This window comes from Nyctereutes procyonoides, unplaced genomic scaffold (assembly GCF_905146905.1).
Source record: "Nyctereutes procyonoides isolate TBG_1078 unplaced genomic scaffold, NYPRO_anot_genome, whole genome shotgun sequence".
Taxonomy (NCBI): Eukaryota; Metazoa; Chordata; class Mammalia; order Carnivora; family Canidae; genus Nyctereutes; species Nyctereutes procyonoides.
This window is the reverse complement of record NW_026575046.1, coordinates 27160530-27232618: the sequence shown is the minus strand read 5'-3', so window position 1 is coordinate 27232618 and position 72089 is coordinate 27160530. Positions and strand designations below refer to the sequence as shown.

Here is a 72089-nt window from a genome sequence, read left to right as displayed (position 1 = left end):
TTGTCCATATGTCCAGCCCTGGACCATACTGAGCCTGAACTCCTTCTGCAGTAAAGGGCAGACCCAGAGCCAGATCTGGCTCCTGAAATGAGCCCCACTTAAATGTTCAATGTTCCATTCATTAAGTCCTGATCAAATATCTGCAAAATTATCAGGAGTATCCTCCGTTATTAGGAGATAACAAGAAGCCAAATAGGAGCCATACTTTCTAAAATATCTTGTCATCTGGTTGGGGAAAGAGGAAAACAGTACATATAACAGCATATTTACTACAAAGCAGCTAACAATGAACTAAATCATATGGTACTGACCATAATTTTTATAGCAGTTCAGAAAAGATGTGAACTTGGACTGTTCTGACTCAGGAAAGGCTTTATAAAGAAGGAACTTGACCCAAACACTCCAGGGTGGGTGGGATTCAGATAGGGGAAGAGACTCAGACATCCTTACTAACTCTCTCCCCTCCAACAAAATACCAGATTTGGATTATTTTCTTTTAAAGCCAGTGATACTGAGTTATATGTTTTGCTTTTTTTTTCCCCTCAAATTCCAAATAGATTCTACATTTAGAACAAAATGATATAAACACAAAATTTAAAAAACATGTTGCTATTAAAAGTATCTAACCTCTGGTCATTGCTCATGGGATGTCTTGTGATTTCCTAAGACTGCCTCTTCTGACCTGGTCACAAATAATTCCAATGTAGGAAAAAGGCATCTGCTGCCATCTGAGAGATGTTTAGAATTATAATAAAAGATAAAGGATTAGTATGTCTACTTCTGAGGGCCTATTCTCTTTCTTAATTGTTAACAAGATGACCAAAGCCTTCAAAGGAAAGCAGAGTTTTACTCCAAAGCTCTCCACTTTCTACTTGTAGGGAGGCCCTGTCCCCAGGCTTATGCTAAGGTAGAGACAAACTCTCATATGCAACTTGAATATGTGGGCTTTCTTGGCTCTCTGATGATGTTCTGCAAGGGGCTAGAAATGCCACCTCCTTGGCAGGGGCCCTGAGCTCAGTCTGGTGTCAGCTGGGGCAAGTGCCATGATTATGGCCGTGTCTCTGGGTTTGTCTCCTAACACAGCATGCTTTGCATCTTTATATCTGAATGGGCATTGACAATTGGATGTTTTGCTACATTGCAATAGTAACTGAAGAGAGACTGGGTTGAATAAAACCACCACCACCCGTGTGGAGGACTTTGACAGGGAGGAGGAGTTGGGAGAGGCATCACCTGGACCAGAGATCCCAAAAATGGTCAGCTGCCAATGAGCCTTGCTGATTATTGATTGATGGCAAGCAAGAAGCTCCCCATGCACCCCAATCCCCAAAACAAGGCAAGGAGAAGAGAGGCCTGGAAGCAGGGATAGGAGGTAAACCCACAGAACAGAGGAGAGGCCAAGCAGAAGCTGGATGAGACATTGTCCTCATTCCCTCCTGAGTGAACCTGGGTGTGGTCATATTCTGTAACTCTCCCTTTCAGCATTGTGTTGTTCTAGAATTTATAACCCCAGACTGAAACCAGCAATTCCAACTAAATTCCTAAAGCGCTGGTTACTTTCCTAGATAATTGCTCCTAACTGATCCCTGTCTCCCACCTCTAGTGTCTCCCTCATTCTGATCTTTCCCACACAGTGGAACCAGATTAGCCTCCCCAAATATATCTTGGTCTGCAACTCTGCTTATTCAGAGTTGGTTCATGCTATGCCTTAGCACAGAGAGAGAAGAGAGATGAACCCTAGGCTGTGAGATTCAAAGGTACACCACAACCTGGCCGAAAAACTTATCTGGTCTCCCACAATGCTCTTTAAGTGGCCTCTGCCCCCTTGGGCTTGGGGTTAGCTCTTTTGATGGGCCTCCCTCCGTTCTCTCCACTTTTCTAGCTCCCCAACACTTTTCTAGCTTGTTTGACATCCTTTTGAATCCCACCTGCTGCATTGGGCCCCCTGAACGGCCTTCTCTGGGGAACTCTTGACCCCCACTTCATACCACACTTAGACTGACAGTGCTTACTTTTGAGTAAAGTTTTCTCCAAGGCGAAGGGTAAAAGTCCTGAGCTGTGTCCTACTATGTGAATTTCCCCAAGAAACACATCCTGTTTTTACCAGGCAGAATGCCTCTGCTGTGAGTTACTTGTGTTCAGAGATTGTACCTTACTCCTCTCAACATTGCAGAGGCAGCTTGGTACTTATGATGAACTCGATCAATGTTTTGGGGAAAAAAAATGAAAAGAGTGGACATTTTTTTCTTCTGTACTTGTAATTTGTAGACAAATCAACACTTGCCTTAGAGATAAAACATAAATCAGCTTGAAATCTTAGCATACTTGAAAACATCTTTTCCCCATCTTCAGCCAAATAGAAGGGATGTGTTTGATAGAGCTATTGAATAAATTAAATAATTAACAGCTAGAACTGCTTGGCTCTTAGGTGCTTTACAGTCATGAACAGGAATCATAAATTGTAAGAGTAAGCATCTAACAATATATGAGAGAGAGAGAGAGAGAGAGAGAGAGAGAGAGAGAGCAGTCCCCCTGAGAAGCCAATTAGCCCATCTCTTTCTCAGTCCATAAATTCCAGACTTTTTTTTTTTTTTAAGTACCATCAAAACTAACCTTTCAAGGCTTTCGGCTAAATGTGGCAACCCTTCAAAAGTGTATGAAAAACACAGGTGTAAATCTAGGTCTTATGAGGGGAAATGACAGAGGCATAGTATCTCTTAGGGCTCGACTTTGCAAAACTGTTCTGTAAATGCTTTTTATTTTGCTGACCAGCTTTATAATCCCCATCAGGCAAATGCCTACCTTGAAACTATAATTGTGCGCACACATGCGCGTGTTCCGGCCAATGTTACCTGAGCCAGACTGTATGAACTCATTAAATGATTAAATGTCTACATGAAGAAAACAAATGCATTACTGACAGATGACTATTGGGTCCATCTGGCAAATGCAAAAAACATCTTGTTCTTAAGGAAAATATACTTCTTTTATTCAACTCCTATATTTAGAAACTTTACTGTTTGTTTTTCAAGAAAAGAAAATTCCTTGAAAGGGAGGAAAATGCACACTGCAATATTCCTAAGGCCAGCCACACCTTCCCCAGAACCTTGCCATGCAAGCCCTCCTAGGGACATTCTTGCCCATCTTGTATTAATTTTCCTTTTCAGTAAACAGAGGAAGTACGTACAGGAGGCCACATGTCAACAACAGGAAAGCATCTGGAACCAGGTGACCTATTCTCTCCATCACTGTCTCTCACCCTGGAGCACTGGGGCTTCTCACTGCCTCTCTACATCTGATTCATTTCGAGTTCTCCAGGGATCAGACTAAAAATGGCTGCTCACAACAGCAGCTTCAGCTCCTTGGTCAACATAGCCTTTAGCTAAATGACTGTGGCTTCCTATTCCCAAGCACACAGCTGGAAAATCAGAAGGACTCAGCAAGGGCTGGTCAGCTGCTACATTTGGAGATAGGTGAACAGTTCCTGGGGCCTCTGCTGAAAGTTCTGAAGGGCAGGGAGAAAATGATTGGCATCTCCAGCACAGAAGCCAGTGAACACACACTCAGATCCTATCTCCCCCATCTCTGGTTATACAAAGGGAGAATGACTTTGTTTGGAGAAGAGCTTAATTCTTTTTTTCTTCTCTGGCAGTAAGTCCCCTACGATTTGGGAAGTAGAGACGTTTGTAATGTATCACATTGCAATTGACATGTTTGTTTCAACAGTAAATTAAGTCATCAGACTTGATTAATGGGCTTAGGTTGAAGACTTGTGAGTCCTGGAGCTCACCTGACATCTAGAAATAGCACATTGATTTGCCCAGAATTTTCCACAACTACAGACCAATCTTCTTCCTGAACAGCTACAATTATAGATGGGAGGGAGATGGGGCCCAGCCAGCCTGGGAGAAAATGGCATTTTTGTGTAATAATGAGCAACCTAACGTGCAAATCTGTGGCATTCTTCTTGCTTTGTGTCAGGCTTGGATCGAACCTAGTTTACTTTTTTACACTGTGGGCTCTAGAAATTTGTGAGTTCCAACAAACACACATGGCACTGTAGGTACTTGCTCAGGTTCTGCACATACAACCCAGAACTGGACAGAAGGAAACAACCGTAACTCCTCCCCTGGCCTTTCCAGAGCTTCAGCCACCTTTTCTCAGTTTTTCACAAGCCTTCAAGAAGGCCAAACCCTCAGCTCTTACTGGATCCCACTCCATCCCTACATCTGCTTTAGTCTCTTGCATCCCTCCTCTTGAGTTACTTCATCCAGTTGAATGTCCCCAAAAGAACAATGGAGGCTTCAGAAACCAGCTGGGTGACTGTGGACAAGTTGCTTAATCTCTCTGGGCTCCAATTTTGTCCTCAATAAAAATGAGCCCTATCAAAAGCAAAAGTTCTAGTCCTAGGACTTTGCTCTGTTCCCACGAGTTGGCTTCAATTTGTACTTTCCAGAATGCATCCTCTGTTGCTTTCTCCTGCCAATTGCTGGAGCAGGTGGTCAGAGGGCCAGGTGTGTGTGTATTTTGATATGCATTCATAAAACATCTCTTTTTTGATATGCATTCATAAAACATCTCTTTTCCTCATCTTCATCCTAATCCTAGGACATGGGAGATGCTTTCTGAGAGGATAAATGACTTGCCAAGGTGTCATGGGTAGGAATTAATAGAGTTAAAGAACTGAGATTTGATCTATGTTCAGAATCCAGTCCTCTTGTAGAACCACACAGCTACTTGTTCCACACCAAATAAAGCTCCATGGACCCACTGGGAAGAAGGAGTATGATCCATGCATTGTTCAGCCATTGTTTCAAGTTCAAGTTCACAAGCCACTCTAATGAAGTGGGTAGGGATTGAAGGAGCCAAACATCATCACTATGAAGATTCAGAACCGGACAGCCCCAGTGGCCCAGTGGTTTAGCGCTGCCTTCAGCCTAGGGCATGATCCTGAAGACCCAGGATCAAGTCCCACGTCAGGCTCCCTGCATGGAGCCTGCTTCTCCCTCTGCCTGGGTCTCTGCCTCTCTCTCTCTCTCTCTCTCTCTCTCTCAAGAATAAATAAAATCTTTAAAGAAGAAGAAGAAGAAGAAGAAGAAGAAGAAGAAGAAGAAGAAGAAGATGATTCTGAACCAAACCATTGCCTTTTGGGCAAAGGCTGTTGATCTCTCCAGAGAGATGAGGTCTACTGTGATCAAACCCAGCCATTCAGTTCCTATCAGGATTCAGAGGCTGAAAACTCCCCAAGGGCTTCATTCCCACTGACAACCTTGCTAACATGGGCCCAAACCACTACATCTGAAGGACTCCAAGCCTCAGGGATACCTGCTACCCTCAGATGCCTTACAATCCTTGAGGATCTAGTCACTACAGTTGCATAACACATCACCCCAAAACTTAGTGCCATAGAACAGCCACTTACTATGCTCACAGATTCTGTGGGTCAGGAATATACACAAGGGATGGGGAGGTGGCTTATGTCTGGTGAACCTTGTCTAGAGCTTCAATGGGCAGAATCAAAAGCTGGGGGCTGAAATCATCTGAAGCCTCACTCACGGAGATGCCCAGCACCAGGACTAGGAAGACTCCAACAGCTGAGGTCTTTGAGCATCTATCTCTTTCCCTCCAACACGGGGGCTTCAGTGTGGCTGGACTCCTCACAGAATACCTCAGGACTCCAAAGGCATGTGTCCCAGCAGAGCCAGGCCAGATGGAAGCCAAGCAGCCTCACTGGGCAGTCACACACAGATGTTTCCATCCACAGCCTCATGAGGATCCAGGCAACAGCCAGCATCAGGTGTGCAAATGATCAAACCTGTTGATGGTTCCAGATCCCACTTACTAAGTACCTTGCAGCCTTTGGGCAACCCAAGCAGTTGCTGTCAAGAGCAGAGACAAGCTATCCCACAGCATCCTGCCTACATTGCAGATTCATGAGGAAAATAAAGGATCACTCTTGTTTTAGGGCACTAAATTGGAGTGGCTTGTTATGTAGCCATTGATTACTGGAACAGCATTATGTAGTTATATGCCACCCTTCCTGCAATGGACTACTGACCTCTGAGCCTCTTCTTTTCTCTTGAGGAAGAAATAAAAATCTACTTTGCTTAAGCTGCTGTGTTATCTGCCATCACAGTGGAACTTGGTCCTACCGGATGCACTACAGAGTCTCTTACCTACTACCCCCGCGTGCACGCAGTTCCAATCCTGCCACCACACTACTCTAACATTTAGCTTTGTATAATCTCTCTAATACTCTATCATCTGTAGTGTGGTCCATTTCTAAAGGAATTTAGTCCACATTCCTTAGCCTGGCACTCCAAGGCCATTGTTCTTTTAGCTCCACTGACCTCTTTATCTTTCTCTCCTATTGCTTCTTTTATTCATATTTTCAAGCCATGGTATTTGTACCTCTGGGGATATGGGCAGTGTGCCAGGGACTACTCAAAGTCCCATAATGTACACTATGGTAGCTAGAGTTAATAACACTGCACTGTATATTTATAAGTTGCTAAGAGAATAAATCTAGGAAGTTTGCAACACAACAAGATCTACTTTTGTAACTATGTATGATGACAGATGTTAACTAGATTTACTGTGGTGATCATTTCAAAATATAGAAAAATATAAAAGTAATATTTTTTTAAAGATTTATTTTTATTTATTCATGATAGAGAGAGAGAGAGAGAGGCAGAGACACAGGCAGAGGGAGAAACAGGCTCCATGCTGGGAGCCTGACGCGGGACTCAATCCTGGGACTCCAGGATCACGCCCTGGGCCAAAGGCAGGCACGAAACCCCTGAGCCACCCAGGGATCCCCCTAAAAGTAATATTTTATGTTGTACACTTGAAACTAATGTTATATGTTAATTATATCTCAATTAAAAAAGAAAGCCCCAGGCTAAACAAACTGCTTTTTACCAGCATCAATTTTACAATGTGGAAGAAAAGGTCTTTCTAACCCTTTTCTTGATAACAATTTTAATATTTGTATAAATTAATATAACTATCCATATATTATATTTAGAATACTGTGTGTGTGTATGTTTCAGATAAAATCTGAAGTCATTTCTTGCTGATGGAAGGCCAGTTTGAACTATATGCTTCAGGTCACTATACCTCTACTAATAGAGGCACTTTGATATAAAATTTGGGAAGCATGCTGTCATCACTTAAAAATGCATTCAACCATGCAGTGATTAAGACTTAAGACTAGTTTAGGCAGCAGTAACTGAGGAGTTGGTAGTTAACTGCCACTGATTCAGGAGCTCAACCACGTTGGAGCCAGAGACTGTGGAACGCCCTCATCCCTTCCTTCATACTTGTCCACAGATCATTTCCTAAGCCTTTCTTTCCCACTGCCACAAAATGGTTGCTGTAGCTTCAGACATCAAATCCATGTTCAAGGCAGCTAAAAGACAGAACAGAATAGAGTGTTGCTAGTCTGATATTCCATTTTTATTAGGCCAAAAAAAGGTTTCTCCAAGCCCCTACAAGACCACTACTTAATTCTCATTGGCCAGAACAATTACATGGTCACTTTTAGCTGTAAAGGAGGCTAGCAACATGAGTCAATCAATTACCAAGGGCTGGGGAGCTGGAGTCACTCCCATCAATTGCCCTCCTCCCCAAAATTGGTGTTCTATCAGCAAAGAGGAAAGGGGACTTGGGGTGCCTGGGTGGCTCAGTCAGTTAAGTGTCTGACTCTTGATTTTGGTACAGGTCATAATCTCAGGGTTGTGATATACAGTCCCATCTTCGCTGGGCTTGGAGCCTGCTTAATATTCTCTCTCTCCCTCTCCCTCTGCCCTGCCCTACCTCCCACCCCCACTCATGCATTCAAGTGAGCTCTCTCTCTCATAAAAAGGAGAAGGAGAAGGAGGAGGAGGAGGAGAAGAAGAAGAAGGAGAAGAAAGAAGAAGAAGACGAAGGAAGAAGAAAGAAGAAGAAGAAGAAGAAGAAGAAGGAGAAGAAGGAGAAGAAAGAAGGAGGAGGAGGAGGAGGAGGAGGACTAGATCTGGGGGAGGCACTTTGTGATTGCAATAGTACTCTTTCCTCCAGCCAAATTAGTTTTCTGGTCGATCCTAGAGCCTGACACATAATAGGGGCCAAAAAAACAACCCACTATTATTTGGAGGGAGCAGAAATGGCCCTCTCCCAAATACCTATTTAGTCTCTCTAGACCATTGGAGCCCAGCATGATCCTGAGCCAAAGGAGAAGCTCTGCCCATCCAGATGCAGAACTTGGCATCTGGCAGAGGCAGAAAGAACTTTCTGTCCAGGTAGCATATACATTTCCATTCACCCCCACAAAAAGAGGAAGTGTCTGTCAGGGCGTCCCCCGAGGATACCACCTCCCAAATATTTAGAAAAAGTAAAGATGTCAACCCACCCAATCCCCTAGTCCTCAATAAACACCTACTTGTGTGGCACAACTTTCTGTGGATTTCTGGATTGAAATAAGAACTCTTGCTGCACTTCAGTTGTCCAATCTATTATGTTCAGAGCTGCTAAAGATCCCTTTGGAAATGGCAAAAACACTGCCAAGCACCTTAGAATGAAGACAGGCTTTCTTTCTTTCTTTCTTTCTTTCTTTCTTTCTTTCTTTCTTTCTTTCTTTCTTTCTTTTTTTTTTTCTATAAGCACTTCTTGAGAAGACTCCTGGTCTGTAGAAGAAAGAAACCACGAGACTGGAAGGGCTTGCAGCCTCATCACTTCCAGAGCTAGCCACTCAGCCTGTTGCTCTGACTTGGCACCAGGAGAGAAAGGGAGGAGCCCTGTGGTTCCTTTCCAGGTTTATCCCATGCCTTCCCTCTGCGTACAGGAAGTCACAAATGGGGCCAAGAAACAGATAATTGAACTTGAAAAGGAAAACACAGGAGGCCTCATCCAACCCAGAAGTCATAAAGGAACAGCAGAAAAGGTCTATAATGCATGGGGTAGGTTTCCATAGTCGTCTGCCAGGCTTACATTTCTGAATCATTTCTTAACACTTGGCAAAGAGTCTTAGATGTTTAAAACTCCTTTTTTGGCTGGGGAACTGGAAGTATCACATCTGTACCCAACAATGGGTTTTAACTCTTTTGTACTATAATCACTTTCACTTTAAAATATTTGATGCTCTATGGAAATGCTCTCTTAGGCTGAAGTTTTTTTTTTTAAACCTGTTCTTCAGAGGTCACCTGACCAAGCAGATCGCCAGAAATGACAAGACATTCTTAAAATCCTTAATATTTGGAATCCTTTAATATAATGCTTATAGGTGATCAGACTTCATGTTTTCTGATAATCTCTCGGTGGTGGTAACAAGTTCATTGATATTTTTTGAATGCCAATTCTGTCCTAACTGTGCTGGCCCTATGGGGAAAACCAAGGAAGGCTATGAATCACCCACTTAACTGCATAAATTATAATTTCATGCTTATTATTGGGCTAAATTCCTTAGACCTATTTAAGATTGATTAACTGAATAATGATAAAGCCTTGAATGGTTACTTTGCACAACTATGAAATGACAAGTAGATCTATACAGGTATGGGTAACTGTCTATTTCCTGGGACTACTGTGACAAGTACAAAGTACAAGGCCACTGTCATGGCTTAAAACAGACATTTATTCTCACACAGTTATGGAGGATGGAAGTCCAAAATCAAGGTATCAGAGAGAAAATGAAAACTCTCACTCAAAAAGATGTATGCGGGCAGCCCCGGTGGCGCAGCGGTTTAGCACCGCCTGCAGCCCAGGGTGTGATCCTGGAGATCCGGGATTGAGTCCCACATCGGGCTTCCTACATGGAGCCTGCTTCCCCCTCTGCCTGTGTCTCTGCCTCTCTCTCGCTCCCTCTGAATAAATAAATAAATAAATCTTAAAAAAATATATGTATGCACCTCTATGTTTATGGTAGTATTATTAACAATAGACAAAATATGGAAGCAATCCAAGTGTCACTCAGTAGATGAATAGATAAAGAACCTGTGATATATATATGTATAATGGAATATTACTCAGCTATAAAAAAGAATGAGATCTTGCTATTTGTGACAACATGGATGAACCTAGAAGGTATTAGGCTAAGTGAAGTAAGTCAGACAGAGAAAGACAAATAGCACATAACTAAACTTATGTGTAGAATCTAAAAAGCAAAAATAAAAGCAAAAGCATAAACATACCCATAAATATAGAGGACAAACTGATGGCTTCTAAAGGGAAGGGGGATAAGATAATGGGCAAAATGGGGGAAGGAAAGTGGGAGATACAGGCTTCTAGTTACAGAGTGACTAAGTCATGGAGATAAAAGGCACAACACAGGGAATATAATCAATGATATTGTAATAGCACTGTATGGAGCCCATCATGATCCTGATACATAATAGGGGCCAATAGCACTGTATGGTGACAGACAGGAGCTGCATTTTGTGGTGAGCGTAGTGTAACATATAGAATTGTCAAATCATTGTGTTGTATGCCTGAAACTAATGTAACATTGTATGTTAACTATGCTGCAATTAAAATAAATGACTAAATTAAAAAAATCAAGGTATCAAGCAGGGTCATATTCTCTCTGAAGATTCAGTTGTCCAATCTGTTGTGTTGTGTTCAGAGCAGCTAAAGATCTCTTGGAAATGGCAAACGCACTGCCAAGCACCTTAGAATGAAGCTTCTGGGGGATGTCTCTGACTCTTTCCAGCTTCTGATGGTTGCTGGTGATCCTTGATATTCCTTGGTTTATAGACATATTACTCTAATCTTTCCCTCTTCACATAGCCTTCTCCCTATGTGTCCATGTACCTATGTCCAAACTTCTCCCTTCTTATAAGGATACTAGTCATTAGATTAGGGCCTACTCTAGTCTAGTATGACCTTATCTTAACTCCATTACATCTACAAAAACCCTATTTTCAAATAAAGTCACATTCTACAGGTAGTGAGAATTAGGACTTAAACATACCTTTTGGGGGGACACAATGCAAACCACTATACTGTCCATGCTAGGTGAAAATAACAAAAGGTTATCAGAATGTGAAAACACAACTGCAAGTTCTCTGACATTACTCCTGTAGAGTGGGATTTTGGCCCCTCCACTTGAATTTTGGTGGGCTTGTGACTTCTTTGACCAATACAGCATGGCAGAAATGATGTTATAGGACTTCCAAGACTAGATCACAAAGAGCCACACAACTACCTCCTTCACTCTTAGAACTTCAAGGCACCATATCGGAAGTCTGACTACCCTGAAGTTACCATGTTGTAAGGAAGCACAAGCCATGTGGAAAAGCCACATGTAGTCACCAATCCCTGCTGGGCTCAGAATTCCAATTCCAGGTGCTGGTTCTGAGAATGAAGAAAGAAGCCTCCAGAGGTTTGCAGACCCCAGACATTTCAATTATTCCTAGCCATTTGAGTTTTCCCAGCTGAGATCCCAGACTTCATGGAGCAGAGACAAGCCATTCCTGCTGCCTCCAGTCCAAACTCCTCATCCAGAGAATTCATGAGCCATAACAAGGTGGTTGCTATTCTGTATCTCTGAGTCTTAGGTTATCTCATGTGGTAATAGATCATGAATACACATCATGAATAGTACAGTCACATTTTTTATAAAGTCTGAATATATGTGCATGCACAGGAAAAACCTAGGAAGTGTGACCTCAAACTGTTGGAGATTATTTGGGGAGGGGGGTACACTCTTCTTTATATTTCTCTATATTTTAAAAACTCTTTAAAATGAGTTCATATTACTTAATCAGGAAAAAAGAAAATGATATTCATTTAGACAAAAAAGGTACCGCTGAAATATCGTGGTTGTGTTTTCAGCCACAAGTAATGGAAGACTCTTGGTAAAAGTTGAGACATCTCTGTAGAGTAGCCATAATCAACACACCAATTATTTTGCTTGTTTTAGCTAAGCAGACTACAAATCCCAGATCTGAGTTTAGTCCCTTCAGGGGTGGGTCATATGGAAGTAGCAGTGACTGAAAAGAAGGCACTTCTCTGGCGCTTGCCTCCTTCAGGTGGACGGGCCCAGAGTTCAGACAACCACCCTGTTCTTTGGGGATGGGGAAGGGCAGTGATTATGCAGCAGTGTGGGGAGGGGTGCAGGTGGAAAGGACAAGAGAAGTGGGAGTGACATATGTGTAATATAAGAAATAGCAAAAGGGACCCTAGGGAAGGGGTGGAAACTGAGTGGGAAAAAATTAGAGAGGAAGACAAACCACAAGAGACTCCTAACTCTGGGAAACAAACAAAGGGTTGCAGAAGGGTAGGTGGGTGGGGTGATGGGGTAACTAGGTGACAGGCATTATGAAGGCCACATGATGAGATTGCCACTAGGCATTATACTACATGTTGGCAAATTGAATTTAAATAAAACAAAAATAAATAAATTAAATAAATAAATAAAAAGAAGTGGGAGTGAACATTGAGGGCCTGGAAGATGGAGACTGGGTGCTGTGGCTTCCCTCCCCTGGCAGGGAAGGAGACAATTTACATGTCTTCACTGGCTTGGTATGGGGGTGCCCCCCCACACACACACACCACAGGACTGGGCCTGTGCGCTGCTGATGTTATGTCTGCCACTGCTAACAACATTTCTAACATAAAGTGTGTCACTGGAGCATATCCTTTTCCTTCAGAGATGTAGTACTCAAAGGTTAACAACACGTCCTGCCAATAGCACAAACACAAATCTTGGCATGACAAATGAGGCCTTGGCCTTCTTGAATGGCCACACTTTAGAAACCAAGGGAAAGCAGGGAGAAGCAAAAGGCCACAATTGAAAAGAACAGTCCTTGTGACTTACACAAAAAATGTCAGAATGGAGCCAAGGGTGAGTTAAGTATTATATGCATGGTTTCTAAGGAAACTTTAAAAGCAAATAGTACATCAGGGAGAAAGGCACTCATTACACAGATAAATTCCCAATCCCAGGGACCCAGCCTTCCCTTCCAACTTCCACAGAACATACCATGCCAAAGATCCCAGGCACAAATACACCCAGTGGCCTCCACACAGGTGGAAAGAGTCTCAAGAGACCAGGGAAGAAGTGGGTGCCAAGGTGCTTTGAGCTCTGCTGGGCCAATGTGGGATACTTTCTGGGTATCCTCCAGGGTGCCATTACTCTATTAACAGCCTATTTCTGCTAAATTTGTGAACTTCTGTGTACCCGCCTGCCCGTCAGTAGGTATTTGAGTTAACTATTTATGTGGCTCTGGTTTCTAGAGAGGAAGACATGTGGTAGAAAGCAAGGCAAATACTTCCAGCTTCTTCCTTTTGTTCTTCCATCACATTGCCTTGACAAAATGAAACCTCTTCAATTCCCAGGCAAGGCAGTTTGGGTCTGGGGAAAGCCCCAAACCCATCTACTTTACAATTCGTATGATATACTCTGCCTGTTCTGAGACCCCTCTGGCTGGTCTTCCATGTTTATACATCTTTGATAGCTTCATACACCACCCTCACTAACCTTTCCTGGACCAGAAAAATCTCACTCGTACTCATTTTCAGTGACCTTTGTTCTCACACACAATTCCTGAGGACCACAGCACCGCACCCCACCCCCATTTTAGTTTGCATGTGGGTGTATTCACCCTCTTTAATATTCTCAGGTAATTTCATAGCTTATTTTATATCTATTTAATATTTATACCTATGTGTTCATTTTTTGCTACTAGTATGATTATTATGTTTTTTTTCCTCTCTGTTTTATAACTGATTATTATTTGAATATAAGGTAGCTTGGTTGAATTTCTTTGATAATAGATTTTTTTCTCCGCTAAAATTATTAGCTTCCAGAACACAGTTGGGGAATGCCATACAGTGTCAGGAAGTAGTTATTATATGTGGTGACACTGTAATTCTTTATGAAAATATGAATTCATAGTAGTGAAATCTGCTTTATTCTGCATTTTGATATATTATTGTAAGTTTCTCTCAGCTAGAAATAGCTCCTGTTTCCCTATTACAGGACACACCATCCATTTTCATAGTATAAACACAACATTCAGCTCTAGTAATGGAGTTGCATGTGCCTGTCCTAAGATTGAACTTTGCCCATTGAAACTTTCCATCTACACAAAGTAGAATCCTAACGCACTCATGCTTTTTTTTTTTTTTTTCAGAGAAAGAGAGAAAGTAAGTGTGCACGCTCTTGAGCTGGGGGGAGGGTCAGAGGGAGAGAAATAATCCTAAACAGCATCCACACCCAGTGCCAGCCCAATGCAGGGCTCAGTCTCACGACCCTGAGATCATGACTGAGCCAAAATCAAAAGTCAGATGCTTAACCAACTGAGCCACCCAGGCACTCTTGCACTCACTCATGGTTTTGAGTAAAGGATTAGAAGGTCTCTATGTGCTTCATCACTCACTATAATAAAATAAATCATAATTAATTGTGGCTATTTTAGAACATACAGAATTTTTAGATCAGAGATTGTATAGTTGTTTACCCATATCAATCCTCTTTCAAAAACCTATGAGGAGAGCAGAAAATGGGCACAGTACATCACCATTTGTGTAAAAAGGAGTGACTCATTACATGTGTTTATATATGTAGAGAATGTCTCTACAGTGATATATAAAAATCTAACATCAATGGTAGCCTCTGGGGGAGACCAGAGGATACAGGCAAGCAGGAGACTTACTTTCCACTATGAACTTTCTTGTACTCTCTTAATTTTCTATCACACATGGGTATTATACTTATTAATAAACTTCTATGTCAAGAAGATATTGAGAAACAGCATTATTTTATGCTAGCAATGGTGTGGTGAGAATGAGATGGGAGTTTTTTAAATTTGCAAATGGGATATAAGTTTGTGTAATTGAATTTGACATGTCAGGAGCCTTAAAAAGTTCCTTTATCTGCATTTCTGATTCTTCTTGCAAGGTAGACTCCTAGAAGCAGAATTATTGCATGTGCTAGGTGAAATAATGGTTTCCCCAAGTGGTCTCACATGTCCTAATCCCTGGAACCTGTGAATATGTTATATTACATGGCAGAGGGGAATCAGGTTGCAGAGGGAATTGACATTGCTAATCAGATGATTTTGAGATGGAGAGATTATTTGGGATTATCTAGGTAGTCCCAATGTAATCACTGGGATCCTAATAAAGTGAAAGAGGAGGACAGAAGAGTCAGCATCAGCGCAATGCAGTATAAGAAGTCAACTAGCCATTGCTGGTTTTCAAGATGGAAGGAGCCATGCATCAAGGAATGTGGGCAGCTTCAGGAAGCTGTAAAAGGCAAGGAAATGCGTCTTTTCCTAGAGACTCCAGCCTTGGCAAGATCTTGAATTTAGCTCATTTTGGACTTCCGGCCTACAAAAATGCAAGATCAGTTTGTTATTTGTGGTTTCAGCCACCAAGTCTGTACTAAGGTTATAGCAGCAATGTAAAACTAATACGTTGTGTCAAAGAAATACCTATTTATAAGAAGTAAAAATATGGAGACAATCTAAGTGTCTACTAACAAAGGAACAGAAAGTAAATGTTGCCACATTTATATGAAGGAATATTACCCTCTTGGCAAACATTTGATTTTGAAATTTTTTAAATGTTTTTTCTTTTTTTAAAAAAATTATTTTTTTATTTGAGATAGAGAAAACATGAGTGAGGAGGGGGAGGGCCAGAGGAAAGAAGGAGAAATAGACTCTCCACTGAGCAGGGAGCCCAACACACTGGGCTCAATCCCAGGACCCTGGGATCATGACCTGAGCCAAAGGCAGGTGCTCAACTGACTGAGCCACCCAGGTGCCCCCAATTTTTTTTAATGTTTATGAGAAAATATTAAGTTGAGAAAGGCAGTTTATAAATCTGTGTTGGATTCCAACTATAGAAATCATATACCCATGTATACATCACATCAGTCGGGATTCAGCCACAGAAGAGTGAAATTGCTCAAATTGCTTCAAATAGAGACATACAAAAAGATCCATACAAAATCATGGATGAGATCATACATGAACTGTAGGAGAGGGACTCCAGAGGCCTCTTGAGAGGTTGGTCAGCCTGCCAAGGTCGTAGCTACCTCTACGGGATAGCAAGGTGGAGTGTCAGATGGAGCCTAGCTGGAGGCCATGCCTCCAAAGGCAGCGGAGAGATGGTCCCTTTTCTATTCCTCCTTTTCCCATAACCACTATATTCTACTCATATGGTATAAAGAATGTTTACATCTAACACCACATTTTTCTGTCTCCCTATTTATAAACAAGAAGCAAACATCAAAGAATTATTGCTGTGAAGACTGCAGGCTCTGGAGTTCGATGACCCAGATTTAAATTCCGCTTCATCTTTTCCTTTGGGACTCTCACTGAGCGTTGGTGCTTAAGCATCTTTGTCAGTAAAGGGAGAAATATCCATGCCTTCCCCACAGTGCTGCCTGAGGGTCGGCAAGGTCAGGGGGCCAGGTGCCTAGTAAAGTAAAACTGCTCAAAAAATAGTAGCAATTGTTTTTATAATATTTTCCTCTATCGGGTATTATTTATCATGTATTAATCTTATCATCAGAGAAATAAAAACATCATTTTAGAAAAAGTCAAACTGGATGTCAAGCTTCCAAAAATAATCACAGTCTGAAGAAAAATACGTAAATTTTAAAACTTGTTGCTTTGCATCAGGTTCTGTCCGTTGTATATCTGCTTCCTGTTGATAAGGGGAATAATAAAGACACAAGTTCTATTTAAAAGTCGAGAATCAGTAGACTGAGTATTTTCATTCTCAAGGCCATTAATTCTGCAGAGCAAATGTCACTCTCCATCTTTTGGCATTTGACAATGAATGGATACATTTTGGGGGACAAAGGGAAGAATTTATGATAATAAAAAGGGGTAAAGGAGGCAAATGGTTTTCAGTGAAGGTTGATTTGCTAGTTTGACTATTGATTATAGAGCCATCTAAATATGGACATTTGGAATCCCTGGGTGGCGCAGCGGTTTGGCGCCTGCCTTTGGCCCAGGGCTCGATCCTGGAGACCCGGGATCAAATCCCACGTCGGGCTTCCGGTGCATGGAGCCTGCTTCTCCCTCTGCCTATGTCTCTGTCTCTCTCTCTCTGTGTGACTATCATAAATAAATAAATAATTAAAAATAAATAAATAAATATGGACGTTTATAACTGATTAAATGTTAACTTAGAGGCCACCTCTTTGGTAGTGACTACTTAATTTCCAGCCTGGTCCCCAGATTCGGGCGCCACTCTCTCTCTCCTTATGGAATTGGGACCCTGGGGAATATGCTTGACAGTTTACATTTTCACACACATGCTTTGTCACTTGGTGCCACAGTCTCCTCTGGGTCAGCTCCAGATCCTCTTGTCAAAATGGGACTATAAGTCTGGTGCTCTTGTCATTGCCCTACGCTGCTGAGGACGTCTTCAAAGAGCCACATGTAGTGATTCGGTTTTTAACAACAGCCAAACCTTTTAATTACATTTAAAACCTGCATGCTAGTGTAAGTCAGGTTTTGCTCCTTGCAAATCTTAGGCAGGTTTGTGATTTGGAAATATGTTCACCAGAACATAGATCGACAGTAAACCATGACTGTCACTGGATTTCAGCTTGTTCCTTTATGAATTATGGCTTGTTCCTTTTCTACATCAAACGACCTCATGGTCTCCAGAGACAAAAAAGCATCCAGTACATGAACTTTAAAGGACTTAACTATAAACCCCAATAGGAAGTGATTTTACTTGTATTTCCAAATTCCATTACACACAAGTAAAGCTATTAATTTGGTCAGCACTACAGATAAGAATCAAGCAGGAAATGACTTTTTATGTGACATCATTGAGGGCCTGTGTCAGAGCAGGGACGGGAGGGGCATGTCCTTTGTCCGTTACAGATCTTTCCCAGCTTACTCTGAATGAAAGAATGGTACAGGCAGGGACAAATTTAATTGTTACCTCAATATGGATTGTACTGCTCTATGTGACCTTGATGCAGACATTAATAATGAAAGACACAAAGAATGAGAAAAGAGGAAATGTTGGGGCGGGTGGGAAGTGAAAGCTATAATTATTTAGTAAGATAAACCTTAGCTGGAGAAGCCAGTTCATGTTTTCTAGGAATTTTATATCCTAGTTAAGTAATTGTGTCCTTGTGTTGTTTTTAATAAGAGCATTTCTACGTTAAAGAATACTTCGGATGGTGCTCGATGGAAATCACATTCATCTCATACGTGACCTTTAATTGTCAAGCATGAGGATTCAGGACAAAGACAAATTAGGCTCAAATCCCAGTTTGGGTGACTCTGGGCAAGCAAGTTACTTAGTTTCTTCATCTACAACATAGGGTCAATTATCCCTACCACCCAGGGTCATTGTGAGGATTAAATGAGATGATGCTTGGAAATGTCCAGCATGGTTTGTACTCAGAAAAAGTTTGTAGTAACTTCCTCTCATGACTGCTTAGTAGATAACCAATTGGGTTTCTTTTTTTAACTCTTTTTTGTATATGTTAAAATTCATTAGTTAACATATAATGTATTATTTGTTTCAGAGGTAGAAGTCAGTGATTCATCAGCCTTATATAACACCCAGTGCTCATTACATCACGTGCCCTCCTTAATGCCCATCACTCAATTACCCCATCCCTCCACCCTACCTCCCTACCTCCTTCAGTTTGTGTCCTATTATTATGAGTCTCTTATGGTTTGTCTCCCTCTCTGATTTTGTCTTGTTTTTTTTTCCTCTCTTCCCTTATGATCCTGTTTTGTTTCTTAAATTCCACATTTGAATGAGATCATATGATAATTGTCTTTCTCTGATTGACTTATTTCACTTAATATGATATCTAGTTCCATCCATGTCATTGCAAATGGCAAGATATCATTTTTGATGGCTGAGTAGTATTCCATTGTAGATATAAATATACCACATCCTCCTTATCCATTCATCTGTCGACAGAAATCTGGGCTCTTTCCGTGGTTTGGCTATTGTGGAAATTACTGCTATGAACATTGGTGTGCACCTGCTGCTTAGGATCACTACATTTGTATCTTTGGGGTAAATACCCAGTAGTACAATTGCTAAGTCACAGGGTAGTTCTATTTTCAACTTTCTGAGGAACCTCCATACTGTTTTCCAGAGTGCTGCACCAGCTTGCATTCCCACCAACAGTGCAAGAGGGTTCCCCTTTCTCTGCATCCTTGCCAACATCTGTTGTTTCCTGACTTGTAATTTTAAGCACTCTGACTGGTGTGAGGTGGTATCTCATTGTGGTTTGGATTTGTATTTCCCTGATGCTAAGTGATGTTGAGCATTTTTTCATGTTGGTTTTTTTTTTTAGATTTTTCTTTAAATTGTGGTAAAACATAAATGACAAAAAATTTGCCGTCTCATTCCTTTTTAAGTGTATTGTTTAAGTAGCATTAAGTACATTCCCACTATTGTGCAACCAACCTCTAGAACTCTCTTCATCTTGCAAAACTAGAATGCTCTACCCATTAAACAGCTTTCACCATCCCTTCTCCCTAGCCCCTGGCAACCACCATTTTATTTTCTTTTTGTGAATTTGACAACTCTAGGCCCCTCATATGAGTGGAACTTGCCTTTTTGTGACCAGCTTAATTCAGTTAATCAGTTTTTTAGATCACTTTTTGAAACTTGACAAATTTTTACAAAGTTTTGGCAACTCTATGTTATATTTTGATATTGCATGATTCCCAACTATTTAGGTAAAAGTGTGAAGTTGTCAAAAATAAAGATGATCCATTATGAGATCATGTGAGTTGTATGGATAGATTTTACACAAGTACAGTCAATTCTCAAATCATCTGCCATCATTTGTAACTTAGTTCTTTTACTGCTTGTAAATTCCTAGAGGTCAGGTGGTCCCTGGCATGCATTAAAAATATGATAGATACTAATGGACTAATTAGTAAATTAATAAATCTGTGAATGGCTAGCAAGAAAATACTGGTCATAGGGTATTTCCTTTACTATTGATTCAGTGCCACATCTTTATTCATCAACTGATGGTACTTAGAGAATGCAAAAAGGATCAGCTTTTGGATCATAGATACTTCTGCATCTCATCAGCTTCTTAATGTCAACATGTCTCAGATTTGTTTAGTTTTCAAATTCTGTATACTAATTGATTTTAAACAACAGGATTGGCAAAGATTTAAAACATTAAAATATTCAGAATTGGTCAGGGTGAGAAGAAATAGGGGCTTGAATACAAGTGTTAATAGATATTTTAAACCTTTAAGAGGGCAATTAAAATCTTTTGTGCATTCTCCCCCTCCCCACAACTCTGTAAGTTCATTTCTTGTTAATTTATTCCACAGAGATGATCATACAAATTTCAAAGATATAGGACTGTGGCAATAATGGTCCCCTAGAAATGTCTATATCCTAGTCCCCAGAACCTGAGAAGCTGTATGTCATGCTCATGACAGGGGATAATAAAGATTGCAGATAGAATTAAGGTTGCTAATCAGCTGACCTTAATATAAGATGCTGCTGGACTGGGGCAGCCTGGGTGGCTCAGCGCTTTAGCACCGCCTTCAGCCCAGGGCCTGATCCTGGGGTCCCGGGATTGAGCTCCACGTCAAGCTCCCTGCATGGAGCCTGCTTCTCCCTCTGCCTATGTCTCTGCCTCTCTGTGTGTGTGTGTGTGTGTGTGTCTCTCATGAATAAATAAATAAAATCTTTAAAAAAAAAAAAGATGCTGCTGGATTATATCAGGTGGGCCCTATGTAACCCTGAGGGTCATTTAAATCTCTATGAGGAAGGCCGAGGAGTCAGTGTAAGAGTTATTTGAAAAGACTCAACCACATTTACTGGTTTTTAAGGTGGAAGGGAGCCAGAAGCAAAGGGATATAGCAGTCTTTAGAAGCTTTTAAAAAAGGCAAGAAAAAGGATTCTCCCCCAAGAGCCTCCAGAGCCAAATGCAACGCTGCTGATGCCTTGATTTTAGCTCAATGAAATCTGTTTTAGATTTCTGACCTCCAGAACTGGAAGATTATAATTTGCGTTGTTTTAAGCCACCAGGTTCATAATGATTTGTTACAGCAACAATAGGAAATGCATACAATGGCCACAGAAGTTCAGGGCAACATTATTTGTGACAAAATCTGTAAGCAACCCAAAGCCTATCAATAAAAGCTTGATAAAACATTGTGTCGTTACCATGGATGTTGAAGATTTTAGATTTTCACCAAAGAGAGGGCTGCCAGAGGCAACCTCTCCCTCTGCTTTTGGCAAGAGCTTGTCAATCAATTTAAAATAAAAGAGAGGAAAATTATACCAAAGAAATTCCGGTTAACAAATTGTCCTGCTTGTAAATGCACAGCAAAGAGAACACAACATGGGGACGGTAGTACCTTTGGGTCACCCAGTCTTATTTCATTCTTCAAATAAATCTATAAATATGCCAAGCACTGTGCTAACCACGGGAAAGTACTGACTGAGTGGAAAAGGAGGAGAAGCAGGCACGAGAATTCTATGAAATGTAAGAAAGGCCAAGGCAGAGGAAAGCATGGGCACCTTGGGAGCACAGGGAGGGGTACCTCACTGAGTTAGGGTAGGAAGGCGGAACAGGGAGAGCTGCCAGGAGGAGGAAATGCCTGAATCCAGTCCCAAAGGAGGAGTGGGATTCAGCCAGACAAAGAAGACTTGGAAGGCCTCACTGGCGGAGGAAACAGCTTACAAAAGGCTAGCTGGCATGATGTCCAGTGTGGTGTGTGGGTGGGGTGGCACAGGAGAAAACCGGTCAACTCTAAAAACGCTGCACAAAGACGTTTACAGAATTAGCTGGTTTGTGTTCTCTGAACCGGTTTCCACACCTTCATAATAGAATCACGGAACCTTCCTTGCAGGAGGATTAAGGGATCTGCCCAGAGTCTCAGGGCCAGAGAAGGAAGACCTGGCTCCTGGGATTCACTGCCCCGTACTCTATCCTCCAGGCCCTGGCTGTTTCCCGGAGGAGCCCCTTTTCACCAGGCAAGCTGGAACCACTTCCAGTTCTCTAAAACCTTGATGCATTAAAGACTGAAAAACATTTTGTGGTATATTTTAATCATTTGTATTTAACAGTTCACTGCTCTTAACCCATACAAAATACAATGAAATAAAATTGTGCTTTTCAAATGGATTACAGACTAAAATTATATTAATTCATAGTTCATTGCAGGCCATGTGTTCTGGTAATGGAACAGACATTTAAATTTACATAATGAATGTTTTCTTCTTTCAGTCCTTTCACTGATTCTCTCTGACTCTCCATATAACCTCACTTAGACAAGAGAGGACCTTTGAGCGCCTTAGAGAATGAGCAGCCCAAACAGCCTGCTGGTGCTAGGCCCTGTTTATATTGCCTTCAAGAAAGAAAGCAAAGTTGTGCATCAGGATCATCAGGTGGGGAGGGCAAGGGAGGCTTTTAAAACATACTGGAGCCTCTGCCCCACTCTCTAGAGTCCATTCCACTTGCAAATGTCACATGGCCACACCCTCCTCCAGGCAGTTCTGAGGTCCCCAGGGTGGATGGAGAGACATCTGCTGAGCCCTCAGCCCCTATGTTGGAGACACCAGCACTGGTCAGCGGGGCCACTGTGGCAACCAGGCAGATATAACTGCGCTGGAGAAAGCAAAGATTCTTGGCTATAACCAGGATGGCCAATCTCCTGCCAACATATGGATTGCCCCCACCCCGCCCACCGCCCCAGAACCTTGTAAGTGAACTTTCTGTGTCAGACCTCTCTAGGCAGGCTACTATACCTGGGGGTGGGGGAACAGTGATGAGGTGGCCCCTAAGAACGTAAGAGAATTTTCTGAGCGCCAAGTTATAAAATCAGTATTTAATACATCAAGAGAGAACAAAGGAGAATGGATGGCCCTTGAATCAAAGCAAGATAGATCACTAAACTATAAAGTAAGAAGTTATCCATCGAAAGGGCAATCATCAGCCATGAAGGCTAGAAAGCAAAGGGAGATGCTATGCTTGGGCTTGCTAAGCTCCACACTGGGGGCATGGTGCCCTGGTCAAGGAACTCAACCTGACTTCTTCAGCTTCCACTGAGGAGGCTGCTCTTGCTGCTTCCACCAGAGTGTGGGCCCCATCATATCTGGATTATCATAAAGTCTCCTAGCTGGTCTCCCTGTTTCTGCCTTTGCTACCCCCCATAGGTCAGCCAAAGTGGCCCTGTCACAACTCGAAGTAAATCATGAGATTTTTTTCTGCTCAAACCCTCCTGAGGTTCCCCATCTCAGAGAAAAAGCCAAAGTCCTCACAACACTATATATGGCCTTCTATGATCTGGATCCCCCCACCTCTGGGAGTCACTCTTCCGCTCAGCCCTGCACCACCACCGCCTCTACCCTCCACCTCCCACACCCTATTCCCACACCCATCCCATCCCATCTCCCTGATGGGCTTCTAACATTCCAGGTAAGCTTTCCCACCCCAGGGCCTTTCCACCTGCTGTTAGTGTTCTAGAAAGTTCTTCCCTTGGGTATTAACATGGTTCAACACTTAGATCCTTTAGTTCTTTACTTCAGGTTGGAGGCCTGTCCTGGCCACTTAAAACAACAAATTCTCCCACCCCTCACTACTCATACCCCCCCTTCCCCACTTTATTTTTCCCCCTATCACCACCTATATATTTCACAAATTTGAGTATTATATCTCCTCCCATTGGAATACAAGTTCATGATGGCAGGTTATGTGGGCTGATTTTGTTTACTGCTATATTCTAGTGCCCAGACCAATGCCTGGAAGTTAGGAATTCACTACATATGTGTTGACAAAAGAACAAATTAATCAACCCAAGTGTCTAGGGTTATCTCTGCTGTGCTGGTGGCTTCATCCAGCTTTTGAAGCTAAATGACTCAAATGTGACTGGACGTGGGCTAACTACCTTTTCTCCATAGTGATGATGATGATTTGGTCTCTGGCGAGGTAAAGCAGGAGAAAATACACTGGTTGGAAGACATGAAGTCTGGTCCCATTCAAAGTTTCTGTAATGAAGGAGTAAAAGAACCAGCATGGCAATTTCTTACTCGTTCATCTCACTTAGGGCTTCAGACCACAAACAGCTTTGACGGTGGTTGAGTCCCTGCTCTTGACCCATGAGAGGCCTGGGCCTCCCGCTCAGAGGCCAGCCTTCCTCAGGACTCCTGGAGCTCGGCTTGAGCTCCTCTTTCAAACCCTGCCAGTTGTGTTTAGGGAGAGCAAAGAGCAGTAACCTGGCAGACGGAGATTTGACAATGCAAACAAAAGCCGTCCCCAAATGGCTGCTGTAGGGTGTGATGCGCTGTCACGCGTCCCGTCGCTGAGGCACAGATTTGAATCCGGCAGGCCGGGGCGCAGGAGCAGGCCCACAGCTGAACAAAGGCCGCACTGTGGCTCGGCCCGGCCGCTCGCTCCTCCTGCGGCCGACTCCTCCATCCCCTGCAAGCATAACAGAGGACTGTCTGTGGAAAACTGCCCTCAGGAGCAGCCCGACTGCTTGCGAGGATAGTGCCGACGCAGAGGGCTAGCATTTTGGCATTTTGTTCCTTTCTGAAGATGCAATTCAGTGTTATTCGAAAACCTGGCGAGTCACAAAGATCTCCTGTTCTCCAAACCACGGGTTTCCTGCCTTCGCCACCAACGCCTAGCGCCTCCCAAGGAGAAGTAAGTCAGGGACAGGGCTTGTCCTCAGGGAGACTACCACACCATCTCCTCAGCGGCTCAGGCGCTGGACCCTGCCTTCTCAAGTAGGTTGTGCAGCGGTTAGTAACATGCTGTGGAGTCTGGTGACCTTAGAGTCAGGTGAACCTGGGTTCACATCCCAATGCTGCCTCTTTCTGGCTGAGTGGCCCCTGAGGAATGTCTGAAGCCTGCTTCCTTGTTTGTGAAATGGTTCTGCAGATTGTTCTGTGGATGAAATATTGTAGGTGATGGCCGGTAAGAGTATCCAGTCAAAAGCATGCCGAACGCTCAATGTCTAAGGGGTAGGAATAAGAAGTAGACCTCAGCCCATGGTCTGTGGGTCCTTAGCTGCACAATGCCATTGAGTAAGAGACAGGCGGGGCTCGGTAGGGAGAGATGGGTAGGGAGCCATGGAATCAGGCTCACGACACAAAATCCCCAAAGTGCTGAGATATAGGAGATAAGAGAACAAACCAGAGCACTCTGGCCTAAGTATGGGTGGAGAAGATATTTTTTTTTTTTAGTGACAGCTGCCTGTGAACAACAAAGGATAACCAGACCCAAAAGGAAGCTCTTAAAGATGTTATCATCAGTCCTCACTCAAACCAAGACGTCACAAGAATGACAAGGCCACAAGCTCCCTGGTCAGTTCTAAATTAAAGACTGTCAGTGGAGGCCCATGTTGGCAACCCTGTCGGGACCCCTCACTCCTGACAGCTCCCTCTGAACCCTTGCTTAATAAATTTCTATCGCTTTACTCACTCACTCTTTGTCGCAAGATTCATTCCTCGACTCCAGGAGACAAGAATCAAGCTCTCCCACTTCATCATGAGAGTGATAATGGGTATAGGCAAAGGTGGAGACACCAGGATCACGGGATTGAGGGAGGCTTCATAGGACAGGGAGGGACAGGCGAGGTTTTGCTTTCGAAAAGAACAGCTCATACCATAGAGAACAGACTATGGTTCAGTCATCTTTCCCTTTACAGTCTACTTCACATGTTCTCCTGAAGAGCACACATCCTAATGCTGCAGCATTTCTACAAGGAGTAATATAACAAAGGCTGACTTGGTCATGACTGTGAGTCCATTGTCTGGACAAGATTGTTCTTTCTATGTTTGTACAATTTGCTTCTAGGTCTCGGAGGGGATGGCACAGAGCTAAGAGTCCACCCTCCTTCATGCAACAATTTTTTTTTTCAGTAGTGCCTCTATCAATTTTAAAATTTATCTTCAGTTATCTTTAATTTTTATTTCTTAAATGGAAAATACATTCAAATTCAAAAGCTATAAAGGTATACAATAAAAATCTTCCTCCCACCCATCCCCCAGCCACCCAGTTCCCAGACCCCAGGGCAAATAATGTTACCTTGCTACCAACTGTTTCCGTCTACTTACAGAAATAATCTATAAATATATAAACAAATATATTTATTTCCTCTTTAACTCAAAGTATAGCATATAAAATAGTTATGCCATTTTTTTCTTGGAAAAATTCCATATTGCTATTTAAAGAGCTTTCTTTTTTTAAAAAACAACTAACACATAGTTTTTAATCCTTCAGATAACTGCAATTTATAATGAAATCATCTCTCAGCCTGAGTACCTAAAAGGCAAATTTACTTTCTATGGATTCCAGAATAAGAGCCATTAAAAAGCAACATTTTTCAAGAAAGTCCTTCTTCTGGGATGACAGATTTCACCTTTCCTGTAAGTACTTTGGTTCAGATAAAGAACACAGGCTCATGGACTTACCGGTATCCCCCAGTAGCAGCCTTGTACCAAAGATGTAGCTGGCACTTGCTACTCCGATTGGCTCATAAGGGAGTTCGCAAATGGACCAGGTGATAAAAAAATGATCAAAACTAGACACAGAATACCAACAGATACACTGAAATATCGTTGGTTTCAAGCTGAACCTAATTTGCTAAATCCTTACCTATTCTCCAATTTTTTTTCAAGCCTTCCCACCTCAAAAAAGAAAAAAAAAAAAGATTTTCCTCCTCAAGGGAAACATTTTGAATCAAAAATGAAAACTACATTTTCTAAAACTACTAGATGGTTGTCTGACCAAATTTGGTCTACACCAACATTTGATTTGATTCAAGGCATGGTTACTCCAAAGTCACTCAGAGGCATTAAGTTCAATTTCCCAGAGTGGCTGCATTGACCATCATTTAGAAATGTCTGCAATTGGTGTGAGGTCAGAGCTAAGATACTAAACACTGAGCATACTGCCCCTCATAGTCCTAGACTTCAAGTACATTATTTTTAAGGGGTGAAAGCAGCATACATCAATACAATCATTGGCAATCTGGTGAATACAAACAGAATTCTGAGCTGTCTTCTGCAGATATTTCTAAAGAGCTGCAGGACCACTTTCTAAATAAACTGGTAGTTAGCTCTTTAAGACCAAGTGGGGAGCCTTATTGAAGGGGTTCCCTCTGGAGAACTGAGCTCCTCCCAACCCCAATAGGAGGAATTTGATGAGTCTGTGAGGTGGAGAATGAGAATGGAATATGCGAGGACGCTGTGCAGGATTTTGGGAGCAGTTACCCAGAGAGGGGTCTAGAGCTGGGGCTGAGCTGGATCAGGAGAGAGCAAGTCAAAGCAGGTAGAAGGTGAAAAGAGCTGTGCCGAAAGCAGGATCTCCTGCCTGACTGGGACCCAAGTGTGAATTCCTTAATTTTCCATAGCACAACTGATACAAGGATTTATGGTTAAATTCTTCATCTTATCCCTTCTCGCATAAACATGGAGAATCTTTATTGTTCTTACTCCTGCCATGGTTTGGGCTCAAGGCTTTTGAATTGTCATTCAATTTTCACAAGACTTCTGTGAAGAGGATACTATCCCTTGCAGATAGAAAACTGAGAGATGAAGTGACTAGTTCAAGGTCACACAGTGTTTGGGCATGTGGCTATTATTTATTAAGTACCTCCTTCTGGAATTTTTATCACTTCCCTTGTTATTTATAAAGGGAGTACTGCAAAATGATTAAGGACTTTACTTACTGTTTAATCTAATCACCCTCAATAATTCCATAAAAGCTAAGTACACCTGTCCTACCACTGAGGAAACTGAGGCTCAGTGTGGGTTGGAGAGTTGTCATTCAGAGTAGAAAAGCTAGGTTTGACCCCTAGCTCCAATGCACTGCCTTTCTCATTTGTAATGCTGGGTCAGCTTCCCCACTGTGCTTGCAGACAAGTCCAACAGCTCAGCAGTTATTAAGCCCCGAGAGCCATTTCCTGAAGCGACTGAAAATTCAAACCACTACTAAAATAAGGTCTGATGCATCTGGCCCCTTCCAAGTTAGAAAGCATTTCCAGATAGGCTGATGGGACTCAAAGGAACAGAAAACCACATTTCTAAACCCCTCTGAAGGTAGCTTCATGGGGACAACTGGCCTTGTCCTAGGCAGACTACTGGTACAAGTTCACCCAAGGAAGTCAAACTGTTCTTCAAACCAGGCACCACTAGAGCAGTACTGGAGCTCCATCTCAGCCACAAGAATGATGGGATTGGGACATCCTGGGAATAGTGCCAAGTGGAGAAACCAGTGATCTCTAGAAAGGCTTTAGCCATGACCCAATCCCAGATTAACTGCGCCCTAGCTCAGAGGCCTGGAATGGAGGCAGACGCTCAGCTGGTTTCTCCAGGTTCCCAATCTTAGATCCCTGGCACCACGTCCTTCTGTACTCTGCCCAGAAGTCTACTTCACCACTTCCCAGAGTTTACTATGTGAAGAATTCTGTTGCTACTACCTGTGACCAAGTGGAACTTGCCATGGCTAACTGTAACCCTGACCAACTGGAATTAAACATTTGACTTGACATTAGTTTCTAGGGTTCTACTGGGCCCATTCTTTTTTTTTTTTTTTTTTTTTTTTTGCTGGGGCCATTCTTGAGGCAACTGAAACCTGTTTATATTTGCATGGAGGTGGGAGATGGAGAGAAGGGCAAACTATTGGGTTTTGGTTCTTTTCCTGTCTCCCTTTGTATCACTATGGAAACATTACATTTGCCTGCTTCCCCCATTGAGACTGAGCAGAGTAGCACATAAACAGTTGGGGATGTGGTGACAGCACCACAGGCTCTCATCTTTCTCAAAAGAAATGAATAAAAAGAGGAGACTTTCAGAGCTTCCCTTTGCACTTTCATGTCCAGTGCACAAAGCAGAACAGAATACCTATTGATCTAGCAGTGGGGACCTGGGAAAGGTGCTGGGGTTTCTGAAAAGCAGGGAAATGGCATCCAATGTAACCTGGTTTATATTAGCACAGGTATGAGCCAAATCCCTATTTGACTCTCAGCTCCATCACTCAGTTTGTGTAATCTTAAAAATAGAGGCAAAAATAAATAGATGCCTCTGATCCTTTTAATTCATCTATAAATGGGAGATGAAATCTCCAGGCTTATTGTGAGGACTCCCAGATGAAGTCCATTTTAAGGGGTTACAACTATTTCCTTTCTTCCCTCACATGCCCTGTAAGAGAACCTCTCCATCTCATACCCACTCCACCCCCACCCCACAACGGATCTGTCCAACTTGAGTCAGATGTCCCCAACTGGCCTAAGGAACCCTGTGAACTAAACCATGTCTGGTCCAGTTTAGACATATTGAAGATGCTGAGAAAGCGAAGCCATAGGAGGGAAAAAAAGAAAACAGAATAAAAGATTCATAAAGAAAAGAAGTTGACAGATTACAAAGACCCACATAGAAGGCAAACTTAGTTCCAGATGGGATTTGTCCTCATGTGGGATTCACCAGGTCCCTTTACCATGATCCTTTATATCTTGAATTAGGATGGTTTGAGCTATCCTATTTCTGGCAATCAACAGCGACAGACCCCAAGAAAGACGATGTGAAGTACTTACTCAGGTATCTATGATGGGTCAGGTGCTAGACTCATAGCAGCTATTATTTCAAAACATCTCACTCACAATTTACTGCTATATGCTTAACAGTTATGGAAGATACTAACATAAGCAGATATTCAGTGGGACTGCCCGAATGGCTTACGGGTTCGAATCAAACTAGCTGGTTTCATAAACAATGCCTATTGCAACTGCAGTTGGAAGCTTGGGACAGTGAAGACACTCTTCTATTTTTCTATATTACGTCTTTCACATTAAATAAATGCCTCCTTGACTACTGGAGAAAAAATAATTGTAATATTCAACTGAAGCTGAGAAATAAAGCGACCTTTGTTTATTTTTTTAAAAGATAAACATGACTGATCTACACTAATCATGACATTTGAGCGAAATAAAAACAATGTTTAACATTTTTAGTCTATAAATAATTCCCTAATTTCACTTATTCTGTTAGCCAAAGATAAGACTGCAAATGAGAGAACTGGATAATGCTTATTGATTTAAAGGTATCAGACATGGTATTTGATTCTGAAGAAATGAAGACATAAATGGAAAAAAAAGCTTATAGCAAGGAACTTGGTAAAGAATGACATTTAAAGGTTGATACATGAATTTTACATGCTTGACTTAACAGATTAAAACATTTTTCAAGTCCTTAATTATAAGAACAGCAGCAAAACTTAAGACAATTAAAAACTGGCATTTAAGAATCTGCTGTGTTGTTACCAATACATGTAAGACAACTGTATCCGTGAATCCCAAGAAACTATTCTATTCCCAATTGCTAATCTATTCAAGCCAACGTGCACGGACTTTGTTTCACTTTCGAATGTGTTCCCTTGTTCTGGGTTTAAACTGTACCTTTAGATACAGCAGCCTGAGCGTAATGGGGTTATAATGCACGGCTGCAGACCCAGTCTCACTGCATGACAATTACAGCACATCAACAATTGTAATTAAACCAGGCTTGAGTGGACGCCCTCATGTTGTAAATACATCACATATCAAAATTACAAATTACAGAAATAAAGACAAATAATAGCATGAAGGGCATGATAGTTTATTTTAAAAAATTGTACCACACTGATCATAATGACCAGCATACACATTATGATGGCTTTTCTCTTGGGTATTAACATTGCAGTATTTTTGTATACTGAAATGTTTCAATAGGACCAAGAACGTTAGAGAAATAAAGATCTTAGATGAAAATGAACACTAATAATTCTGGTGTCCTACCCCCACAGAATTCATTTAAACCCCTTATGAATCAGTGGCATTATAATGTTATATAGTTATGAAGAACAAAAGTTCTCTTCTAAGTAGGCAGCATGAACTTATACCTTGTACTTTAATCTTTAGTTTTTATAATTTAAGCTATGTCCACCCTGGCTAAAGCACAATCATAAAGACACCTCAGATAATTTCCATGCTACCACTGCACAACTTTAGTGATTTTACTTAAAAAAAAAAAAAAATTCAAACCACCATCAAAATAAAGAGGCAAATAAAACTGATTTTCAAATCATTTGAAAAGCATAGTGCTTATCTGTCTGATATAGGCTCAAACTTAAATTAAATGCTATAATTATAATCTCCAAACTTCTGCAATAAAATTAACATATATATATATATATGGGTTTTGTTTATAGAACTATATTTTGCAATCAATCAACAAGAGAAAGTTACTTTTAGAGAGCAATATATTTGGTTACAATTCCATGTATCTGTAGTAGAGATGAAGCCACATGATGTTAAATCTGGCTCTAAGTTACCTAAGGTATAAAATTTTGATCAAAATTATGACACTCTGATCTTAAAAATTCAACCCATATGAGATGATATTTTAGAGTAAATTTGCTGTTATTACTTCAATAATCGTTTCTTTTTTGACTGCTGCAAATTGACCCTTTCTTTTTTAATCAATGTGACTCACCAATATTTCAAATTGACCTCTTTACTTGCATTCTACCATTTCAATATCCAGGGATTTCTGAGGCAGCATAAGTTTGACTTCATAAAAACAGTAGATACTTTAACCTTTCAGTGACAATTTTTAAATCTGTAAACTCAAAAATCACATTATTTATAGCTCAGCAACTATAAAAACATTGAGATTTTGGCATCTGAAGCCAGAATCTCTTTGTGCTTTTTAAATTAAGCTGCTTTTGAATCTTTTTGGTATTTATCAGCCATTCATATTTCCCTTATAATAATAAAAGAATATACTTAAAGTAATTTTTAAGGTTAAATGTCCTGGGGGCTTATCAATATTTTTTTTTAAGTTATTTTTTTTCCTTCTGCATTTGGAATAGTAGAAATTATTTCTGGTCCCTCCTTAGATCAACCAACACTACTTTCAATCACGTATAACACTGAATTTTACAGACATCCCTGAAAAGTTTTTGATTAAGTAAACGAGTGAATCACAGTGGAGTCTCAATCAGTTAACAGTGTAGATCCATTAAAAAAAAAAAAATCACACTGAATATTAAAATCTTCAAGCTAAAAAAAAAGAAAGAAAGAAAAGAAAACCCTCCTAAGAATTAAAACCAAGTGTGTGTCATCACTGATTCTGTGCTTGTGTCCCCAACTGATCAGACTCCTCCTTCTCTGTGTTATAAGACATGTTCGTTTCAATCTCCACACCAAGTCTCCAGGACACTTGAGTGAAGAGGCTATGCTACTACAGCATCTAAGGGAATAGAGTGGCACCATTTTCTTCCCTAATAGACTTCATATTGAAAGATGAGCATCAGGTCTCCCTCCACGGTGCTCACCGGCATGTATCAGGAAACAAAACTTGCCCTGCAGACTGATGACGGCTGATCCTCCCGCCCCGCCTCCAGCGCCAATATGAGGTTACCAACAGGTTTGTCATTATATGCACTGGCCTTTCACTCTTTCAATCAGAAAAGTTGTGATTACTTAAAAAAAGGGAGGGGGGTGGAGAAATGAAAAACCAAGAGTTTAAAGGCACAAAGTCGCATAGCTGCTCTAGTTGGAGTTTGTAAACAGAGAATAGGTTGAATTTAGGTAATCCCAATCTATGAGAGTAAAAAGGCATCCACAGCAGGCTTTTATCCAGCCAGCTTCTTTGAGACCCTTCATGGGTTTTGAGGTCTACAAAGTATGCACTAAAATACCCATACTTCAAAAAGCAATAAGGCAAATAGTATAATCATTATTCCAAAAGTTACAATGGTAGTGTAGGCATACAGAGTATAATTTAGTTACAATGTGTGGTACTGTTTCTATTATATAACCATATTAACTGTTTCTTTCCTACATAATTATATATTCAGCGAGCTTCAGTTGAACACAAAACCATCCTTGTACCACCACTGATAGTTGGCAATAGCTCTTTGATAGCAGTTTTTATTCTGCCGTAGAAATATCCTTGAACTGAAAGAAGTTCACAACCCAATGTCCAGTCATTAAACACTATCATATTTGTGAAGAGCTTCTTCCAACTTCTGTGTCACTTTTTGGAAAAATATTATTTGCTGTTGTAAGAAATGCTGCATCTGTGATTTAAAGTCTCTTACTCGAATTTGATGGAAGTGGTGAATTTCAGCCAATGTGGCAAAAGAAATAGTGTTACAGCGATCTTGAATGCCATCAGCCTTCTGGACTTCCATCTTCCCTTCTTCCACATGTCGCCTACTCTCCTTTACTTTGGTAAGAGCTCCTGTAGTTAAAAAAAAAAATTAATTAAGCATATATACACATGTATCCCAATGGCATAGCTACATAGTAAGCAGACTCTTGAGCATTATAAATACTTCCCTAAACTATTTAAAGCCCTTTGGAACTTAAAGAGATGACTGTTATTTTAAAATAAAAATAAAAAAAAGAAGAAGAAATCTGATAGGGTTTCTGAAAACCCCTCCACTGCTGCAATTCTAATTCTCAAAACTAGCACTTGCCAGTGACCAAGTATCTATAGTAGGTTTCATCTCTTCCAAACAGAGATACTATACATAACAAATAAACTACAAGGAACTGTCTCTAAAAATACAAACCAAGAAACTGTGATCTTCACTTAGGAGAAAAAGTGTGGCACCATTACAAACACCTTATAATAAGAAAGTTATCTATAAACACCATACCCCAAAGAAGGTGCAAATCTAATTCCTCAGAAAGTCTTACCGAAGAATTATTATAGAAGACTCTGGAAGTAGACTCTGAAACATGTTAACATGTTTGTGCCAACTTGGGTTGTGTTTTGGAAATCATGCTATTCATAGAGGGGGCTTGGAAATGATGGAGTCTACAATGCAAGGCTGCCTCAATTGGGCTGGCCAAGCCTGTGTCTTATTGGCAATGAAGGGGCAAGTCTATGTTGTACCAGGAGACTCACAGCCAGAGCACTGAGGCTCTGTGAACTAAGAATTTGCCACCTTTTCTTTAGGGGCTGTAAAGATCATTTTGAGTCTGCCCTAGTGATGATCTGGGAATGAAGCCAGGGATACCATAGCCTCTTGTCAAGAAATGTCACCAAAGGGTGTGTGCAAGGAGGAAGGAAAGGGACAGTCACTCTGGCAGGTGTCACATGAGGGAAGACCTTCCTCCAAAAGCATCATTATATGAAGACACAAAGAGCTAAGGATGTTTAGGGGTAGGAGACAAAGAATCTTCATGGGTTCTTAGAAATGACTGATGATAAAACTCAAATCACTTGAACATGGTCAGTTCAAGAACTTGGATTTCTTGACTCCATCTAGTACTTACTCTACTAACCCATGATGAAAGGTGAGAGAGAAATGTCTAGGACACCTGGCTGGGCAGTCTATACCATGGTGATACTAAGGGGGACAAAAGAAGGGAACCTGTTTAGAAGGAGGTGAGAAAGCTGAGGAATTTCTCCTAAATAATATACAGTTAAACCTAGCATTACATAAAACCCTTAGAGGTTAAACAGCATGCTTGTTTTTGGGGTGCATTTTTGGCATAGCTCAAAGACTTGAGAAATTAAAAGTATAATACATACATTTAAGATATGTATGTACATTTTCATTTGTTTATTCTAAATGAAGTTTTCAAGTGAGAAGCAGTAGTAGAGACTTGCACTTGATCCCATAGAGACACAGGGCAGGGCTTCCATGTAGAGATTATTTGCATTAACACGGCTTTAAGAAGAACCCTGACCATCCCAGAAGGAAGCCATCCCTCTGAAAGTGGGCACTTATCATGCACCTGCCATTGCTTACCAGACTAGTGAACCCATGAAATCTGCCAGCTTGTCATTTATACTAAAGAGAAAGAACTCTTCCCACAAAAAGAGAAAAATAATTTTTATAGCAATTTTATCTTTCTTAAATTTGTACAAGTCTCACAATTTATATACAAAATTAAAGTCAAAAAGACCAAGAAAGCATAGGAGATACCACTACAGGAAAATGTTTTCAAAGAGGACTGAGAATATGAAATCATGAAATACACATTTAAAATGGCAGAGAGAGAGGGAGGAGGAAGTAAAGAGAAAAGGCTTGGGTGATTTGACTATTTCATCACGATTCCACTCCCAGGTATCCAAGACCACTGGGCAAACAGTGAGGACACGCAGCATCCTACCCTGTGTATCCATGATGCATCCGTGCAACACGCTTCAAGTATTGCTCATTCTAGTTACTAGAACCTGAAGAATAGAGCAGGTTCTGCATACAGGGGTTCTGAAGCCTGGCCCAGGGCTGGGTGTTCATGTCTACAAGTTGCAGCTTGTCCAACTCTACATAAGATCACCATATTCTTTGAGACTACCCACTATTATACGGAATTGCAGTTGTGCATTTCTAAAAAGCAACTTAAAAGTGAACAAATCTGAAGTTTCTGCAATTTATCACATGGGTATACATTTTCAAAACTCTTAAGACACTCTTGTGTCCAAGAGTTTTGGACAAGTATTAAATCTCTCTGAGGCCTAAGGACATTTGGCATTTAACACCTTTAAGTTTTTTAAGTATATATCCTAAAGGAGTCAATGGGATTTAAGACTCATTTTTCTCCCAAGTATAAATTTAGTAAACAACACAAATGCTGCTACCTTCAAAGTCCCCAAAAGGTTCAGCTCTGCAGCAAAGATTTTAATTTGTTTAACAAACGTTTATGGAGGACCTAATGTGCACAGAGAGCATGTTGCTACAACAGGGAGATTCATATATTTCAGCATTCAAGACCCCATCCCCTCTACATTCTCGAGGAAGCCATTTGGCAAAGCATACAAAGAAAGACACAATCAGGACATGGCATGACATAGGACCATGAAGTACATAATTCTGCACAGAAGTTAATTATGTCTTTTTCCAATATAATATGTTAAATTGTGTCACAAGGGAAAATGCTAGAGGACCTACTAGATGCCAGGCACTATGATGAGGACAAGGTTGGGGGTGGGAAGCGGGCAGGGACCAAGTATATATAAAAAATAAATGTTAGCTTACAAAAACAGTAATAATATATGCCAGGCACTATCCTAAAATTTGTATGGAACCACAAAAGACCCTGAATAGCCAAAGCCATCTTGAAAAAGAAGAACAAACCTGGAAGCATCACAATTCCAGATTTCAAGATACACTACTACAAAGCTGTAGTAATCCAAACAGTATAGTACTGGCACAAAAATAGACAAAGGTCAATGGAACAGAAAGAAGAGCCCAGAAACAAACTCACGTTTTTACAGTCAATTACTACAAAGGAGGCAAGAATTTACAATGGGAAAAAGACAAGAAGCAGTGCTAGGAAAAGTGGACAGCTATGTGCAAAATAATGAAACTGGACCGCTTTCTTATACCATGAACAAAATAAACTCAAAATGGATTAAAGACCAAAATGTAGGATCCTGAAACCCTACAATTCCTAGCAGAGAACTAGGCAGTAATTTCTTTGACATCAGTGACAGACACTTTTCCTAGGTATGTCTTTTCTGGCAAGGGAAACAAAAGTAAAGTTAAACTATTGGGACTATACCAAAATAAAATGTTTTTGCACAGCAAAAAAAAAAACTATCAACAAAAAAAACTATCTACTGCACTGGATATTTGCAAATGATATATCTGGTAAGGGATTAATATCTAAAATATATAAAGGACTTCTACAACTCAACACCAAAAAAACTAAAACATTAATATATAATTTAATAAATAAATATTATATATCTAATAAATATATAAATGACTTCTACAACTCAACACCAAAAAGTTTAAAAAATAAGCAGAGGATCTGGACACTTTCCCCAAAGAAGACATACAGATGGCCAACAGATACATGAAAAGATGCTCAACATCACACATCATCAAGGCAAATACAAATTAAAACCACAATAAACTATCACTTTACACCTGTCAGAATGACAAGAAACAAAAAACACAAGGAAAAAAACAAGTATTAGGGAGGCTGTGGAGAAAAGGGAACCCCCACACACTGTAGAAATGCAAATTGGTGTAGTCACTGTGGAAAACAGTATGGAGTTTCCTCAAAAAAAATAAAAATAGAATTATCACATGATCCAGCAATTCCACTATTGGGTATTTGCCTAAAGGAAATAAAAACACTAATTCAAAAAGATATATGCACCCTCATGCTTACTGCAGCATTATTTGCAATGGCCAAGATATGGAAGCAAACAAAAAGTCCTCGATAGAAGAATGGATTTAAAAAACGTGTGATACAACACACACACACACACACACACACACACACACACGGGAATATTACTCAGCCATAAAAATTAATGATATCTTGCCATTTGCAACAACATGGATGGAGCAAGAAGGTATGACACTAAGTGAAATAAGTCAGCCAGAGAGACACAGATACCATATACTCTCACTCATATGTGGAACTTAAGAAACAAAACAAAGGGGGAAAAGAGACATACAAAACAGACTCTTAAAAGCAGAGAACAAACTGATTGTTACCAGAGGGGAGGTAGGCAGGGTATGGGTGAAAAAGATAAAGGAGATTAAGAGTATCTTAATGAGCACTGAGTAATGTACTTAATTGTTGAATCATTATATTGTACATGTGACACTAATGTAACACTGTATGTTATTATATTTGTCTAAAATATATACATATATCCACACATATATACGCTAGGCACTTTTCATATACTATAACTATCACTAACCCTACTGCAATTTTAAAACAGACATTACTCTTATTTTTACAAGAAAACTGGGGAAGCTACTCAACCTCTCTGAGTATCAAACTGGCCAGGTACCCAGGTAAGACGTGGAGATGGAATGTGAATGCATGACTGGCTTCAAAGCAAACACTATTTAGAAAAGAAATTGAAGCCTGAGTGGGCAAAAGAGCCAGGTGGGCCTAGGTGAGCAGGATGCTGGGGCGGGGAGTGGGGGGCGGTAAAAGTAAAAGCTAGGCAGCTGAGAATCAGCTATTTCTTCTCCTTTTGGCCAATGGCCTCCCCACATGCCCTCTAACTGTGGACAAGGCTCTTGTACTACCTACCCTCTGTACCTTCCTTATTAAGTCCCTGGCTTCTATTTTGATCCACAATTCAGAAGGCCTTGCTAGTATATAAAAGAACTACATAGCTTTTGAAAATTTCTCTCTGGAATCTTTAACGTCACAGAATTCAATAATTGTGCCTGTAAGGCAATCTCATATTTATAAGATGTCTGATTTTCTTGTCTTTGTAACAACACTTGGGGGCCACAGAATGAAACTGAAAAAATAGCACATATTTGATTATTTGATATGATTTTGAAAAATCTAAGCCCAAATTTACATGGGGTAAAGGAGGTGTCTTTCTCTTACTTATTCTCATCCTCTATCTGCTTAGATCCTATTGGAAGATTATATAAATTAAGAACTACAACCAAAAATAGTAACATATAATCTCTTTAGGAATACAGAGACCTTGCCTCTGTTTTGCTCTGATGCAGCTGTACATCCCAGAGGGGGGAAAAATTACTTTATTTGCAAACTAGGAAGGACACAACAAACCATTAAGGAGAATAAACACCCAAGGGCCAATTCCACTTGGAATTCATTTTAACCCATTTACTGCAATTCAAATCCATTAACATAATGTATCAGGATTACAGAAACAGGGTGATAAGAGAGATAAGATACTTGTTTTTTTTTTTTTCTTTTTAAAGACATAGTTCCTCTTTTGGGGGCTCAAATTATTTTTAAAGGTGACTTAAGGGAACCCTGGGTGGCGCAGCGGTTTGGCGCCTGCCTTTGGCCCAGGGCGTGATCCTGGAGACCCGGGATCGAATCCCACGTCGGGCTCCTGGTGCATGGAGCCTGTTTCTCCCTCTGCCTATGTCTCTGCCTCTCTCTCTCTCTCTGTGAGACTATAATAAATAAAAAAAAAATTAAAAAAAAAAAATAAAGGTGACTTAAGTTACTGAAACAGTTAAGGAAGCACCTTATACAAATCAGCACATGAAAGTATTAAACAGTACATTTTATTTATTTATTATTATTTTTTAAAACAGTGCATTTTAAATGTACAAACTCTGGTAGAATGGTGAGTGCCATGGATAAGCAAGGAATTGTGAAGTTGTACCATGAATCAAGAGCAAATTTTAAAACCACCTTCTTTTTAACTGAAATGTAGCTAAACACTGACTTACTCCCAGATCGGCTCTCAGAAGAAAGAGTAACAAGTTGACAGCACTATACTTTTTAAAAAATTAAGAATTCCTGAGTAGATCCTGAGTTAAAGGGACAGCAGCCCAGTTCCTTGTATGAGCAGCCAGCTGCTGGCTGTTAATGTTCAGGATGACGACAACATCCCAAACCAATTATCTTTTGTAAAGCATTTTGCAAAGTTTTAAAAAATATATATTATTTCCTTTATGAAGAAAAACATTTTGGTTTTAAGTATTCATCTCACAACCCTCCATCTAGTGTTTCCACATACATTTCAACACATAGGAAGGGTTTAGTGTGATTTCTTTCTTGTGAGAAAGCTGAAGTCAAATTATTCAGTAAACCAGTTGTAGAAGTTAATTGACCAGTTTACTGTCTGGGATTAAACGGGGGGGGGGGGGGGGGGGAGTGTCATCTTTTGAATAGCTCAAGCTGTTCATCTTTCTTTCTTTTTTTTAAAGATTTATTTATTTATTTATGATAGACAGAGAGAGGCAGAGACACAGGAGGAGGGAGAAGCGGGGTCCATGCCAGAAGCCCGACGCGGGACTCGATCCCGAGACTCCAGGATCGCGCCCTGGGCCAAAGGCAGGCGGTAAACCGCTGAGCCACCCAGGGATCCCTCAAGCTGTCCATCTGAACAAATTGCAAGGGTGTTTCAACTCTTGGGCTCTGACCAACAGAACTACCCTCTGAACTTCCCCAGAAGCTTCCCTCTACCCAACCAGCACCCACGGTTCTCTAAACCCTTGGTCCTATCAAATGAACACACTTTCCCAACAGAAATGGTATGACAAACACTGGCTGGATATAAATGAAATCGGTATTACTCGAATTTGGGTTTTGTCCTAAGTGGCTGTATGCCCACAGTTGGGGTGACAGTCATCAAACTGGAAATTAATCTGTATATGTTTCTACATGTCACACATTTTCGTATTTACAATTCTAAATATTGCAGGAAAGGCAGAGATAGCCAAATTTTCAATCAGGTTTAGCCTCTAAGGAGTGAGAAGCTGAAGGAAAAAAAAAAAAAACCACTGGGGCAGAGTTAGATCACTTCAAACTTGTTACTTTCAGGATGGCTTCACAAATTGATTTGCAGCTGCCTAGGAGCAGGAGCAGGGACTTGGTGGGACCAGCTGCAGAGCTCTAACAAGGCCTTACAGCGTCAGCTCAACATTCTCTCAGTGGCACTGCTTCGTACCAAACCCAAGAGGAGTGTAAATAACCAAAAACCTGGTCCAGAATCCAAAGAACAAAGGGAACACACATTTATATCATGTAATAAATACAAAAACAGGGAAAAGGTTTTCCAAATCTCCACTTTTTAAGTGGCTAATTTAGAAAGATTTTGCCTCCTGTCAGCTTCGTCCCCTCACAAACCTCATCCCACCACATGGCCTTCGACACAGAAATGGAAATTAAAGAACACAGCAGAGGAACTACACCAGAAAGTCCAAGATCCTAAACGGTCACCGTTGGATTAAACAGGCGCCCCTGCTATACTCATGGGTAGGACAATGGCTTTAAAACAAAAGAAAATTGTGAAAATAGAGGTGATCAGAGGGTAAAACATTTAGAATGGGAATATAAGTACTTAACTATGTTTTTGAGCTACAGTTTAGACATTAGGTAGTTGCATCTGGAATAATATAGGAGCTAAGATTTTATTATGAAGGGAAAGCGTTGGCAAGAATTAAATTCTGAGATTAAGCAAGAAGGGACTGACAACAAGGCTGTGCGAGTACATTCTTCTTCATAAAGTAAAACAGCCAAGAGAATGGTAACATTTCCATTTTAGAGGAAAAGAAACCTGTAAAAGGGTAACACATGAGACACTGCAGCCTCCCCAAGTCACACAACTAAAAATACATTCTCCTATTTGAAGTACTAGAAAAAGTTATGATTGAAAGTGAAGCAGCATATGTCAACCATTCCCCATGATTGTGCTCCCGAACAGGCAACAGTACCCAGCTGCACCTCCACGACACCAGGCTGGGTCTAGGGTGTTCCAGCAACCACTCTGCCTCAGGGATCTGTGGAAGGAGGCAGAAAGGAAGAGAGATTGCCTCCCAGAAAGGCTTACAGGTTAAGAATGAACTTTTGGTTGGGCACTTCATTGATTAGAGGGGTGAATACTTAGAATTTCTCCACAAAACAGAAAGTTCACTGAGGAACTAAGACTTTATTTCAAAAGTAGGGGCAGGAACCCAGAGGACTTTCTTCTCCTCACTCCAGCCCTGACAAGACACCCACTGGAGAAGCCAATAGGGCTGATTCTGGGAGAACAAGCTGGTTGCCAGAGTTTGTGTGTGTGTGTGTGTTGGTGTTGGTGTTGTTTTCTTAAGAGCCTGAAAGGGCCTTAGAAGAGTTTTTGGTACAATTCTCTCAATTTTACAAGTCACAGGCTAGGTGGCTTGTCCAAAGTACCACAGCTAGTGCAGCGTTGATGGTACAGTGGTGAGCATGGCTACCTTTCAAAGTACCACAGCTACTTCATGACAAAGAATACCCCCCCCCATCCATACCTGCCAGCCAGTCCTGCCCCTTTCCATGTAATACTCCCTGACGGACCTCTGCTCCACTCTGTTGAAGAGGGTCCCTTCCCTTCCACAGTGGGAGCAATAAAACAAAAACTACGCCAGTATTTTCACTTTGCTTTGGGACCTGTTATTAACACAAACTCCTGGACTTCTCTGACATTGTGAGCTGACTCTGCACATGCCAAATTCCTTCCTAACAGGTTCATTTTTATACTTACCCCAATTGCCCAGGCTCAAAGAAAGGCTTCTCTGCCCCCTAGCCCATCACTATACCAAGCTCCACGGAAATTATGTCCTAAATTCAATCCCATCCCTCTCCTACCATTTTCTTTGGATCTTACCAATGGGAGCCGTCTCATACAGTTTTAAAGCATGCTCAGGCTAGAAAGAGCCAAGCATGAATTAACTACGTCATGCTTCATAATCCATATGTGCTCAATTTCCAAGGGATTATATTATGCATGTTTCCAAAGAATACAAAACAATTACAACTAAGGAATTTAATCATATGGCAGGGTTCATTAATATTATAACTTCAAAGGACTCAAACTCAAATCTATTTTATGGATTAAATTATGACCTAGGAAGTCAGCACCATTTTCAAAAGCATCCTATTTTTTATATAGCATTAACTTATTTCCATGAGTAAAAACTGTTTAAGAAGCATTTCAGTGTCATTTTGGTCTTTGTAAAATCAAAGTAGGGAAGGTCTGGTGTCATCTAGTCAATTAACAAGTATCAACGGCCCACTGCACGCTGAACCAGCAAACGCAGCCGGTCACACGAAACTGTATCATTTCCTTCTGATTTACACAGACAAATCACTTTCCTGGTAACTTCTGACCCTGCAAAACAGGGCAGACAGGGGAGAAAAAACCTTGCAAACACTGTACTGCTTCAGGCATTTTAACCAGGGAGAGCCTTCTCCTCAGTTGAAGGTGTTGTGTGGCCTCCTCTTAGCTGCCCTCTTTATGTCCCTCTCTTCCACCTCCTCAGGCTCCCACAGGGCTTGTTGGCTGCTCCCACAGCTCCCACCTCCAGCCGGGGCCAGTGTCAGCACCTGAACTTTGCCTTCCTTCCTTCAACCAACTCTCTTAGGTTCAGTATGTTTTGTCCCTCCTAAGACCAATTACACAAAAGGCCTAGTCACTAAGCAACAGGGATCCAAGGGCTACATTTTCTCCCGTTTAAAAAAAAAAAAAAAAAAAAAAAGCAGAGGGGGGATAAAAAGCCAGCATTTTATTTAATTTCGAAATCACGAATGTGGCAAAAACATTAACTCGATTTTCTGTCTTTCCAGGGTTTTGCCCCAGAAAACCCACAGCCATGGTGTGAGGGGCAGAACAGGAGATGGGCTGAAAGGCAATACAGCTGAGTAGAAGTTGCCCAAGACTGGATGAGGCCTGTTTTCCTTCATTCCCTCCTACACATGAAACATCGAAAGAAAATGCTAATTTGGTCAAAGTGACCAATTTGCTCTCACCCTCTCATCACTGGTCCCCACACCCTCCCGCCCTGCTCACTCCTTATTAACTTCTTCCGCTCCCCTTTCCTTCCTCCCTTTAGGTTTCCACCCACTCACTGGGTGATTACTCTTTTTCCTCTCTGCTTCAATATTTACTTTTCAATATTTTTTGAATAAAACATCTCAAAAAACAAAGGACAACAACATCCACTTCACAGGCAAGAATGGCTGTGCATCCAAGCAAAACAGTCCTATGGGAATCACACCTCCTGTGCAAACCTGTGCTCTGTGTCTCATTTCCTTCTCTTTAACCTCAAAAGAAAAGCAATTATCACTCCCATTTTCAGAGGTGGAAAGTGAAGTTTAGGGAAGGTAAATCATTTCACTGAAGATGTCTGGCTGCATGGGAACTGGGTCTGCCCAGCTTCCCAACTTAGGTAGTTAGTTCCCTTGTACTTGGCCCAACCGAGGCTGCCCCAGCCATAATCTCAAAGCCCCTCGGAGGAGCCCCAATGCCATGTCCAAGGGCAGCATAACAACAGGCTCCTCTGAAACCTCATCTCAGGGATCAACCACCCCAAGAACCATCCCCAGGCTCTCAAAACTCTGTTCCTGCATCCAGACATACCCCATGAGCTCCAGGTTTAGACCATATTAATAAACTTTGGGGCTGCCAACAGTAATACTTAAGCTAGTGAAAGCAATTTTTTGAAGGGCCTAAAGGTCCCTAATGCCAAGAACTATCAAAATTCAAAGGTAAAATTAATATAAAATTTATTTTCAATTCATAAATATAATAAATGGCGAAGAGAACTTTTGAGTAATTTTAAAAAGGAGGGAAGAGGGTCAGATACAAGGATAATAAAGTGCAAAAAGAAAAAAAAAAAACCCTGGCTGCTTGACGATGTAAAAATTAAACATTTAAAGAATTCAGGCCTCAAAGCTTAGTTTGGTCCTGAAGAAATAGTTCAGTACTCTGTTCTAGGTAAAAGCCTCATTCTACCCTAATGAAGCAGCCTTTTTAGGTCCATTCAGCAATCACCAGATGTGTAAAGGCAAGAATGAAAGTATAAATGAAAACACTCACTTGAGTGCATCACATCTTAAAACATTTGATTACTTTTATTCACCATGCACATACATTCCCACATCTCACCTTCTTTCAAAAATGAAGAGGGAAACCTCTTCCATCTCTTGTGGCTTATTTGGCAGAACAGGTTGCTCTTTGAGAGGAAATTTTATATAAAGTTTCTTGTGTTTCAGCTTATACTGAATATTAAATATGTGATAAAGTTGCTAGCGTGATAGATTCAAGAGAACTCTGTAAATAGTATGTTTTTACTTCAGAAGAGTGTAGATATAACAGTGAAAATGTTGATTCGCTTATGCCCATGCAAATATACTTTAAATCTAAGAACAAGAAAAAAAAAAAGCATGTATTGTTTCTTAAAGATTTTATACCCACAAAATCCTAAAATAAGATGAGGTAGAAAGGACACAATAAAACTTTTTAAAACCAACTTTGTAAAATCAAGTCCACATAATGGCTTAGATTCAGAGAACACAATTGATGTCTACCGTCTGCAGCTCCTAATCCCTAATTTCCTAATTCTTTTAATTCTTTCATTACCTGGTAGACATGCATGGGTATCGGTACATACAAATCAAGCAGCATTAGCTATGTTTGCAAGCTGCCAGCACTCTGGGGCTAGATGACCTCTGACATACAACAAAACATATCTGAACCAAAGAGAAGAGAAGAGTGAACTTTGGAAACTACCTTTAAGAGTTCTTTCTTTTTTTTTTTCTTTTTTTTTTAGGAAGATAAAGGGAGACTCAAGCTAAAACATAAACAGACAAGCTGCTCTGTGCAGGGCAGAAGGAGGGTAAAGTGACCTCAGTTCTGTAGAGAAACCAGGGAGATGTGAGCCACACATCTGAAGCCAGGTCCCTGACGGTATAGGTGCTTCTGAGAGCGCTACAGTTAATGCTGTACTTAGAAGAGTATTTTCAAAGAGTAGATTTCTTGCTTTCAAGTATTTTTGCCAAATAATGTCTAGTTTTTAACTTTAGAATTGTAAATGTAAACCCCGGTGTTATAAACTGCCACTTAAGCTATGGTGGGACAAACCGGTGAGCAGCACAGCATTTATCATCATCCTTACTGCCACCCATGGTGTCCACCAGGACTGTGTGAAAGGTGAAATTAAATTGGGTCACTTCTGTCTAGGGGTTTTAAAAGTGGAGCTGGGAGGCCACAAAGGACATGAGCCTTCTGTATGTCTTTATGTCCTCACTGCACGGAGCCAAGAACTTGTAACCTGGGCCAAGAGACCAGTGTTCCAAGGACTCAGCCCAAACACCTATATAGCTTGCTACAGTGAGACTGCTTAGGTGACTGTCTTAGTAACCAATTATATTCAGCCCAGCTTTTAGTTTTCTGCCACCAACACCAATCAAAATTCTTTGTAAGCAACATATACAAGCATTCCCTTTTGATTTAAAAATCCTTGATTTTGTTCCCTGGGAGGCACTATTTGGGCTGCTGTCCAAATCTGTGTTCATGGAATTGTAATCCTGAGACCCCAAATAAATACCTTTGTTTTTATTTCAGCTCAGCCTCTCGCTTCAGTTGACAACTAGCACTTCACAGCACTTTATGATCTCTGGGAACATTCCTAAATCAGCTGTTTCAAACTTAAGAACACCTCTGACCCATGGGGTTTTCCTGCTTCCTCATGCTGGCAGGGACCAGGTTTTCAGCGGTAATGAGTCTTTACTCCTGCTGCATCTGGGCTTCCTTGAACTAGACCATAAATAACCATCTAAAAACAAAACAAAGCACTTAAAAATAGATCATTTTTAAAAAGATCTGAAACACGAGTCATAAAACATGAAAATTTACAGAGGACCCACACTGACACTCATTTTTACTTAAAGATGTCTCACTGCAGACAACAGATAGCTTTTGTGATTTTCACAAATGTCAATATAACTAAACACATTAATGGCCCAGAAAACAGGATTTCTAAGACTCCCTTCAGCCCTGTTCCTTATCTTTCCTTGTAATCCTGCTCCTCTTCTTAACCTGCCTATTTCTCTTCCTGGCATCATTATTTTCTGTCACCAAATTTAAAACCTAGAAGGTAACTCTAGACTTCTCTGGAGAGCCACTCCTCACCAAGTCTGGCCACTCTACTTGGCAGGTATCTCAAGTTCACCTGCTTATTTTCCAAAGCCACCCTCATGCCTGGTCGACCTGGTCTACTCCAACAGCCCTTTCATCTCTGCACTCAGCCAACAGGAGGAGCTTCCAGAAGCCCCGGCCCTGGGGCCTGGCTGTACGTTAGCGAGGGATACCTCCAAGAGCTTGCAGTTAAATTTCTGTAGCTCACCTATCTGCAAAATGGTGATAATGACAGTATTTACCTCAAAATCTCCTATAGTTTAGATGAAAAGAATAAATATAAACATGAAGCATCATGCCTGGCACATGATAAACCTCAAAATATGTTATTTTTATAACGTATTTAAGCCACCCACAGCCCGAATGGCTCAGCGGTTTAGCGCCGCCTTCGCCCAGGGTGTGATCCTAGAGACTGGGGATTGAGTCCCACGTCGGGCTCCCTGCATGGAGCCTGCTTCTCCCTCTGCCTGTGTCTCTGCTTCTCTCTCTCTCTCTCTCTCTCTCTCTGTGTGTGTCTTTCATGAATAAATAAGTAAAATCTTAAAAAAAAAAAGATTCAGATGTCACTTCAGTTTCAAACCTTGAATATTGTTGCCTGTCTACAGAATAACAAATTTTCTAGCAAGCATGCTAGTTATTGCAGCATAAAGAACACCGTTTTTTGTTTGTTTGTTTGTTTGTTTTATGATAGTCACACAGAAAGAGAGAGAGAGGCAGAGACACAGGCAGAGGGAGAAGCAGGCTCCATGCACCGGGAGTCCGATGTGGGATTTGATCCTGGGTCTCCAGGATCGCGCCCTGGGCCAAAGGCAGGCACTAAACCTCTGAGCCACCCAGGGATCCCCACTGGTTTTAAATCAAGGCAAAAAATGGGGATCCCTGGGTGGCTCAGAGGTTTAGTGCCTGCCTTTGGCCCAGGGCGTGATCCTGGAGACCCGGAATCGAATCCCACATCAAGCTCCCAGAGCATGGAGCCTGCTTCTCCCTCTGCCTATGTCTCTGCCTCTCTCTCCCTCTCTCTATGTGACTATCATATTTAAAATTAAAAAAAAAAAGGCAAAAAATGAACTCAAATTCTGGCTCTTCTATTAGCTGTGCAATCCTGAAATTCACTTAACTTCCCTTAGCTTCAGTTTTCAAAGGTATCACATGGGGATAATATCCCTCTGGGGAAGTTAATAACTATACCGGCTGAAGAGTACCCCCCCCCCCAAAATTCACATCCACCTGCAGCCTGTGCCTGTGACTTTAATTAGAGATAGTCTTCACATATAATAGGTTTAGGTGAGGTCATACTGCATTAGGGTAGGCCCTAAATTCAGAATGACTAGTGTCCTTAAAAGAAGAGACAAAGTGATGGGCATTCAGGGAGAATGTGAAGTGAATGAAAGTGGAGGCAGAGACTGGAGTGGCAAGTCCCCAGGCCAAGGCACAGCAATGATGGCTGGCAACCAGCAGAGGCTGGAAAAGGGATGGAAGGATCGCCCTAGGAACCTAATACAATAGCTAATAATTAATGCTTAGAAGCATTTGGCATGCAAAATGATTACTCCACGTTACACACAAGGAAACTGGAACTGCAACTGGTTATACAGTGAAGCTGGTGGGAACTCCACTCCACCCGGCTGTGGAGGGCATGGCTTCATACCTGCTTTTAAATGGAATCAGACACAGCCTATGTAATTCCCCACAACACTGCTACTCACACAGTAAGGGCTCAAAAGTGGCAGCAATGGCAATTACTACTCATACTCCAGCTCCCAAACCTGCCTGACCTCCCGGTCAAGGGTAAACATTCTCCTTAGGGGTCTGAGAGTAAATATTTGAAGTTTTACATGTCAAGGCAAAATCAAGGCTTTTATACCCATTAAAAAAATGGAACTTAGAAATGTAGAAGGCACTCTTAGTGCTTTACCAAGTGCTATAAACAGGGACATAGGTGGGTTTGGCCTACAGGCTGTAGTGCAGACTCCTGCTCCATCTCCCAGTATCTCTGTGAGTAGCTCCAGTCTCCAGCCTGCTGGTCATTTTCTTCTCTTCCCTGTCCCTTACCTCACGCCTATAGGCAAACACCCTTTCTGTCTCCTGCTCCCCAACCCCACAGATACTGCCTTAGTTTAGGATTTCACCATGTCTTGCCTGAATCACTGTAAGAGCCTCCTATCTCACCTCACCCTAAGCCACCCTTTACACCTGTCACTAGGACCTGTTCATCTAAAGTGCAGGCCAGATCATGTCAATACTGTTTGATCTTCCATGATGGTCCCCCCCATCCCCTCCAGCAGCAGCTGTAAACCCAGTGGCACATCAAAATCCCATAAGGAGTTCTTTAAAGAACACCAATGTATAGGTCACACATCCCTAACATTCTGATTAGATCTAGGGTGAGGCCCAATTTACAGCTGTAACCACTCTGGGGATGAATCTGAGAGGCAGCCAGGATTTAATCCCTGATTTTTGTAGAGGATTGATTCCCTCTGCCCAGAATGCCTTTCCCCATTCTGCCTGCTAAGCAAACTTCCAATTTCTTTTTTTTTTAATTTTTTTTATTTTATTTATGATAGTCACACAGTGAGAGAGAGAGAGAGCCAGAGACACAGGCAAAGGGAGAAGCAGGCTCCATGCACCGGGAGCCCGACGTGGGACTCGATCCCGGGTCTCTAGGATCGCACCCCGGGCCAAAGGCAAGCGCCAAACCGCTGCGCCACCCAGGGATCCCCCAATTTCTTTTCAAAAATCTTCTCAGAGTAAGACTGGGAGAAGCCACCCCTGAACTCTATCCTTTCCCCATAGTTGATTACCCCCTTCTCTGTCCTATTTCACACCATGGTACATGCCCATGACTGCATGTGTCACACTGTACCGTGACAGCTACTCACTTTTCAGTGGGCCTTGTTGACCTGAGCATTGAGCATGCAGCACATCAGCTCTTATATGCTTATCCTAAAGCATTTCCAAGATCAAGAACATACTATCTTCCTCTGAAAGTCAAAATATGAGCAGTTTTCACAGGAAAAAAACAAATGCTACCCATTCAAGCCCCTCACACAGTTGTGGATGACGCTTCATCCTCTGGACTCCCATGTACTCTTACCACAGGTACTAAATGAAATCAACCTATCTCCCAATTCTCTGTACAGACATCCTATTTCCATTATAGAACAGAACCTTCCATGAGGGCAGGCACCTACTGTTCAACACCTAAGCTTAGTGCTTTGTGTACCCAAGTCATTCAAGAAAGTGAAATGTACTCTCTCTAGATCTTGTGCTTGGAATTAAGCAAAAGGGACTCCAAGAAAAGTATCATAATGAAACCTGACCAACCAAGGAAAAAGTATATATATGCAAATTTAAACATCAAGAATCAATACAAACTGAAATCATGAGGTGCATAACATTACTTTTTCTGGCACACAAAATAAAGCATTTTTAAACTTCCACTTCATAGATGTTTAAGACTTTTAAATCACTTTCATGTTAATTAATGACTTTACCTATAAAATATACCCAGATCCTATCTTTATTTCCCATACTCTTTTTATAAACTCTGGTATCCATCATCATATGAATAAAAAAAAACACACTTTATAATAGAAAACATCTATTTCAAAGTCAAGTACTGAGTACCTACTTTTCTCATTCAACAAGCATTCCTTAAGCATTTACTATACATGTACAAAACAGTGGAGCTACATACTACAGGAATGTAAAAACATGATCCTCACACACTACCCAAAAACCGAACAATGTATAGTGTTTGGCATACTAGTGAGCACTGTATCAGCCATGACTACTTGGAAAAGACTGGGTTCCAAGTAGAAAACTCTGAGGAGGGAACTAGATCTAAGGGCTTAACTGTCAGTGCATGTGTTGGTTGGGGAGATGTCAACAGAATGTAGGAGCCCATCAATTTAAAAGGATGAAACTCAAGTCCGGATTCCTAATCCCACCTCTGTCCCACCTCACAGCCTTCCTCATTTCATTCTTATTGTTGTTCAGGCCAAAAACTGCAGAGTCCCCCTTGATGACTCCTCTTCCTCTAACATACCCCGTCTGATCCCTTAGAAAAACCTGATGACTCTACCTTTATAATATATCCAGACCAGGATTCCTCCTCACCATCTCATCATTGTCCCCACTCTGGCCTGCACTTCCATGGTCTCTCATCTGGATTATTGAGGTAGTTTCCTACTGGCCCTCTGCTTCTACCTTTAACACCTTACCTCCTCTCCATTCCATCGTCTACACAGCAACTGGAGTAGGTCTGTTAAAAGGTCCAGGTGGATGTCATTCCTTGGCTCAAAATCCTGTCATGGCTCCCACCTGCCAAGGATATTTACTCTAGGTCCTAACAATGACCTACAAAGCCCTACTAAATGGACCTTCCAAGACCTCATCTCCTACCGAGATTCTCTTAGCTCCAATCACCTGGCCTTCTACTGCCTAGCAGCACATACACACCTTAACACCTCTGCTCTAGCTACATCTTCTGCCTGAAAGCTCCCCCTCCCCAGATACCTACTTGGCTAACCCCCTTACCTTCTCCAGGCTTCCACTTAAATCTCATCTGCTCAATGAGACACACGTTGATCATCCTTTTCCATACTTCATTCTGCTTCCCCATGCCCACTTGCCCTGCTCCACTTTTACATTTTCCCCCACCACATTTGTTATAACGTACTTACTGTGTTTGTTTTGTTTTTTGTTGTGTCTCTACCCTGATAGAATGTAAGATCCACAAGGGTGATGATCTTTGTTTTGACCACTGATACAACCTGATCTATGATGGGCACTCACATATTTGTTGAATAAAATCAGATTTATCTCTCAGAGGATCCTTTGAATAAATCTAATGATCTTGGCTCCCCTCCCTAACTGCCGTCTCCCTACCTGCCAAATAATACATAAAACGTCTTCATGAGAAGAATAAAATCCATTCACGTAAGTGAAAGATAAAGAATTCTAAAAAAAAAAGGAGTAAAGTAAAAATGACAAGTAACACTCATTCACACTAAAGTTTAATTAAGCGACAACTACAAAATCAACAATACAAGGCTGTTTCTACTTTTGAAGAGAAGATATTACTTAGAATTCAAAGTGAAGCACACTTTGTAGGAGGGAAAATCCATCACAATTTCTCTCCTTTGGTGGCTCTACTAATGACATCGCCAGAGAGAATTTCTCCAGCTGGCCGCCACACCTCAGCTTCCGAGTATCTGGGAGCTCTCACCAGCAGGCAGGAGGCCAGGTAGTCATCACTTTAATGCTCACAGCACCTGGTAGGGTAAGCCCTCAATGTACGTTTGATCTGAACCAAAAGTTCATAAATGCACATCAACTTGCCAGCTACCAACATCAACTGATAAAGGATTTTCATGCTCTCAGATTACAAAATCACATAAGCTAATAGAATGCTATTGAAACTAGCCTGAAACAAGGTCTAAATGTTCATCCTATACTTTCCTAAGTATTTTATTTTCAATGATGGATGTTGCTATTTAAAAAAAAAAAAAGTCAACAAACGATATCTAGGAGGTCATGAGTCTCTTATTTACAGATGAGGGAACTGAAGCTCAGAAACATTAAAGTGATTTGTGTAAGAATACAAAGAATTTAGAGGAAGGGAGTAGCTAACTGACAGGAGACAATTTACACAAACCCTTTAATGTGAACAGCATACCAATGACTCTACATAACACTGGCATTTATTTCTGTTAACATTCTTTTGGTGTGCAGTACAGGCCAGCCATGTTAAAATACAATATTTAACTGCCATACCAGTGACTTATTGGGTTTTTATACTTTTGCCGATAATTCTGGTGGCAGTAGGCTACCAAGACAGAGGATAAGATTACTAGAATTATCTTTTAAAGAAGAGTGTTTATTTTAAAAGTACCTTTCTACTTTTGAAAATTAAGCATTTAGTGAGTAACTACTGAGACCAGTAACATTAATCCTCATGATAACCTCATGAGGAAGCATTCCTACTTTTTCTCCAACGAGAAAACAGACTTACAGAGATTAAAAGAACTTGTCCAAAGCTCCCCTCACACCCACACAATGGTTCCCAGATTCCACACTGGCCCACAGTGAAGAGATTCTGAGGATGGAGCTCTTGGCTTATCATGAACCACCCCCCTTTGTTTGTAGGGTTAACTAAGCTCCCTTGTCAGACTCAGCCAGCCCTATCTCCTCTGTGTAGGCTGGGGACGGCTCTCAGCAACCTGGCACAGGGCTTCTCTGCCAGCAGTCAAAGAACTCAGTGAGGATCAGAGTCCTGCCCATCCCTCCTCCAGACATGAATCTAGCCTGTGCTCTGTAAGTGAAGGGTGACAAATGGTACAGGTCCTCTGAATACAGTGTTCTAAACAAGAGCTAAGCATTACTGTGCCATTTTATTTGCAATAATCATTTAACTTGTGGTATCACAAAATTTCACAAATAGATGGCAAATTAAATCAAACTTCATATTAAACTTTGATCTTAAAATACTTTGAGACAACACAGCAATAAATTTTTATTCAGCCTGAGGAAAAAGAACATAACTTAAAGGAACTGTCATGTTTATAAGGGAATTGACACCTTCTCACAGAATTTCTTCATTGTTTGGGTTTTGCCTTACTGTTTGGAAATCCTGAGATGACCAAACAGGAATCTGTGCAGATGACATTTCCCAATAAGAAGGGGAGTCCAAATAAGCCAAGACTTATCTGAAGAACATGAATGGGGGCGCAGATACCAGCCTCCTTTTGATTCTGTTGTGATCAGCCTAACAGGCCAGGATTCCCCAGTGTGATTTCAAGGATTCATGGCTGAAAAAAGAAGTCTGGGAAACCAAAGGCAGGATGCTATGAGCAGTATCCCCACTGAGCTTCATGGCCAAGACTGACTGTGGCCGGTCACACCGACACTGTAACCAAAGAACTCAGTCATCTACTTCAAAACCAACAAAGGTAACCTCATTTTTATTAAGAAAATACAGATAGGGACAAAGGTTATGGCTAGAATTGAACCTCCTTAAAAAACAGCTGGAGTCGGATGCAGGGGAGAGGAGAAATGTGTTCAATTAAGATGGAGCTAAAACAAAACAAACAAAACAAAAAATGAATGACCTCAATTCTAGACCAGAAGTTTCAAAATAAAGATGAGTTTGTAAACAGCCCGCTTATTAGACCTTTTCTCTGTATTCCTGGCACCACCCTCTCAGGTCTATTTTTAGCCACAGAATGGGGAGCAGACAGGGAAGGGCTAACTGTGGCCCAGCATTTACCGTGGCTGCCCTGCCAGGACTCTGGCTATCTTTAATTAATGTCTGAGGGATATAAGACGGACCCTACCCATGGTGAAAGGACGCACAATGGTGAAACTCTACCCCGCAGAACTGACAGGCCCACGACTGGTGTACCATTCCTGAGGTCCCGGGGCTATGTTTTGTTGAAAAGAAGGCTCCATCTGGAACATTTACCGAGGGCAATGTGGAAACCCTGCATATTAAAGAGTACAGAAAACAGGGCTGCCTGTTTATCTAGTTCTGTCATCCTGCTTCACAGAGTCACACTATATTTTATCCACAAATCACTTCTACATGACCTATACCTTTTCTCAAAAATAAAGAAATTTCCTTTTAAGTGACTGCTTCCTGCTATCTAGTCCTCATTCCTAAATAAAGATGAAACCAACATTTACAGTCCTTCCCTTTCACTGTTACCCCAGGAGATAAGCCTAAAGCTTTTAAACCACAACAACTCACTGCCATACAGATTAAGCTTTATTAAATATTAGAGATTAATCATCTTTGGAAACAGACCCGAATAAGCTAAGAAACTGATAGTGAAACAGATTCTATGTACCCCAAGCTGACCAACATCAGCATTCTTAATGCATACTACAGGCAGGGATGATAAATGGGAGGAGATAAAATGCAACCATTCCAAAAAAAAAAAAAAGAAAGAAAATCAGACCACAGCATTACAAAGCTCAGCAGTGACAGACATGTGACTAGTCAGGAATCAATGAGCCGCCTATGAACAAAGAATTTAAGAGAATCCTGTTAAGATAGAGCGAAGTATGAATAAAATTCAAACACCTTCTGAATTCCCACCTCCTATACTTCGGACTACAGCAGACTGCCTTCTTCCTACGCTGGACTCCATTAACCAAAATAGCTCTATTCATCTAAGACTCCAGGAGTCGAAAAAATTCGAATTCTAGAATTCTCTTTTAGCTAAGGAAACCATATGGCTGGCTTTCCTTGCTTCTACAGAAAGTACTTACGCTAAAACCATTATCAAGTTTAAACAATGGTTTTAGTACTAAGTATAGTCAGAAAAATGCCAGCTGACCACATTTAAGAGTATTTGAGTTTCCCACCCTCGTTCTGGAGCTGGTTTCCTCACAGTCTCAGATGTCCATTCTGAAGCCAGTTGTCTTTTCTGAATGAACAATGAAGGCGGGATGCAAAGCAGATGAGCATCCTCACACCACAGAATATTACTCACTGGTTGAGTGCCTGGGAAGTTCTGCAGAGAGGGGGCTGGCAGGGCCGCTGCCCCTCCCAGTCTGTATTACTTAAGCTTGTGTGGAAAGGAGGGGGTGCCATGAGATGACCAAGTGAAAAGAAAACCACCTTGAGAGTCTGTGCAAAGGTTAGCAACTGCTGGAGAACTCTGCAAGGATTGACAGTTAAACCATGGCAGCACAGCGTGGTCCAAGAGAACCTTCAGTGATGAAAGGGTCTGTTCTGTATCCGTCGTCCAACGTGGTAGCCACTGGCTACAAAGCACATGAAATACAGCTAGTGTGATCAAGGAACCGAATTATTTTATTTTAATTAAATTTAGTCATATGTGTCTCACAGATACAGCACTGAACAGCACAGGTTTAGAACGCTAGGAAAGCTGACCACAGCAGTCTCCTGGATAAGAAAAAAGCTCAGAGACTAATAATGGTCCTGTCCTTTCGCCTGGGAATTAAGGGGAGAGGGACACACACACACACACACACACACACACACATACTTAATTACCTCCCCTTAATTGTGTTAGTAATTAAAAAGCACTTTCTAATCATTTCTTTCTCATCTGAATGTGGACCTAACATATGATTAGAACATGTAAAATGTGGAAGTACTGAAACTGCTTTTCTCTTCCTGTCAACAATGAAAACTTAAGGGTAGAAATTATTTTGAATTTTGACATTTCTAAGTTGAAATATAAACTTTGAACCAAGTACTTAAACAAAAGATAGTTTAGGCTGCTTAAAGATGGTTATCATTTTTTTCTTCTTTTTGTTGTCCTCTCAAAAGCCACAGTAAATTCTTTGATGTGATTACGGTTTGAGACCTGAGAGAAAAAAACAACCTGTCAACAAAATCCCCAAGTGCTCAGACTAAAAAAGATTCATTCCAATAGCAACTGTGTAGTTAAGTTGGGGGGGGGGGGGAAGGGGGGGAAGCTGCTTTTTGCAACCACACATTCTGAAGATCCAGAACAGATTTAATAAGCTTTAGCATAACTTATATTTGTCTCATCTGTATTCCTAAAAATCGCCAACATTAGCATCCTTGATAAAAACTGGCAGTAAGCAAATGCTTTTAGTCTTATGCATTGTACACTACAGCTTTAAGTGGCAGTACGTTCTAAAGACGTGTCATCTAGGGACACACACTCCCTGTACATTATACACCAAGGTTACAGCAGAAACAAACTATACTCAGTATCAACTGATTTTCTCTCTGAACTCTTCTTAAAGATTGTTTAGTGCCCTTCAATCTGTCTAAACAACGTAAAATGGTACTGTTTTTTTTCTTTACGATTTTATTTATTTATTTATTCATTCATGAGAGACACACAAGAGAGAGAGAGAGAGAGAGAGAGAGGCAGAGACACAGGCGAGGAGAGAAACAGGCTTCCTGCAGAGAGCCCAATGTGGGACTCGATCCCAGAACTCCGGGATCATGACCTGAGCCGAAGGCAGGCACTCAACCACTGAGTCACTCAGGTGCCCAATGGTACTGGTTTTAATGAAGTTTTTCAAATCCCAAGAAATAGAATACAATTTTAGTTCTAGGATTAAAAAAAAAAAAAAAAAGGAAACTACACAGTTTAATAAACTACAAAAACTACTGCTGTAAACTCAAAATAGACCTTAGAACAAAGATCATACCTTTTCTAATAAACAGTTTCAACAGCAGGACACTTGACAAGGCTGTGTGTGATCAGAGTAACAGTAAAGTCAGTGAATGAACTGCTGCCACCCTGTAGCAGCCAGTCACCTGGGTCTGCCTGCAGATGTCTGTACCTGTCTCCACCCTTTCAACTATTCACCAACAATTTGCATAAACTCAAAACATATGTAAAAAGGCGGCATGGGTCCAGGTTGCTATAAAACAATGGCATTTAAATACAAGATCTTGCATAAAGACTCAAAGAGTCAGTCCCACCAGCCAAAAAGTCAAGGAGTTGCAGCAATTTTTACACAAAAAGGCCTAAAGAATGTAGATACAGGTTCAATATGGTTGCTCAAATAGCTAATTCAATCTCAGACTCCATTTGGCAAAATGTAAATTGCCAAGAAAGTTACTTTTCTCTACCAAAATTAGTACCGTAGGTGCTTCAAGATACTGCATTTTAGTAGGGCCAGCAGGATGTGGAAAGACACACACCCCCCCCTTGGTGAGTGAGAAAGACTAGTCACACACCTGGACAGGGGAGGAGCACAGCAGACGGAAGGTAAGGAAGCAAGAGAGCTGTCTCCTAAAGTGTGAAGGGCTAACATGTGGACAAGGAATAGACTTATTCTGTGTGGTATCAGGGAACAGAAAAACAATCGAGACAGGCAAATTTTAGTTCAACGCAAGGAAGAGTATGTCAGACATCAGGGTTGTTCATAATTGGACTGGCCCACCTGCAAAGGCAGTGAGCACCTCCTTACTGAAGGCCAAACCTCAAGAGCCCAAGAGGTTTCCACTATAATAGGAAGTTAGATTAGGTAACTCCCTCCACATCGCCTCCCTCCTCCCGCCACTGAACAGGAGACGTTCACAGGCACCACCACCTCCCTAACTCAGACATGTCCGGATTCTCTCACTCCAGGCTTTACCGTTGTAATTTATTTTCCGGCTGGGGGGGGGGGGGGGAGACCTGCAAATTTTTGTGCTTTAACAAAAGTTAGGGATACTAACACCTAATATGAGATAAGCTTTGACAGCTGGGCAGCGAATTCACCGGAATGCCAGAAGCACTGCCCTCAGACGTGATATTCAGATTCTGTGCATTCTTTGTAGTTTCCCTACATCATTTTCCTAAATCATACTCTTTAAATTCAGTTAACGGACCCCAAACTCAAAATGACTGAGCTGAAAGAGGTTTAATTTTCTTAAAACTTCCCGAAATTAGAGTGAGCCTTTTACCTCATTCTTCGAAGGTTACAAGCAAGAAGCCTACGCGGGGCGTTCTTAAATTGCTCGAACCTCAGAGAATTGATTCTGATTCCTCTTCCAAACCAGGAATTGAGACATGTGGAAGGGAGACGTGGGACTTACCTTTACTTGCAGATATACATCCATCCTTCCCCATTATTTCCATGCCTCCTGAAACCCATCACTAAGGGACCCCGCAGTGTTCAAATGGATGCCTGACTCGGTTTGGGTCCTCTTCTAATTCTACCCTAGGCCCAAGATTACAGATCCCAGAAGCTCATTACCCGACTATTCAAACTCTAAAATGATAGCACTGTCCTAAGAAGTACTCTCAGAACTCTCCCTGAAGAGCAAGTACCCGCTCCCTGTCTGAAAATACTTTAGGGAGGCAGCTACCTGCCCACAATCGATCATGCGCTCGGGGGGGGGGGGGGGGGGGGGATGGGACAGGCCAGCTGTCCACATCCCTGCTTGATTCCCAACCTGTAGGTCACTAGGTCTGAAACAGGCGACGGTACTTCCGTCCAAATCATCCCTTCCAGCCTCAACAACACATTCCAGATCCATCACCATCTGCCAGGCTTTTTACCTTTCTGAACGTGAATGATGTCAGGGAAGTTGGCCAGGTGCCCCTGATAGAGCGCTAACAGGTCCATGACGGGGTCCAGGTCCTGCCTGGGCTGCTCGGCAAAGAGCTCGCCGATGGCGTCGTAGGCATCTCCGGTGAAGGCGATGGCCTGGTTCAGGCCGGCCGAGAAGGCCTGCTGGTCCAGCTCGAAGGCCTGGCTGAGGCCGCGGAAGGACTGGCCCACCTTCTGGTACTCCTTCTTGAAGCCCGTCACCTGCTTGCGCGCGAACTCGTTGGCCGTGTGGTTGAGCTGCAGCGCGCTGTCATCCATCTTCTTGGTGAAGCACTTGAAGCCGTCGATCTTGCTCTCCACTTCCTGCAGGTCCAGGGCCGCGGCGGGGGGCGTGCTCAGCGTCAGGAAGAAGTTGGCGCCCACCATCTCGTCCTTCTCGGCCTTCCTCTTGCCCTGCTTCCAGGCCTTCTCGTCCGTGCTGCTGGGGCAGGTCAGGAAGTGCTGGAAGACGTCGCACTGCGCCAGCACCGGGTGGCTGGCCATGTGGTTCATCCACCAGATGAGCCCCTTCCTGCGCTTGGAGATGAAGTCCTCCTCGAAGCGGCCGGTGGCCTGCTTCTCGGGCAGGTGGGGCACCGAGATGACGGGGAACTTCTCGGCCAGGCGCGCGTACAGCCAGTCGAAGTGCTTGTAGCGCCGGTGCACCGGCACCTGCGTGTGCGTGGGCACCAGCTTGTAGGAGATGTAGCTCTTCATGCCCTTGAACTTGGTCTGCTTGGTCGGGTCGTCGATGGTGCACTGGAAGGGGTACGGGTTCTCCTGCCACTCGGGGCCGTAGGGCCCCAGCACCACGCACAGCTTGTCCCCATCCTTCACGAAGCCCGACGCCTCGCCCAGCACGAAGGCCTCGCCGCCCGACTTGACGAAGGTGGAGAAGCGGTTGAGGTTGCGGCTCACGGTGGCCGAGCTCTTGGCGCCCGACGGCGGGTGCTGCGGGGCCGCCGCGCCGCCGCGCGCGCCCAGCGACAGGTCCGAGCGCGTGGACAGGCGGTAGCGGCCGGCCGCGCCGCCGGCGGCCGCCGAGCCGTCGAGGTCCGGGTAGGCGCCGCTGCCCAGCGCGCCCGGCTCGTCCGCCACGGTGGAGCTGTCGTCCCACTCGTCGTCCCAGTCGTCGTCGCTGCCCTGGCTGGCCTGGTAGCCGCCGCCGAAGGGCTGCTGGGCGGGCGGCTGCAGGGCGCCCCCGCCGTACGCGAAGCCCGCGGCCGGCGGCTGGAAGGTGGAGGCGGGCGGCGCGGCGGGCAGGGGCTCGAAGCCGCCGGGCGGGACGTTGGCGTAGCGAGCCGGGGCTCCGGGGCCGCCGTCGCCCGCGGGGCCGGGCTCGGGGGCGCGGATCACCTGCACGTACGAGGCCGGGAAGAGGCCGCGGTCGCCGCGGCTGTTGACCCCCTCGAGCCAGCCCTCGATGTCCTGCTCGCTGCACAGGCTCAGCACCTCGTGCTCCCGCAGCGAGATCTCGCCCGGGTTCTCCGACCTGAAGTCGTACAGCGCCCGGGCGCGCAGCGCCATGGTCCCGGCGCCGCGGCCGGCGGCCGGCGGCCCCCGACTCCTCGCGCCGAGGGGCCCGCGGGGCGGCCCGAGCCCCGCCCGGCGCGGCGCGGCGCGGCGCGGCGCGCGCGCAGCCGAGCCCCGAGGACAGCGCGCGGTCCCGCGCCCCGGCCCCGCGGGTCGCGCCCTCCGCGCCGCTCGGCTCGCAGCGCCGACTGCCGCGCTGGGCCGCCGCCGCCGGGCGGGGGCGGGGGCGGGGGCGGGGGCGAGGGCGGGGGCGGGGGCGGGGCCCGCCGCCTCCCACGTCCCCAGCGGCGCTAAATCCACGGCCGAGCGCCGCGCGCCAGGCCAGAGCAAGCGATGGCCGAGCCGCCGCGCCCGCCGGCCGGGCGCGCTCGGCGGCCGCCACTGCCCCCTGCGGGCGGGGGCCGGCGGTGACGCCGCTCCGCGGCAAGGAAGGCTGCCCCGGCTCGGAAAGCCGTGAGCCGTGTGCGTGGCGGGCGTTTATTTAGGCTCTTAGCTTAAAAAATATTAAGAAGGAGCAGTCGCGAAAGGACATCAGTATTCGCCTTCCTGACGAACGTCCCTCCCTGCCCGCTGCGCGAGCGCTCCCAGCACGACTTGGCCTCCCGCCTGGTGGAGGGTCGTCAGTGACTCAGCCACGGCGCTCGCTCGGGAGGATGCCCGGGGATGCTCGCAGGATGCCCGGGGCCCGGCGCTGCCCGCTCCCTTTCGCTTCTGGCGAGGAGGGCGGGAGGAGCGCCGGAGCCAAGGAAGGAAGGGAAGGAAGGCGTCGGCTTCGGCGGAGCAAGATGCCGAGGGCGGCGGAGGCGGTGCGAAGAGGGGCGTCGTGGAGGAGGGCTCACGACGAAGCTGGTCCGCACCTGGAGCGCTGGCCCTTCGCACGTGTCCCTCCTCCTCCCTGAGACACACAGGGGGCGTGGCGGTGACAGCTTACGCTCCGAGGCAGGCTGCTCGGCTCCAATCTGCTTTTTATTATTATGATCATTCATGAGAGACACAGAGAGAGAGGGGGGGGGGCAGAGTCCTGGGCGGGGGGAGAAGCAGGCTCCGTGCCGGGAGCCCGATGGGGGACTCGATCCCGGGACCCGGGGGCACGCCCTGGGCCCAAGGCAGGGGCTCAACCGCCGAGCCTCCCAGACGACGCGCCTCGGATCTGCTTGCTGACACCGCCGAGCTCGTGACCTTGAGCAAGTCACTTAGTGCACCTCCCTCCTACGGTTGTGATGGGGATTTTATAATCACGTAATCCTTACTTTGCAGATGAGAAAGATGAAACAGAGTCTCATACGGCAACTACCGTACACGGGGAGCACAGTTCCAGGTGTTTGCTGCGCTGTCATTTGGGAAAGCAAAAACCCTGTCCTCCTTCATCCTAAAAAATCACAATCCCAGGGCAGATGCACCAGAAAGGACCCCCGTGCTCAACAGCCGGACTCCTGATCTGAGATCAGTGATCATCTCTCTCCATTCATCTTTGTCTCGCTCTATTTATGTCATCTTTAAGATAAGTACAGTTTAGAAATCACTTCCTGAAATAGGAACTCCAATCTCCAAAGCTGCCTTGTTTCACATCTTCTTCTCCTTCAGTGTGTCATTCGCCCCAAGCTTTTTCTTCCCATAATTATTACGTCTAGCCTAATTATTCCCTTGAAGACACCTCTAATTGGGATTCACAATTCATATGTCATTAATTTCAGCCTGTCCTCTGACCCTTCTCCAGCAAATCTGGGAAACAGGCCAGAAGAGTTTACAATTATTGTAAGGAAGGGCTGTGGTATTCTAAGCATCTTGCCCAAAACCACCAACCTCCTATACCAGAATTACTCCCACAGTGTTTATCCCTGGTGCAAAAATCTTAATTCAATCCTGTAAGCAAATTCTGAATTACAACATTTTTAGCTGAAAATTCTGGGTTAGGATCCTCTTTACAGTAAGCAACCAGAGGTCACTGAATTTCAATGTCAACAATTTATGTGGTCGGAAACATGAAGTCAACGTTTATGAAACATCTAGAATACCATTGATTTTACTTATTAACTAGGAGAAGCTAACCCAGAATACTGAGAATAAATACATTGAATTTCACCCTTACTATTCGTCTGGTAGTTACCTTTTTAGGTTAAAAAGTTAATTTTTTAATTTTTTAAATTTTTTTTATAAAAAGTTAAAATAACATGAAACCTGCAGTTGCTTCAGGTTTTGAAACAGAGAGACAAAAAAATCTATTTCGGGTATGAAAATTCCGGGAATTTGAGGTGATTGATGGCTTTCACAGACTGGCTGGACTGCTCCTTAGAAACAGTGGTTGAGAACTACCAGACGTCAGAGGTTGTTTGCTGTACCAGTACACAAGCAACTGTTCAGTTTGTGGGAGTCTGGAGGAAGACCAGGCATCAGGCTTGGTGAAGAACAGGGACAGGCTCTCTGTGGTGCCTGGCTACCTGGCACCTGAGTGGCTGGAAATGCCCATTAGGATCTTGGATATTTTATTTTTTTAAGATTTTTTTTTTAAAAATGTGTTTATTCATGAGGCACAGAGAGAGAGAGGCAGAGATATAGGCAGAGAAAGAAGCAGGCTCCCTGTGGGTACCCCAATGCTGGACTCAATCCTGGGACTCTGGGATCATGCCCTGAGCCAAAGGCAGATGCTCAACCGCTAAGCCGCCCAGGCGTCCCAGGGTCTTGGATATTTTTAAAAATATGCTCAAGTGTAACAATTCATAACTGTTCACTCAGGGAAGTAGATATAGTGGTACATTTTTAAAAGATTTCTCTAGAAAATGAAGAATATTTTGCATGATTTACGGTATGTAATACTCGTTATGACCATCAACTATTTCTATTTCATTACATTTTTGTAAGAACACATCATTAGGGAACAATAAACGGCTCTAAAAACCCATATTTTCACACTTCTTCTTTTGGCCGGAGAAGTCTTATGTGGCCTGGCCGCTGCCTCTCTTTCCAATTCCTTTCTTCCACTAGAGTAAAACCACAGTAGTTTCTTTGTTATTCCTGGAACAAGCCAAGCACATTTGTGTGCCTCAGATTTCTTTAATAGACCTTATTTTTTTTAGAACAATTTTAGGTTCATAGCAAAACCGAGCAGAAGGTACTGGAGATTTTCCATATGCCCTCTCTTCACGCATATAGCCCCTTCCCCACTATCAGCCTCTCCAGTCAGATTGGTGCATTGGTTACTGTTGGTAAACCCACACTGGCACATAGTTACTGCTCAAAGTCTGTAGCTTACATTAGGATTCAGTCTTGGTGTTGTACCTTCTATGGATTTGGACAAATGTATAATGACATGTATCTGCATCTATCAGTGTAGTATCACGCAGAGTAGTTTTGTTGCCCTAAATCTTATCCGTGCTCTACCCATTCATCCTTTCTACCCTCCTAACCTCTGGCAAACACTGATCTTTCTACTGGTTCCATTGTTATGCCTCTTCCTGTCATATAGTCGGAATCATACAGTACGTAGCCTTTTTAGATTGAATTCTTTCACTTGGTAATATGCATTTAAGCTTCCTCCATGTCTTTACATAGCTTGATAGCTTGATAGGTCATTTCTTCTTAGCCCTGATAGTATTCCATTGTATGTATCACTATTTTTTTTTTTATTATTTACCTAACTGAACAACATTCTAGATTTTGGCAATTATATATGAGGCTGCTATAAACATCTCTGTGCAGGCTTCTGTGTGGATATAAGTTTTAGACTCCTTTGGATAAATGCCAAGGGGTAGGATTCCTGGACTGTATGGTAAGGGTATGTTTTGTTTTGTAAGAAACTTTCAACTTCCAGAGTGACTCTACTACTTTGCATTACCACCAGCAATGAATGAGAATTCCTGTTGCTTCACATCCTTGTCAGCATTTGGTATTGTTAGTGTTCTAGATTTTGGGCATTCTGATAAGTGTGTAGTGGTATCTCATTGTTGTTTTAATTTGCATTTCCTGGTGGCATATGATACAGAGCATTTTTTTCATGTGCTTATTTGCCATCCATATGTCTTCTGCAGTGAGGTAGTCTGCTAAGACCTTTGGCCCGTTTTTAAATTGGGTTGCTTTCCTTATTGTTGAGTTTTAAGAATTTTTCTGTATATTAGAAATGAATCCTTTATCAGATAGGATTCAGGAGCAGATATTGCTCTTAGGCTGTGACTTGTCTTCTCACTCTCTTGGCATTGTCTTTCACAAAGCAAAAGTTTTTAATTTTAATGAAGTCCAGCTTATCAATTATTTCTATCATGGATAATGCCTTTGGAGTTATGTCTAAAAAGTCATTGCCATGCCCAAGGTCATCTAGATTTTCTCCTGTTATCTTCTAGGAGTTTTATAGTTTTGTATTGCATATTGAGGTCTCTGATCCATTCTGAGTTAATTTTTGTGGAAGGTGGAAGGTCTATGCCTAGGTTTATTTCTTTTTTCATGCAGATGTCCAGCTGCTCCAGCACCATTTGTCAAAAAGACTATCTATGCCTCTTTGTGCTGTCTTTTGCTCCTTTGCCAAAGATCAGTTGACTATATTTGTGTGAATCTATTTCTGGGCTCTCTATTTTGTCCCATTGATCCATCTGTCTGTTCTTTCACCAGTACCACACTGTCTGATGACTGCAGAGTAAGACTTAAAGTTGAGTCGTGTCAGTCCTCTTCCATCTTCTACTGTCTTAGCTATTCTGGGTCTTTTGTCTCTCTATGTAAACTTTATAATCAGTTTGTTGATATCTATAAAATAATGCTGGGATTTTGATTGGGGATTATATTTAATCTACAGATCAAGTTGGAAAGAGCTGACATCTTGAGTTTTCCTATCCAAGAACGTGGAATAGCTCGCCTTTTACTTATTTAATTTCTTTCATCAGAATTTTGATTTCTCCTCATATAGATCTTGTACATATTTTGTCAGATTTATACCTAAGCATTTCATTTTCAACGGGTGCTAAGGTAAGTGGTATCATGTTTTCAATTCCACTTGTTCGTTGCTGGTACATGTAGGAAAACAGTTGGTTTTTGCATATTAACTGTTCATCCTGCAATCTTGTTATAATCACATTTGAGCTCCAGGGGTAGGGAGAAGGGTTTAGTTGATTCTTTTAGATTTTCTACATAGCCAATCATGTCATCTGCAAACAAAGACAGTTTTATTTCTTCCTGATCTGTATACTTTTTATTTTGTGGTCTTCTTCAGTCCATTAGCTAGGACTTCCAATATGATTTTGAAAAGCATTAGCGAGGGGGGCTTCTTTGTCTTGTTTCTGATCTTAGTGAGACTGCTTCAAGCTTCCTTCTTACCATTAAGTGCAATGTTAGGCATAAGGTCTTTTTTGTAGATATTCTTTATCAAGCTGAGGAAGTTCCCTTCTATTCTTACTTTACTGAAAGGATTTATCATGAATGGGTATTGGGTTTTTTCAAATTATTTTTCTGCCTTTATTGAAATGATCATATGATTTTTCTTCTTTGACCTATTGACATTAATTAATTTTCACTGTTGAACCAGCCTGGCATACCTACATAATCCCACTTGGCCATGGTGTATAATTTATTTTATGCATTATTGGATTTGATTTATAATATATTTTGTTGTATTTATGCTCATGAGAGATATTGATCTATAGTTTTATTTTCTTGTGATGTCTGTTTATTTTGGGTATTAGAGTGATGCCAGCATCACTCCTAGAATGAGTTAGGAAGTATTGCCTCTGCTTCTGTTCTCTGAAAGAGATTGTAGGAAATTGATATAATTTCTTTCTTTTGGTAGAATTCACTAGTGAACCCACCTGGGCCTAGTACTTTTTGTTTTGGGAGGTTATTCATTGTTGATTCAATTACTTTAATAGATATAGGCCTATTCAGATTGTTTATTCCTTCTTGTATGAATCTTGCCACATTGTGTCTTTTAAGGAATTGGTCTATTTCAAGTAGGTTATCACATTTGTAGGCATAGAGTTGTTCATAGTATTTATTATTCTTTTAATGTCCGTGGTATTTGTAGTTATATGTCCTATTTAATTTCTGATAGTAGCAATTGTGTTCTGTCTCTTTGTTTCTTAGCCTGGCTAGAGGCTTATTGATCCTTTCAAAGAAATAGCTTTTGATTTCATTGAGTCTATTGATTTTTTCTTTTCAATTTCATTGATTTGTGTTCTATTTTTTACTATTTCTTTTCTTCTGCTTGCTTTGTATTTAACTTGCTCTTCTCTTTTAGTTTCTGAAGGTGGAAGCTTTGCTAATTGATTTTTTTCTGCTTTTCTAATGTATTCATCCATGGCTATACATTTCCTTTGACTACTGTTCTCACTGCATCCCACATCTCACTATTTTTTTTTAAGATTTTATTTATTTGTTCATGAGAGACACACAGAAAGAGAGAGAGAGAGTCAGAGACACAGGCAGAGGGAGAAGGCTCCATGCAGGGAGCCTGACGTGGGACTCGATCCCGGAACTCCAGGATCACGGCCTGGGCCAAAGGTGGCACTAAACCGCTGAGCCACCCAGGCTGCCCCCACATCTCACATTTTGATATGTTGTCTTTGCATTTTCATTTAGTCAAAAATATTTCTTTATATTTCTTTTGAGATTTCTTCTTTGGTCCATGTGTTATTTAGAAGTATGTTGTTTAATCTCCATGTATTTGGGGGTTTTTCCAGCTACTTTTCTGTTGTTGGTTTATTTTAGTTCCACTGTGGTCCAAGAGTAGACATTATGATATCTATTCTTTTAAATTTGTTAAGGAGTGTTTTATAGCCCATGCTATGGTCAATTTTGATGGGTGTTCTCTGTGAACTTGAGAAAAATGTTTATTCTACTGTGTTGGATGAAGCAGTCTATATCTGTCCATTATATACAGTTAATTGAGGGTGTTGTTGAGTTCAACTATGTTCTTACTGACTTTCTGCTTGCTGGATCTGTCCATTTTTTTTATAGAGAGGTGTTGAAATCTCCAACTATAATAGTAAATTCATCTATTTCTCTTTGCAGTCCTATCAGTTTTGCCTCATGTATTTTGCCACTGTGTTGTTTGTGCATACATTTTAAAGATTATGTCTTCTTGGAGAATTGACCTATCATTATGTAATGCCTTTCCCTATCCCTGATAACTTTCCTTATTCTGAAATCTTCTCTGTCTGAAATTTATATAGCTACTCCTGCTTTCTTCTGATTAGTATTAGCATGGTATATCTTTCTTCACTCATTTACTTTTTAATCTATATGTCTTATATTTCAAGTGGATTTTTTATAGACAACAGCATATAGTTGTGTCTTGTTTTTCAATTCATTCCAACAATCTCTGTCTTTTAACTGGTACATTTAGACAATTGACATTCAAAGTGATTATTGATAGAATTGGGTTAATATCTACAATATTTGTTACTGCTTTCAATTTATTGCCCTTGTTCTTTGTTTCCATTTTTGTCTTCTACTCTTTTTCTGCCATTTCTGGTTTTGAGCATTTAATGATTCTATTTTTCTCCTCTCTTACATATCAGTTATCCTTATTTTTTAGAAGTTGCCCTAGAACTTGGAGTATGCATTTACAACTAATCTAAGTCTGCTTTCAAATAATACTATACTGCTTCGTGGGTAGTGTGAGCACCATATAACAACAAAATAACACTAAATCCCTCCCATCCCTTGTATCATTGATATCATCTATTTCATGTGTATATAAGCATACATAAATGTGTGTGTATATATGTGCATAAATATACATGTCACTATTATTTTTTTAACAGTTATCTGTTAGATCAATTAAGAAAAATAAGAGATTTTAATTTTCCTTTACCTTTTTCTTCTCCAACATTCTTCGTTTCTTTATGTAGATCTGAGTTTCTAAGCTATACCATATTCCTTCTCCATGAAGAACTTCTAACAGTTCTTGCAAAGCAGGTCTACTCGTAATAAATTCTTTCAATTTTTGTTTGTCTAAGAAGGTCTTAATTTCTCAGGGCATGCTAAACTGGTAGTTCTTTCTCTCAATACTTTCTTTTCTTCTCTCTCTTTTTTAAAATATTTTATTTATTTGAGGGAGAGAGAAAGAGCGTGAACAGGGGGAGGGGCAGAGGAAGAAGGAGACTCCCCACTTAGCATGGAGCCTGATGTGGGGCTCATTCCCAAGACCCTGGGATCATGACCTAAGCTGAAGGCAGATGCTTATCTAACTGACTGAGAGTCACCCAGGTGCCCTTCTCTCAACACTTTAAATATTTGACTCCACTCTCTCTTTTACCTCTGAGCTAAGTTCCCCCAGGAACTCACCAATTACAGTTCAGGTTTTTCTACTCTAGCACTATTTCCTACAGAGGTTTCTGCTCTGATAAGTTGGATTCTCTATATTCACCATCTATCTCTCTATAATGGATATGGTGGTTTGCCCTGTGGCCTCACTTCTCTTACGGATCTAAGAAGACTTTATTTTTTGTTTATTCATCTTTTTAATTCTCCTTAGAATGGAGTAGCAACTTCCAAGCTTCTTACATGTCAGACCAGAAATCAGAACTTGCCTCAGTTTTTTGTCTTTGATGTTATTTTGTTTGTTTATTTGTTTGTTTTGCTTTGTTTTCTGTCTGGAATCCTCTTCCCCTGAGATCCACCATGCTGCATCTCCACTTCATTCGCAATCACTGTGGTTTCTCTATTCTTCCTTTCTTCTTCTGCACTGGAGAATACGGAAGTAAGATGGAGAGGGCCCAGGATCCTAAGTCACCAACCCCAATCAGACTTTAAGAGAAACCTTTGTTGGTCAAGTCATTAAGATTGCATGATTTGTTTATTGATGCAGCTGACTTTAATTATCCTAAGTAATACTCTCTCCCTCCCTCCCTTGCATCCCCCCAACCAGTGCTTCCTTTTGTAACACTGATTACCTACCATAAACACACATATATATTAATTGGCTCCTTTATTAGAATCCAAACCTTTTCAGAACAGGAAGTTTGTCCCAGGCACTGAGGAAATAGCAATGAACAAAACAGACATGGTAGGCAACTAACAAATATTTGTTCAATGAATTTCCTCCCTGGAGTCAGCTCTTCTCAGTAGTTCTTCATGTGTCTGGGTCTTTTTGCCTCTGCCTCTTTGTTGCCAGCTATAACTAAATGCTTCTAAGGGCAACCAAATGACGCTTCTCTTCAAATCAACAACCTTAAAGTTAACAACCCAGAATAGTACTCCAGATTTTCTGAGATTGGCAAATTCACCATTGGTTGATTTATATTTGGCTGTTTGTATAATATTATAAATTACACTATATTTATATTTACTTGAAAGCTCTTTGTAAAATATATCAAACTTACACAAATATATACATAGGATTTCATAATAACTGTCACTACTTAAAATCTTATTTCCTGCTGTATTTTCACCACAGCCCTTCCATGGACAGAGCAGATATTATCTCTACTGTCACAGAGCAGGAAACCCAACTACAGAGGGGTCTCTGCTGACATTCTGTGGTTGGAGAGTAGGCCAGGGGCTACCCAGCTGGCCTGAGAACTTTCATAGTCTGAATCATAGATCTGCCCCCTGCTGGCTCCTTAAAACTTGATGGAACCTTCATACCTGAGAATTAATAGAAGGCCTGGATTCAAAGAAAGCACTAGGTCTGGAAGGAAGGCTACTTACTGTACCTCTACTTGGTTTCACCAGGAGTATAAGCTCCATGAGGGCAAGGATTTTATCTGCTTTGTTCACTACTGTATGCCCCCATATTAAATCAAATATTTGAAAATAAATAAATAAATAAATAAATAAATATAAATATTTGTCAAATGAATGAATGAATGAACAAATGAACTGTTCTGAACCTTAATTTCTTAGTCTGAAAAATGGGAATAAAAACTCACTTCATAGGGTCATAGCTGGGCTTAATGACATAATAAGTCCATACAGTGTTCATAAGTTCACATAGTGCTGAGAGTGTAAAATTAATTTTAATATAATTTAAAATATAGTCCAATTATTAATTAAAATTAGTTTCTCAAATTGTGTAATTAGTTCTTGAGGTAAGTAGAGAGCTCACTGGCTTGGACATATTTTCATATTTGAATTTTGTGATGTTCATTTCTGCAGTGCTATATATAGCTGAGAATGTACCACAAGTCTAAAAAATTTTCCTCTACTATTAAAGAAATCCCTCATTTTTCAATACTGGACCTCTTTCAAACACAGCTCATTCCTACTCAAAAATCAAACTGAGGACCCTATCCAATATTCATTACCTGATAGTCCCTTTTATTAATTTTCCTCTTTCCTCAAATATGTGTCTCCTAAATTAACTCAGCTAGGGGCTGATGAGTATGTTCTTGTAGATACTTTTCTGTCCCCCTTTGAAATTGTGACCTTCTTTTCTTCCTATCATCAGTATATACACAATTTCATAGTTTGTAAGTCAGCATTCCTTAATGTTTTATACCAGAAGGCACAAATTGCCAAGCCACAGCCTGCATCTGGCCTAATGTTTAGTTTGACTTGCATTTTAAATGTGGAAGACTTCTCATTCATTAAATAGGGATTTTTTTCACTTCTTTTGGAAAAAAAAAATCAGAAGATCAAAAGTGCTGGCCCTGCACTGGAGCCTACCTTCCATCTCAGCCCCTATAGATCTAGGAGAGTTTGTCCTTCACACAGCTTCCAGGGTGAGAACAATCACTCCATTGGTATCATTGTGAATAATTCAAATCTCTCTCTGCCACAGCTCTCTTCTGAGCTCCACACTCATTTCCATATATGTTCTGGACATTTTCCATGGAATATCTACCAGTCTGTTCTTCCATTTTTATTTATTTTTTTTTTTTGCTTGCTTCCTTTCATCAAGCAAATAGGTACCAGGATGTAAAGAAAATACCTGCTTTACCCCTCGTGGAGCTAATAGGTAAATCGGCATGCATGGAAACCATGCTATCTGATATGGTTAGGTTGTATGCAGAAATTATGGAACTTAACAGACCAGGGAGGGAGGTGGGGTAGTAGTCAGGGAAGGCTTTTTGAAACAAATGGAAGCTCATTTGATTAACTCAGGCAAAAGTGGGATGGGAGAAGGGTAGAGGATGACATTTTTTTCCAAGAGGGTTGACAGAAGCCAGAAATGTTAAGGGCCCATTCTGCCTCCTTCATTTATTGTACCAATATTTGAGGGTCTGCTATGTGTGGGTCACTCACTGTGCTAGTGCTAACCAAGACTGAAATGGTCCCATAGAACTTAGAATTGAGAGGAGCCCAGGAAACCAAGTAGATGGAGGGTCATATGCTGAGATGAGGCATCTATGAGAGTCCAGGGAGGTGAGTGCAGTTTTGGATGTTGACTTTGAGGCGCCCACACCCTGGTGGAAATGCCCGGTAGGCAGTTACACAAAAGTCTGAACATAGAGAGAGATGGAGGCATGGAGTTAGAAGTTAGTCCATTGGTGGCAATTGAGGAGTTGTGAAATAGGAAATTACCGGAGTGAAAGAACTTACACAAGAAATAGGAACAGCAGACCGTTGACACACGGCCTCCTTCAGTCACTCATTTTCTTCAGTAAGCATGAAAAGAAGAGATTGCATAGGAAAGAAGAAACGTATGAAGTGGTATCTTAGAAAATAAGGGAAAAAAATTTCAGGGAAGAGGGGGAGAAATCATATCAGAGGAAAATGAAGAACATCCGTTGGGATTTAGCCAAAGAGGTCATTCAACAGATTCATGTGTCCCAACGCTGCTGGCTGACCCCAGACCTGCTGCCTCTTGGGTTTTTTCCTCTGATGATGTTAGCATGCAGAGGTGCTCCCACAAAGGAAACTTCGGTTACTGCTGACGCCTACTGCTGCTTCATCTCCTGCCTATACCCTGAAAGTAGCCCCTCTTTACCTGTTCCACTACCCCACACATTTAGGCTGCATTTCTAACTGTCATGGGTTGTGGCAAATGCCCCTCTGAAATGAGAGTATTACTTTTCTCTTCAGCCATACTAGCTTATCTGTCATTTCCTCGACAGGCTATATGTGTTTCGAGATTTGGGACTTTCACATAGGCTCTTTCCTCCACCTGAAGTACCCATCTTTTTTCATGTACTTGGCAAAACTGTTAGTCATCCTTCAAAATCCTGTTCCTTTCCCCCCAAGAAGCTTCTAGCAGAATAACTTATTCCTTCCCTTGAGTTCTCGCAGCATCCTTGTTCATACCTGTTTGGTGGCATCTAGACCAGTGTGTT

The 72089-nt window shown here is 41.9% G+C and overlaps 1 protein-coding gene across 1 annotated transcript; it reads right to left on the bottom strand.

Annotated features, from left to right (window-relative positions):
- Positions 1-30545: 30545 nt before the first annotated feature.
- SNX18 (sorting nexin 18) lies at positions 30546-59964 on the bottom strand. The gene is made up of 2 exons (XM_055325644.1): positions 58332-59964; positions 30546-33192 (listed from the first exon to the last, which is right to left on the bottom strand). The coding sequence occupies exons 1-2, from the start codon at positions 59887-59889 to the stop codon at positions 32939-32941; spliced, it is 1812 nt and encodes a 603-aa protein (XP_055181619.1). The 5' UTR covers positions 59890-59964; the 3' UTR covers positions 30546-32938.
- Positions 59965-72089: the final 12125 nt, after the last annotated feature.

Bases quoted from the DNA above. Each gene is read 5' to 3' on its own strand.
- SNX18 (XM_055325644.1), bottom strand. From the start codon at position 59,889: ATGGCGCTGCGCGCCCGGGCGCTGTACGACTTCAGGTCGGAGAACCCG. The intron at 33,193-58,331 runs GTAAAAAGCCTG...TTTTAACTACAG, and splicing joins CATCATTCACGTTCAGAAAG to GAGCTCTTACCAAAGTAAAG.